Raw genomic sequence first — 67,070 nt, 5'->3', positions numbered from 1 at the left:
GGTCTGGCATTTAACCACATTCTCCAACTCAAGTACAAATGCACCGTAAGGGTCGAAATCAGCAAATATGTAAAATTAACAGTTTTAATTAAGACTTTTAATGACTGATGATAAGTTCAACTTTTGGAATCAGGCAAAAAAGCGAAATAAAGTAAATTTTTCTGATGACGGCACTAATTATGCCTATAATTAATTATGCTACGATTTTAGCATAATTATGGGCATAATTAGTTGACGTCATCAGAAAAATTTCAAAAAAATTCTTTATTTCCTCCGTATTTTGATAGGATACAAGTTTGTGCCAAAGCACTTTGAAAAAAAAAAACAATTTTGTGTGCAAACTTTTAGGCGTCAATTTTTTTTTAAATTTGAAGCTAAATGAAAGTTCGCAATTTACACAAAATTTCATGCCAAAAGCTATATTATTTCAGGAGCTATTAACATTAGTTTCACCTCCGAACAGAAACAGCCCACAAGTACGAAAAGGGTTAATAAGGAAGGTTTGAAGAAAATTTACTCAAAATCTTACAAATAAACTCAAGCTTTCGGCTTGAAATCAAATTGATTCAAAGTTAAATACCAAGAAAATCTCCTCTCTTTCTCTATAAATTAATATTTTCAATTTGAGAAAAAATAATGTACAGTAAAATTTTATCAATTAAATAATAATAATCTATTAAAATTTAGATTTTAAACTTTTTGAATATAAACAAGATCTAAAAATGGTAGCAATAAAATGGGTAATTTTTCTAATAGTAATAGCACTTTCACGATCTTCGATAATCAATAAAGCTTTTAAAACTGAGCAAATCTGTAGCTCCAAAGTTAGTTTTCGATCCTTTTTAAGAAACAATCCAATTAGGATTAATTTCAAGGCATAAGTCTAAAATATTTGAATGCTACCTTCGTAATTAAAAATATCAATCAAGAGGATTTTAAAAATCTTTTGGTAAAATCAAGAAAACTATAAACTCGAGTATTTCCTAAAAATCTACTTTTAAAATAAATCGAGTATCAAAACCGATTAAAAATCGAAGACGGTAAAAAATAAGGAATCTTATTCGGCGAAAATTAAGATTTTCTTGTAAGCAAAATTTCTTAAAGGCTTTGCCTAATAGACCTTACGGAGTTTTGGATTTTTCTAAAACAGCTATGCATTGTGGGATTGTTTCGGGGGTATTTCTATTGTAATACCCCCGAAACAACCCCACAATGCATCACTTTTTTAGAAAACTCCGATAAGATAGATCTATTGTCAATAATGGCATTTCATCAAAAGAATTACAGTAGGTAAAAAGACTAAAAATTGAAAAATATATACCTAGAATCTCATTTAACTTGTCAGTTTCCACCTCCTTTGGGATTTCGGACAGCATACATCTTGTATCTTCGAAACCTTAAAATAAAATTAATGGTAAAGAGTAAAATAATTGATAAACTCATGAAAATTTTTTTTTTTTAAAGAAAATTTATTAGTAGTTAGACTCTAAACGAGGCATTTTTAAGATGGTGTACTCAAAATTATCAATAAAATTTACAAATTACGTCTTTTAAGAACATTATCTGGGCAAGAGCGTTTTGCGTAAGAATTTACATTTAAATTTGCACGCCTCAATTCATTTATCTTACGGGACCTTATCTTTTGGAGGTTTTAAGTATACCCGGGGGGGGAGCACGCGATTCAAAGACGACCGAGCATGCGGTCCAAAGCTTGGCCTTTGAAAACGGACCCTTACAGTGCAGAGAAGATTTAGCCAAATTTGACATAATTTGGGCGATCGACGCTTACGGTGGTTGAGAATTTTTGAGCAATTTAAGGCAAAATACTTGGTCAGATTTTCAAATTTCACACCCTTGGAGTGCACTTTTTCTCATCTTTGCCCATTTCGACCCTTACAGTGCACTTTGGAAAGCTTGAAAAAAGCACCCTTAAGGGCCGCATGTCTGGCTAGTTGGTTACCTTGAGCAATGATAATCAATTACTTTGAGTGAAATTTGGAATTATACACTTCGTCCATGCTATTTCGAAGTATTTCAAGATGATACACCCGAATTTTCCTACTACAAGTCATATCATTGCTACCGGGTGCCCCAGAAAAATGTTTGATTTTGAAAAAGTCCATCAAATTAACGCAATTATATTTAGAAAACCTCATATTTCACTATATCCTAATGACTTTTACAACTCAATTAATGATCTCAGCTGATTTTTATCAATTATCCTCGCTAAAGTTATGACGAAAAATAAGACAACAGTAACACTGAATAATTTCTCAAAAAAAATAAATTATTTTAGTGAAAAATGTTAAACGATGCTTAATTTGATATCCTTTTTTGATGTGTTTTTGGACTTTTTCAAAAGCGAATTTCGACTTCACAAGCTTATAACTTGAGAACCACTGTACAAATTTTAAAAAGCTTTATGTCAAATTTTAAGTTTGCCTTTCCTCTTGACAAAAAGAGTAAAAATTCATATTATTATGGACAAAGTAAACCATCAAACCTTTATATTTATTTCTGGGTCAACCGGTAGTAGAAATATAGATAAAGAGAACAACATCTACTTACCTCCCTTCGATCTTGGCACCACGGCGTCGACCACTCGGCGGTTGAGGGACCACAGCTTTACTCGACTCTTCTGAACGATCTGATTGGTCGGCGTTCATGCGAATATCATCGAAACGTCGTTTATCATTTTTCGCCTTATAATCGGGCGAGTTGTCCTTTTTCTTATCTTTCTTAAAAAAATTACTGGCCGAATTTTTCCGTTTGATAAACGTCTCTGCTAAGGAGGATTTACTGCCTCGCCTATCTTTCTTTGTTTCGTTCGTATTGAATTCTGGGCTATCGAGACTTTCGTTGGAATACTCTTTATCAGTAAACCGTGGTCCAACTTTAAGTTCTTCGAAAGAATCTTGTACTATACCCGACGAAGGATTTTCACCGGTGTAAGCATCTTCCAAATAATGTATATTTTCAGTTTTCTCAACAACGTATTTATTCTCATGTGGTTCACCACGAAATCCTTCAGAATTTTCATCCATAGAATCTTCAGCTAAAACTTCAGCTTTACGTCGATTCTTTGTATCTATGCACGAGTCCATGTAGTTAGATTGTAAATCGAATGTTTTGTTCATCTTAGATGAAGAGGCGCCGCCTGCTATTCGATTGCTACTTGATGACGATCTAAGGATTCCAATGTCATTGCCGCCAGGAGCATCTAAACAGTCCATTGATAAACTTCTATACATTCTCTTTTTCTTTTTAGAACGACGTTCAACAGTGGTTGTCAGGTCCGAACTACTACCATATCGTGTTCGTAACGCCTTGTTTTGTATACGAAATTTCAAATCATCGACTATATTTGAAAGCACATTAAACACTGTCCTACTTTCTTTATTAGTCTTGTTGGTTTTAGCGACACTATTGGAGGGTCCTGCTCTACTTGGTGTGGGTGGTAGATACTTAGGGGGTAGGGAGTTGTTCCTAGGGTAGTAAGAAGGGAGGTTGTCGTCTAGGTTCGGGGTAGGGTTACCTGGTCGAATCTCTAAAGAGGGTTGAGGTAGGTTGTCTGTAGAGTATCTTTTATCTTGTTTCGCGTCCAAAACAATGGGTTGATGATGATTATGGAAGCTTTCCTTTGCTTGGTGATTTTCGTGATGTGACGAATAACCAGAAGTTAGTTTATCATCACTGTAAATGGTGCCTAGTGCACAGTCACGCTCCTCAAGTTCATCACGGTCAACAATCTCTTCGTGATGTTTGGCTGGTTCAATTTTCCTCCCAATTTCTATGGGTGTTTGAAATATCTTTAATCGATCACTTTTTTGTAGATCGTTATTGTCAGTTTCAGTTTGATCATTATTGTAGTGTGACTTTGCGTCTTGTTTGTGAGTTGGTGTTGGTGGAAGCAACTTCGGTTTCTCCAAAGATGGATCTTCAACTTCAGATTCTCCTGAATGCTTTTCAACCATTTCTTCTTCTTTGCTTTTCGAGACTGAGGAATTTTTCGAATGTTCTGATGAGGGGTTCCGTTCTAATTTCAAAAGTTTAATACTGGTTTCATTAGCATCGATCACGTGTTCTGGCTCTATAGGGTCTTCTATGTTTGCTAGAAGATTTGCGTTCAAAAACGAAAAAGAACTGGACTTGTGAATGTTGGTAGATGGTTTCGCATCTGATTTGACTTCAATAGTTGCTTTTGTTTTCAAGTCCTTGTCGTTTTCGATCTTAGAATCCTTTATTTTGCTTTCAACCGTGTGATCACTATGATTTGAAGTCCTTTTCCGAACATCTTGGACATTTTCTTTACTTTCAACAGCTACATCAATTTGATTGGAAGTCCTTACTTTGACCTCTGGTATATCATTTACATGGTTTAGTTCTTTATTTATCTCGCCATGATAAATATTAATTTCGTTTTTCTTGGTTACCTTAACAGGGATATTTTGTTCGGCAATATTGACTTGACTATTTTTCGGTAAATTTTCCGGTAATTTAAGTTGTAGCGATTCGTCGTTGCTTCTCTTTGGAGAATCAGCTGATATTTTAATCTCCTCATTATAAATATTTGCAGGTTCCTCATTTACGTTACAATTTGGATTATCTGCAGTGTCTACAATTTCTTCTTGATTTAAAGATAGTTTCTTGTTTTTATTTTCCATAATATTGCCTAGTAAGTTAACCAGCATTTCGTTACCAGGGTCGAAAACCTCATCTTCTGTTTTCGTAGGAACAAAGAACGGTCCTTCCTCTAATTGTTTTTGAATCAATATTTTCTTATTGGTTTCTTTGGTGTTATTCTCATCAATTTTCCCGGTTTTTGAAGTTTTAGTTCGACTGCTCGATTCTTTACTTTTACTATCATTACTGTGTTCTACGTTGTTTTCGTTTTTCGAATCCACTTCAGTTTGTTTACAAACGCCCTCAGCCGGTCCATTTTGATCGACATTTTCAATCAAAATCTCCGGAGAAATGCGTTTCTCTAAGTTTGGACAATCCTCTGTTTTGGGCGTTGGTTGAGTTGCAACTTTCCCAGCATGGTTAGTAGATCCTGAGTCATGTTGTTTCTGTGATTTTGTAGCTAACTTCCCCTTTAAAACAGGTATCTTTGAATTTTTCTTGTCGTGATTAGCAGCAGACGGTTTGAAATCTTTAGTTCGAGCGTCGGCTAACATATTTTCTTTCATGGCTTGAAGGAAAGCTTTCGGTAGTTTCACCGGAGTCGATGATGCTTCCTAAAAATAGTTCAATGAAAGTACTTTCAGTAATAAGCTCCTCTAAGAAACTATTTTGCTGTGCGAAGGAACAGAAAATGCAAGTTAGATTAAAAATATGAAGAGATAGTAATACAATGCTCTCACTAATTCAAATTTCTTTTATACGAGACGAATCTTTAAAATCCGAACAACTACTCAATCCCCGTAAAGAAATAATACCCATTAATTTTTTTTCAAACTCGAATCCCTTTGTAGTTCGAACAAATTACATTTTTCCATTTCAAATTAGCGAGAGCCAATAACATACCGCAGTGATTCTAAAAATAGACATCAAGAATACTTTTTGTCCGATTTTTAATCCCATCATTCTTTGAATTAATTGCTTTTGCAACTCAATTACACTTATTGACAATTGCAAAAGTGGATGCGATAGCAATCGTTGTACCTGTCGTAAATCAGGTCTGAAATGTACCACTTTTTGCAAAGAGTGTCTTGGTACATCGTGTAGAAATATCGAAATCGATAATGATAATGAGGACAATGTTCCTATTTATGACGTAGATCTTGAAGATAGAAACTTTATGGATATTTTTGTTTAGCTCAGTACAACTTTTTATTAGAAATGTCGTCTTCATAAGTAGGTTTCTTGCAATTATGTTTTTCATGCTTCCAGTCAGTGTTTTTTATTAAGGATTTTACGAATAGTTTAAAATGAATTAATGTCGTATCGAGTCTCACGTTGGAGTTTTGCTTTAACTTTTCACATCTACCATCTAATTCACTCGTTATAAGCTAACCTTGCTCAGAATCGATCTTTTGAGAAGCATCGATGATGTTTATGGCTAAATTTTACTAAATTTATGTCAGTTTTATGATTAGCAGATAATGTGTAGAAAATATTAGGTCATTTTAATATAAACTTACTTCGCATTAAAACAGTTTTAGTTATATTTTGTCGAAAAACATGCTTTTTTTAACAAAAATTGTCATTTTTGATGACGTCATCATTTTTTTCGATTTTTTTTTTTAAATTTTGAATTTTCTAAATACTCCTTACCATTCTCAGAGAAGTTTTGCAAAGTTTCAAGGTTGTATCATGAGCCAATCCTGACTTATAGCGAACTGTTCAAAAGCCTTTGAAGTGCTCATTTTCGGAATTTAGCAAAAATACCACCTGTCACCATTTTGTCAATAACTTATTTTGCCCAAGGTGTAAAATGTGACTATACCCCTCATTCGAAAGCTAATAAAATTATCTTTCCAACGGTATATAGAAACCTTTTATCTGAATTTTTTCTAGGTCGACTATAAATTCTACAGGACTAAATACCAAAGTAACTTGCACACATTACGAATCAAGATGAAAAGGATGGTAAGATTGAATTTCGGTCAAATGTTAAAAGTAATAATTATGACGTTTGCATAGCGGTGTGCTATTGTAACCTTGAAAAAACACATGTTACATGAATATTTTTTATTCAAAGGTTCACGAAAGTCTATATATATATTTAGCCCTCTGTTTCATAGAAAACTGTGATAAGCTAGAATAAAATAACAAAAATAAAGACGAAATTCAGGAAACGAAGAGGAATTTCGCTCCAACTGGTGAAATTTTCCAGTAAATAGTAGAGTAGATAGAAAGAAGAAAGAAAGAAGTAGAAAGAACATACCTTTTTATTAATGACTTCGGGCTGTCGTCCTTCAGGCACTTGAACATTAATCGGTCCTTGCTGCTGGTCCTCTTCATCATACTGTAAACTAAACTCCCCTGCAGCTAGAACGGTATTCGAGCGCGGCAAGTCGGACGGATTATTGAGCGCGTTGTCAGGTTTGAGAGCTTGTGGAGTAGCGATGTATTTGGAAGTGCTGGATGTGGTTGTGGTAAGGGAGCCATCTACTGTAGATTTTTCCCAATCGAACGGATCTGTTTGGCGGATACCACGTTTCATGAGTGCATTCTCGCAACATTGGCGTAAGAACTGTTAAAAAGGACAATGAAGAGAATTTAACATACAGAAATACATGAAAGTTGGCGGGACACCATAGAATGGGCTCTTCCAGAAAAAGCCTTCCATAGGGGGTAGAGGATATATTGTCCAGGGGTATCGAAAAAATCCTGAAAAACTGCCATGTCCATGGGGTGAATTTCTAATGTCCAGGGGTAAATTTTAGTGTCCAGGGGGTCGATTTGATGCTTGTCCAGGGGGTGAAAAATCAAAATGTCCAGGGGTAGATCATTGAGGAAAATAATATATCCTCCACCCCCTATGAACGAAGTTTTTCTGCAAAAGCCCTATAAATGAAATTGAAGAATATTGAACTGTAAAGTAAACTAAGTAACCAAGTAATCTATAGACTTAGCGGTAAGACTGAATACAAATGAGAATAGAGCTGGCATTCCTTCCTATAGTGGTATTCAAAAATCTCCCAGGTTATGGATAGAACAAGCTATGGATATTAGCTACTTTTAAAAGATCTGGGAAGAAAAGGAGCAGGAAAATGAAAGTGTTGTTCTTACATCGTAATCAGGCTTATCAGCGTATTCCAATGCTTTGATATGATCAAGAAACTCTTTGAATTCTGCAGGCATGTGTTTCAACAGTTGTTTATGTTCGTATGCTTTCTTGAATTTCCCAACCTCTTCCTGAAATTTAAAAAAGCGTTTGAGAGAAAATATAGAAATTTGGAGTTTTTTGTTTCTATCTATTACAGTTCAAAACTGAGGGGTGAATACGTACTACAAACTTTCTAGGTATGTTGGCAGTACCTACACACGCCGTAAATCATTTAATAAAAACTCTTTGCGAAAACTTGCCAGAAAAAAAAAAGAGGCAATGATATACCTTATCTTTGTATTTTCTCCAGGGAAGGCTTCCTTGAGCAAATTCAACAAGCATGTAAAACACAGACCATAAATCGTCACGACGTGCCATTTCCTATAAACAAGACAATTTTTATACATTTTACAAATTGTTTTTCGACTTTTGGATTTCTGAAATAACCTGAAGTTGAAGTTTATGTCGGTCTTTCAGCCTATCGAGGTAAAAAAGCGGACTGAAACTGGATGGGGATTAATTAACATGTTTTTATGGCTGGGGATTTGAATTCCACTTCAAAACGAAGTCAGAAAAATTCAGTGGGAATAGGAAAAAGTGAAACATTTTGCAGCGAGTGAGGATTTGTTTATTTGATTATTTTTATCGGGGACAAATATTGGAGTATTATTGTCCACTGGGGATGACGTTTTCGCAAATTTTTGTGGGAGAGGGTTCCAACGTGTGTTGATCTTTACTGGTAGAAGCGTCACTTTTATTTGGACTTACTCGATATGTATATAATCATGATAATACAGGATATGATAACTGTTACGAGATAATATTAATTTAATATTTTCAGTACGCATACTTTATGTCCAAAGAAGGGAAAGGGAGGCGGAAAGCCCATTACAGCGAATGGAATTTATGATCTCAAAAAATGTCTCAAAATGATGAAATTTGATCAGTTAACATGTCTCGAAATGTTTATACAACAGTTCTTTCATTACAAATATTGCATTTTGGTGTTATAATAAATGAAATCAATTAAATGGACCGAATTTCTTACTTTATTTTCATGAGCTGTGATAGCAGCGTAACGGACAGTTCCACGAAAACCGGCCACGGCACGAGGCTGAAATAAAGAATACCACAAAAATAATGTAACAACGAAAAACAATCAGCATCCTTCCTTGTAGTTATTAACCCTTTAATATCCCCTTCTTTCCAAAAGAAAATTTGTTGAGAACTTTCGAACTATTTCCAATTGACTTGAATTTTTGCGAGTGTGCAATAAAAAATGTGAATTGGCATCTTTGGTAAAAAATGAAGATGCTCAAAGGGTTAAAACAATCAAAATGAATAAGATAGGTTGAATGGAAGTACTCACTGCTCTGACATTTCCTTCATTGTTGATGTATTGCCTGGCAAGACCAAAGTCCAACATATAAACGATCCGATTTGTTTGTTTCGTATTACCCATTGCAAAATTTGACTTAAAAAAAGAAAAGATATCATAACAACAAAAATTACAAACGTTCTTTTCTCGAGTATAGTGTTCATTTTGAGCTGAAGCTCGGCACATGTTTTTTTTAATAAGCATTGCGCTTATAAGCATATCTAGGCTCATATATAGCAACAATTCAAGCATATGCTATTACTTTGAGCTTCCTTTTAGATTTTGTTTGTTTTTGGCTGGAATTTCGAAATTTCTCTAAAGTTTTGCTTAGGATTATAAGCATCCCTCAAAGCATTTTTCAGCTTTGTAAATCTCTCAATCTAAGCATTTCCGAGCCAGCTTTTGCATTTTTGTATGCTTATAAAAAAGAAAACACGTATATCCTTAAATTTCTTTTGTTCTAAGGTGTTGAAGCCAAAAATGTCAGCCTGGGTATGCTAGGCTTATAAGCGTCATACTTCTAAATTAAAACGCTCACTGTTTCGAAAGTGAAAACCTAAAATACATCAGATTTAAAAAAACTAAAATTTTAATCTTAGATGGTTGCACATGGACAATTATATCCCCAAAAATGATGATAAAAACATACAGTGTTTATCTTGAGGAATACAACTTACAGGCTTGACATCTCGATGTAAGAATCCACAGTCATGTATAGCCTCTATTCCATTCAAGATCTGCACTCCCAATCTCAGCATAGTTCCAATAGAAAATGCACCCCTAGATTGACTACGTCGCAATTCCGCTAGGTTTTGTCCGACCAACGACATGACGACATAATTGAATCTATCGTTGCGTCCACAAGCTACAAACTGACACACGTGATCTCTCCCTAAAAATGATCAATAACAATACTTAATGTACTAATGATCGTTAAGTTGAATTTTTTCCTTCAAACTAGTCTCGATTTCCAGACCACTATTCTTTAACACAAAACGTAGCTGGAGCAATCCTGCCTCAAAGTCAAAAAGAAGAAAAAAGCCGTACGGGAAGTTGGAATAGTGTCAATACTAATTCAAACACTCGAGAAGTAAACAAACTTCTAGGTAGGTTTTTTCTACTACTGTAAAAGAAGCTTTTGAGTAAAACTGATGTTAATTAGTAGTCTAGCTCTAGACTACCTTCAACCCGATTAAAATCACTAGGGATGAAAATCAGGTTAGAAAATTTCGTCAGACGATTAGTTTAAAATAGTTCTTGATAATATTATTGGAACTTCCATTTAGTATCCATCCAAGAGCTGGACGATTCGATTAAGGGGATTTCCCCTTCAAAAGGAAAAATTTACAAAAAAAAATCTTGAAAAAAGGATTCTATTACCCTTATGAAAATTCTTCTTTATAACACAAAGTGAGTTTGGATGCATTTAAATGGATCTTTGCCCCCTTGGAAGCTTCAGAAAAACTTTTTAAGTAATTTAAATTACATCCCCGGAGATTCAAAAAATACTCTTTGTACTCAGTCGAGCTTATCATTTTGCCCCTGGAAAAAAGAAAATACAGGCAGAAGATTCTTGGTCACCAAAACCCTTTGAAAGAAAAACTCAAAACAAACTCCCTGGAAAAATGCAAGTAATTTCCTTAAACCCCCACCCAGGACATGTTCTTCAACTTCCATGTATGGATATAAAATGGAATGAAACCTTTGAACAGGTTTTACATTTTGCCTGTATCTTTAATATGGCCCTTAGAAAATCTTCTTTACCAAATAATTCTACAAATTCAAAACATTTATATATTTAATCTCAAACCTCTGCTTTTAAAACAATCACGTAAGGGGTTATCCAAATAGCACGTACCAACAAAAATGCCAAATTTTTTACACCCTTTCTTGCATGTGTACTATATGGATGGCCCCTAATGAGGAGAGACTTTAATTAACTTGGGAGATACACACCTTGAAGTTTCTTCAGCACAGCAACTTCCATCTTTAAGACTTGCTTTGAAGTGTTGGCTGATTCCAATTTGAGAGCCACCATTTCATGAGTGACTGTGTCATGACCTTGATAGATTTCACCTAAAAGTTTAAGTTAAAAAAAAAGAGATGAAACAAAAATGAATCCCAAAAATCAGTTTACAGTACACACTTCTCGATATAAATCAAGAGCATTGCGAGGCTCAATTTCAATTGAAATAATTACTTCAAACAATTACACATGTAATATGTTTTCCCAAAAGATATAAAACTGCTTGTAAACATTAATTTTGTCTTCTGACGGAGTTGAAGTATCGTAGCAACAAGGCTTTGAGAACGAGGTTTGCAATATTTTATACATTTCTAGAAGGGTACATATTTTAATGAAATCAGAGAATTTGAATAATCTTACTAAGGATTGCATTTCTAAAATTTCTAAAAAAAATATATTTCAACCTATTTGTGACTATAGAACATTGCAACTTACCAAAACCTCCTCCACCTACTTTTTTCACCTAAGACAAAATAAAAACAATTTAATTAGAGGGGGGCAGAAATAACTGTAAACATTTCATACGATTCCTAATGTTTATAAGAAACTACTTTATGCAACTACAAAGCATGTTATAATCAAGCATTAGATCAAAGAGATCAAAGCTTCTTTTTCCCATTATCTCTATGTAAGGAGAAGGCATCATATTTTAAGAGTTAACTTCTTATTTCATACTCAGAGTTTCATGGGGCTTTTGCGCCAATCTTCAGTGAAATGAGATACAAGTAGGGAGAAAGCATATAAATAGTATCAACAATGACAAATAGCAGTGACCCTTTTGGAGAACACATGTTGAAGAAATTTTTATTTAAAAAAGAAAAAAAATTTAATAGACAGATGCCTAAACATCTAAGAAGGGCCAGCAGCTTGAGGATTCCAATTAAAATGGTATTTGAATTTGGTTTTTTGTGTTCTGATTTCTCTTGTGGAAGCCATTCTATTCTAATTAGTTTGATAAGCTGCTAACATGATTTCATACAAATATTGAAATGTTAAGCCAAGAACTCTTTGACAAATATGAAAATATCGACTTACAATCTTCCAACGTTGTTTAACGTATTCGCCAATACGAAGAAGGTCAGGAGTATCATCTGTAGATGCCACCATAATAATATGGATATCCAGTAACTTCTATAATATCATTATTTCACCATTCGGTTAATTTGCTAACACCAATAGGACTTTTAATTTTGATATCTTATTTTCATATCTATAGATTATGATTACATATTATCAGTTACAGGAAGAAATAATACCAGCAAAACTTAAAAATCATAGGAAGAAAGTTAGTTTTTTAGGTTGGAAGCAGGATCAAAATCTTTTCATCTATGCCACCTTGTGTAACTTAAAAACCGTATGCCACCTTGTGTAACTTAAAAACCGTATACCCCCTGTTGAGGAGGTCCATTTCCGTTCCAAGGGGGTAAGGTTTGATATGTGGCGGAATTCCATAGGGAGATACAAAAATCTGTTAAAAATAACTGGAATTCTATGGGGGTAGCCTTTTAAATCCTACTAAAATTCAGAATTCCAGAGGGGTTTAAACCTGAAATTGCCTGGAATTCCAGGGGGTTACAGCATTTCCAACCACAAAATGATGGACCTCCTCAACAGGGGGTATACGGTTTTTTTCTGGAAAAGCCATTGGCACTTAAAGGGTTAATAAAATTAATTTTTTGTTTTTTTTGAAGGATTAGGGAAAAGTGCTTTAAGACGTCATAATCAATGACGTCATATAACTTATAATTTGAATATCTCAAAAACTAATGATCAGGGAAGGATGAATATGTCTTTAATATCTTTAAAAAGGCGTGGTTACATTACATTAATCTATTTCAAAATTTCTGAAATTTTTTAATCAAGTCTTTATTATTAAAAAATTTACAAGTGTAACAGCCCCCTTTTAAAGAAAATAAAAACGTATATAAATTCTTGAAAAGGAAGTCATTTCTTGCGATTCTTTACCATTTTTTTCGTAAAGAGTTTAAAGTTTTTTTCTTTATTTCTCTCGAGATCAAAGGCACCGACATGATAGTTCTGTACATTTTTTTCGATGAATGGATTTTCTAGCGTTTGGAATTTTTAAAACGTAATATGAGATAGGGGTGAAAGATAGGATAAAAGATTTGATACAACATACAAAAATTTCAAAAAGACTTTAAAGAAAATAGTTAATTTCTTTAATGTATTTTTGATTAAAAAATTTCAAAAATTTTAAAGATATTAAATGTAGTGTAACCATGGATTCTTCCTTCTTTTTGACTCAGACTGCTCTAACAGAAAACTTCCTTTTCACAAATGCCAAACTTCATAACAGTACTTGAAAATAATCTACAATGTATATGTAAGCCCCCATCCTTACTATCCCCCTTTTTTCATGAACATTTCTGACACCCCTTCTTCATTTTTTCGGAAGGTGTCATCTCCCTTTAAGAAGGGGGGTGACGAACTACGCTTCCACTTGATACAATCGATAACTTTTTGCAATCAATGACTAATTTCTAATAATCAATAGACAAGCAACTCTATTCTAATTGAAGAGCTTGAACAAGCTGTTTAAGAATTCACCTATCTTGGGATTAACATATCCTCTACGAAATAATTTGAATAAATCAGACCAGCAAAAGCCTGGTCAGCCCTCAAAAAATGAATCTCTTGAGAGCAACAGTCGAGTCAGTTCTTCTACATGGAGCGCTGTGGAGCGACCTAAATTGGACCCTGACTAAAACCCTTGAGAAAATGCTGGATGGCCTGTATACAAGAATGCTTTGGGCAGTTCTGAATATTTCGTGGAGAGAACATTCAACTCAAAGAGATTAATCTATGGAGATCCACCAAAAAGCCAAACATTGGAGGACAGACGTCTCAGGTTTGCTGGACATTGTTTCAGGAGCAAAGTTGAACTGGAGCTAGCGAAAACACTTGGTAGACCAGCAAAGACATTTCTTGACCAACTCTGTGAAGATTTAGGCCCATTGCTCATATGAGAGATTGGACATGGTGGAAAGATCAAGTCACCAGATGCCAAGCCTGCTTGACCCGGTAAGGTAAGGGAAGGGAAGGCTGGATTGTGATCAATTATTGATCCCTTAAAGCCAATTAATAATCGATCAATCAATAGAAATTTGAGCATCTCCAGATTTGTTATGGTTTCTTCACAATAGTCAAAAACATATCTGGACTTACCCTGTACTTTTCAGTCTCTAGTTCATAATTTTTCTGACTTTTAGGGACTTTGTGAGTTATTCTCTATGTTTTTGAACAGTTTGAATGATTTTCAGGAAGATCGAAGAAAGAAAGTTTCTTAAAAGAAGCATGAGATCTTAGCTTTCCAGCGGTATATAGCACTGTGGACACGGGCTAGATAGCAAATTGGTAAAATGCCAAACGTTTTTGCAACATTTCTAAATTTATCTGTCGCGAGAAAATTTTTACAACAAGCAGTAAACAAATGTTTTGACATTTTTAGACACCAAAATTTTAAATATCTTTACAACCACTTTTATCAGTCTGGAAGTAATGTCGACATCCCTCTTCTAATTTTGCCACACTTCTTTAGAGATCAGGAATAATAGGAAGGTCGAAATCACTGATTGAAACTAATTTTCTTTGCTTAACAATCCGTTGAAGAGTCCATCAGCAATTCGACCCTCCTTATGTTCCTATCTCTAGGATATTTGGGTCCAGTTTTATTCAACCTATATGTTACCGAATTATCTGACCAAATCTCCTCTCTCAGTATCCAATATGCTGATGACACAACACTTTATCGTCACTCAAAAATTCGTGATATACTTCAATGCATCCGGGAAATCGAGATTGATATCGAATCACTTTCCAACTGGTCAGCTGATCATAATCTCTTGTTCAATGCTGATAAACTGCAATACATCATCTTTTCAACCAAACGTCTAGCGTCATACCACAAATTATGTAGTGACTACTCGTATCTTATTTCTTGTTCAAAAAAATCGATTGAACAAAAAGATGTCGTCAAGCTTCTTGGTCTTCATTTTGATAAAAATCTATCCTGGTCCGACCATATCAACCAAATTATAAAATCCAGTCATGGTACCATTCGAGCTCTTCGTAATTTCCAACGTTTCACACCATTTAAAGTTCGGAAATCACTCGCTGAAGCTATAGTGCTATCGAAAATAGCGTACTCCATAGTCGTATTCGGACAGATCCCCGATTACTTATTAAATCGTCTGCAACGTATACAGAACATTGCTGCAGGATATGTCCTTAACCGATATGCCACACTGAAAGACGTTGTCGATCTGCAATGGTTACCAATAAAAGAGCTTATTGATTTCAATGTTTCCAAACTTGTTTACAAGGCCCTTAATGATAAAAAATGGCCTTCATATCTTTCTTTGGTGAAAGTAACTCAGCCTCGGAAGCTTCGCTCACAGGATGATGGTATTAAAATTGATTTTGGCTCATCTAAGACATTTCAGGACCAAGCTCAAATTTTTAACGAACTCCCGAAAAATATCAGGGAAATCAAAGACCTGAAAGAATTTATTAAAGAATCCAAATTGTTTTTTAAATCTAGGGCACATACTCGTGCAACACAACAATAAAATTTTAACTTTATGAAGATCTATTTTTACTTTATTACTTACTAAATATTTCCACTACTATTACCATCCTTTCTGCTAGTCCCTTTTTTGATACAATCTACTCATTTAGCCTTTGTCTTAGTTATCCAATTCCATTTCATGTCTATCTAGTGGTCTACTTTTAAAAAAATTTTTATCCAGAAAATTTGTAAAAATATTTATATTTATTTAATACTATTTATTCTTTAGTGCTTTTTATTTTGATATTTATGTTTAGGGGGAAGAACAATTTTGTATGAAATTGAACCTAATAAATGATAATAATAATAATAATAATAATAATCTCTAAAGAAGGATGTCAAAATTAGAAGAGGGATGTCGACATTAGATCAACTTAAAGTATGATTTATATTTTACAAACTACAGACTAGACTATGTTAAGCTGTTAAGAGAAATCACAAAAGAATGCTTGTTTTGAGCTCCAAACCCCACCCTCAGTGCGGCTGGAACATCGATATTCCAGGATTAGAAAAAGCTATACTTGTTATCTTTTTTTTTTAAATCAACAAGCCATTAACATCAAATTCCACACATTTCCTCATCAGAAACTTTTAAAATTGAATTTTGTTCTGTTAACAAAAACTTTTTCATTGGATAACTTGTGCTTGAGATTTGATTGAAATATTGAAAACTGTCCGGAATAGGCAAGTCAGTCTAAGCTTAAACTCTTATATCAGGATTAGAAACTAAGCTAGTCTTACCTCTTTTATCTTTCCCTTGACAACAATACAGTGCTGACAAGTTGACAAAACATATTGACAAGTAATCACTGAGAGAAGTTTATATTGAAATCTGAAACAAAAACGAAAGTGGTCTCTTCTACTAATTGATTCCCGGTGCTCCTTCACAGCTGTTTATCAAATCTCAACCAATGAAATTGTTGCATTTCACACAGCCCTTATTTTTTTGGCACCTGTGGCCTCTCAGTGCATAGTGTCCTTCAGGGTCTTTTCCCCCCATGCCTAGAATGAAAATTTTCCATCCTCCCCCCTTATTTTTCCCCACCCTGCCTCCAAAAATTTCTCTGTCCCCCCTCAAGCATAAAAAGCTGTAATTTGATGAATTTAACGCTTATTGTTTTCCCTAAGGTAGTTTTAATTCAAGAATAAATGGAAAGGATGGTTGTTTTTAAACCGTAATTATTGCTGGTTGAAATAAATGAAAGAAAAACTAAGCATATGCTATACACCCAATTGAGTGATAGTAAAAGATACTGCTAAAATAATAACAAGTCCTAAAGAAAATATCCAGGGGGGGGGCACTATGCTGCCTTGCACAACGGGTGGCTGTAAAAGAAGAAAGCAGGAATTTGATGCAAGAGTTAGCTTAGATTGTAACAAAGTGCCATAAAAAATCAACTGAATAAAAGAGGAACTTTAAATCTTAAATATTGTCATTTTGAAGAATTGGTGCAAAAAAGTGAAACATGGAAAAGTTTTATTTCTTAAAATGTTCAATCGAAATAGGGGATTTATAAAACTTTTCCATGTTTCATTTTTTTGCACCCACAAACCCCTGTAACTATGGGCAAGCACCCCGCTGCTAAGAATCAAGATGTTGGCTTGAAATCGAAAGTGAAACCACTAAAAACGAAAGTAAAATCCGCCTGCACTCCAAATCCCGTAATCTTTACAATAGGAGTTTTAGTCTATATATACTGCAAGTGTCCGCTAGCTATATTTCACAAGACAGTCTAAGCTTAAAATCCCATATCATCAGGATTAGAAACTAGGCTAGTCTTACCCCTTTTGTCTTTTCCTTAATCTGCCTTAACAACAATACAATGCTGACAAGTTGACACAACACATTGACAAGTCATCCCGGGTGGCTGTAAAATTTCACCCTTCATAATATTTGTTTTAATCTGTGATCCTAAGGCTTTGGTTTTTTCTCCTCTTCAGTTTTCTGAAGAAAGCGGGAATTTGATGCAAGAGTAGATTGTCAACAAAGTGCCATAAAAAATCATTAATAAAAGAAGAAATTTAAATCTTAAATATTTTCATTTTGAAGAATCGGTGCAAAAAAGTGAAACATGGAGAAGTTTTATCTTTTATTGGTTCAATCGAAATTGGGGATTTGGAAAACATTTTATGTTTGTTTTTTTGCACAAAATCCTGTAACTACCGTCGTCAACTGCTCTAACTTGGGACGATTGGTCGAAACATGGGACTGTTGACAATCTGGCCTGTATTTTCACTTTATACTGTTAAATCTCTTTGACAACAAATTTGTTTTGATAATTATTAATCATATTTCTGTTATAACATGTCACGATAACTTTCACTGGATAGAGCGCCCTTTTAACTTTTTGTTTTCATTCAAAATTACTGACTGGAGAATTAGAAAATGCCCGCCGCCTAACCGCCTATCGCCTGATCAGGGTATCTACGGATTTTTTTTCGGGATTTTCAAGGTTTTCAAGTTTTTTTGGGTCATTTTTAAGTGGTTTTTCAAGGTTTTTTTGGCAAAAACTTTGGTATTTTTCAAGGTTTTTTGATACTCAGTTGATATGGCTCTTTACAGGAATTTTTTTTTTCAGAGTGGTAGGTGGAAGAAAAATAGAGGACAGCAAATAAAATTTATTCGCTTTTGGTGCCCGGGGAATTACTTCCACAGTTAAACTCCTATCTCCCTCTCGAGAACAATAACACAAAAAGAAATACTCCAGCTCCCTAGTCTTCCAACTGTAGAAATAAAGAATTAGAAGCAAAGCCAATTGTTTACAGTGACCGAGGAGGCGCAACCATGGTTTGCGCCAACGAGAGAAAATTTTGATTTTAACTCTTTCAAATGGCTAAAAGAACGCCTTGTTTTTGATTTTGTTTTTTACAAAAATCAATTGCCAAAAGAGTTGTTTTAAGGAATCCTTGAAATTTTATTGATGAACAGCCATTATTCCAAGACGCCCGTGAAGCGATTTAAAAATTGGGGAACAGCCGATTTCTTAGGGCTCATGCAAACGGAAAATCAGTGACAAAAACTCAGCTAATGATAAATGAATATGTTGCATTCGTTCCAATAGAATCGCAACAGAAACAGGGAAATATGGAATTCTCTAAATGTTATAAAGGTTTAGCGCTGCAGTCGATTCTTTACTTATTCTTACTTTTCGAATGACAGGATAGTGCTTTCAAGGTTTTTAACGATTTTTCAAGTTTTTCAAGGTTTTTCCCAGAAAATTGATAGTTTTCAAGGTTGGGTGGTTCATTTTCAAGGTTTTCAAGGTCCCGCAGACACCCTGCTGATGGGATTAACAAATAACAGGTGTGTAACTTGCCGTGCGAGTGACGTCAAACCATTGAGTTTCAAGCCCGAAGGGCTAGAGGTCAATCTCTAACCTTTCTCAGGCAAGAGAAATTGAAGCCTTAAAATATGCGCCATATCTTTGATGACGGATTTAATCTAGCAATTCCTTTGTTTTCGAGTGATATATTTTTCAAAATTAAGCATTAAATTTTAGATAGTTTCAATCTGTCATTTGTGTAAAAACCAGGCGGGTCGCTCAAGGCCGGGCAACTTTGGTAGGATTTGTTGGCTTCAAATCCTACCAAAGAGATTGACTTCTAGCCTTCATTGCGTCAAACGCTCCATTGTTTTGCCACTAATTTTGTTCTTCTTCGTTCCAGACACTCGGCATGTGTTGTACAAATTTTAGATTTAAAAGCCTACTCTGTGCGTAAGAGAAATTGTGTATTTTTTAATACGCCGTTCATTAACTCAAATCAAATGACTTTGAAGGTTCAGTGAAATTGTGTGTGGCCGAATTGCCGGCATGCCGTCCCGCCATGTTACGACCCTCGACATGGCCCGAGAATTCTCGGGCCAAAACTTTTATTGGAATTCGCGTAAAGCCTGAGTATGGCCCGAGCTGGCCCGAGAATTCGGGCCAATTTTTGAAAACATGATTTAAACAGGCGTGTAATTTCAGGACTGAATTTTTTTAACATTTTCTTTGAGAAAAACTTGGTTTCTCTTAATTATATTAAATATATGAATGTTGTAAATTCATATAAATATTAAATGTCTTTATTTGGTATGAAAACATAGTTATAATATACTTAGGGTGGAAATATTTGCTAGTAAACTGGTCCTGGTTTTAAACTGAAGCGTGTCCACGGCACGGGAAGCTTGTAAAGTTTTTTTGAGTGATATAAACAAAACAGACAAATCTTATTTTGTACTATTTTGTTTGACTGGACATGCTGAATCAATTTAACATTTAACATGGCCCGAACATGGCCCGAATGACTCGGGTCATGTTCGGGCCAAAAGAATTGATAGGGTCTCTCGGCCCGAACATGGCCCGAAGTAGACAGGAGACCCGTCGTGTGTTTTTTTATAATTTGATGTACACAAGACGGGTTCGAACTGTGAGTCCAATATTGGACTCACATTTTTTACAGTGGGAAATTCGAATTTAGCGCTGTCCTCACTTACTAAAATAAAAACCAAATTTCGAAAGTTGCGCTTTCTCTAAGAAAGTGTGACCAGTAAAAGAATAACACAAAATTTGATTGGCTATGTTTTCAACCGTTATTAGGATCTGAGAAATTCAAACTCTCAACCCATACCATGCTATACATTTCGCCATCAGTTTATCAAAGAAGAAATCGTAGCATGGATTCCCAGGCTAGGCCCGAAGAGGCCCGAGAATTCTCGGGCCATGTCGAGGGTCGTGCCATGTTTTGTCAGATAGTCCAAAGTTAGAGCAGTTTACGGTATGCCATTTTATCTTAACAATTTTGTAAACTATGTCACAACCACGAGTACTGATTTTAAGTTTTATGACACTTGTTCTCACTCGTTTGGCTTCCATAATAAAAAAAGAAGGCTGTTATTGCCAGTTTTCAGAGCATGTCATGGCTGCCCCCCAAGGAAAAATTATACCATTGAAATCCTGCCCTTAAACTTTGTGTACCCACCCAGAAAGGCTGTTAAAAAAGAACAGAAAAAGTAACAAAATTGGCCAATTTTTAGTGATTTGTCCCCTGAGACCAGAAAATTATCAAAAATTTGCCCCTGCCCTTCAAACTGATACACACTCTGCCCCTGAGATCTCGATGATTTCTGCCATACTCTGCAAACTGGTGTTATTGTGTGTTTGTGAACTTTGAACATGCTTAAAATCGAGGTACTTCCACACTAAAACTGTCAGTGTCCTGAATCAAAATATACAGAAAATTGCTCACCCAAAACCTTTTGTAATTGAACTTTTTTCTGGTTTCAATTCTCGAATTCTGCATTCCTGATGGAGAGAGAACAACAGGACAGAAGCCACTCAGTACTACACTCGGCCAACCAGAGTTGAAGACCAGACAAAGCTATCGTAGTTGAGACCGACTATCAGATCTTATCAACGGGCGAACGGGCTATATTCTAGAAGTCGTTTATTCTTAATAAAACTCCTAGCATCGTAATATTTCACAGACAGACACGACTGAACATTAAAAAAGTGCAGCTACATTGTGCTCTTACAGTAAGACCTTTTATTCCTATCTACCATCGTTTAAAACGATACTCATCATTTCGTAAAATCAAAACAAACAAAAATAAATAAAGAAGACAGGTCTCCGATCAATGGATAGGATTAAAGTATGTCATGTTTATCTACTTACCTTCTATACTCAACGAAACACGAAACAAGATGGCTCATCTCACACTTGAAAAAAAACAGGAAGAAAATATCGGTATCCTTTTGTAAGTATTTTTTTTAGCTCAAAGGGCCCTAAATCAGGCTGGTAGAATCCATGAAAATATATTGTCTGTTTTTTTAAACAGAATCCGTGTGAGTTTTCCTATATATGATATCCCATAGACCCTGCCCGACGGCGACGCACCACCCAGCCTGTCCCAGCTTTTATGGATAGATAGATAGACAGACAGACTTGTGCACACCTCTCATTTATTGATTTAAAATATTAGAATCATCATGGATTGAATAGACGTTTTGCTAAGGCCATGATCACACAAATATAAGCTTGTCAGTATAGATTTTAACTCTTATATTCAAGATTACGAGGACCCTGCCGACGCACCGGACTTAACGAACACCGGACAAGCGAAAGTCCGGTGCAAAATGAGAATTTTTTTTAACCACCGGACAATTTCTACACCGGACTTAAGGAAGTCGGATGTCCGGTGTCGGAGAAGGATATTTTTTCCCACCGGACAATCAAAACACCGGACATGATCTTTCCGGCGGTGCGTCCGGTGTTTTTTAATTTTTTGTCCGGCGTCCAAAATTCCCTGCATGCAACACCGGACTGACACCGAACTTGTAGCGAAAGGATACTTTTTGCCACCGGACAAATACACCGGACAGTCCGGTGCGTCGGCAGGGTCCTAGATTACGAGAATTGGAGTCCAATCTGGAAAGTATAGTATAGTAAGGCCATGTACGCCGGATATCTCCGACGCAGACTTTGGATTTCATAGGCTTACATAAAGGCTACGCCTAGAAATCTCTGGCGTAAATATTCTCTTCTTTCCAGACTGGATTGCATTGGGCCATTCCATTTTCGAAAAACTTTGTTAACCCCCGTCGGACAACTTGCATTTTTTAATTTTTTGTAGCCTCGGAAATAATTTTTCTTTTCCAGTGGCGATCGGGAATTCCGATAAAAATCCATGTACTTTTGCAAAATGCATCAGAAATTCGACTTTTTTTGCCTTTTTTAATTCAATACACCGTTTAGGAGTCTCACCATTTCACGGTACTCCATTGCAGAGGCCCGGTAAAAATGGTAGGTAAAAATGCGCACTTTAGTACTGTGAAAGGTTAGAGGAATGTAAACATTGTGAATTTTTGTCTCTCCTTTAAAGAGAATGATTTAGATATTTGAACATGATATCAATGAAAAATTTTATAAGTCTCTCCTGAAAATTTCACAAAAATTCATCAAGAGGAAAAGAAGTTATGATTAAAAGGAGTTCTTTACCTACCGTTTTTCTGCTATGTTTCCTTATGAGAACCAGATGTTTACCTACCGTTTTTTTACGGAGGAGAGTGAATTTTCCGTGATCGCTAAAATCAAAACAATGGAAAATTGGATTGACGCGTGCGCAGTCGACACTCCTAAACGGTGTATTGCCTTGGAAATTCATACCTTTTCTTCTATTGCCTTGGAAATTTCGAATTTTGGTGAAAACTTTTGCCCTCGGAAATCCTGTGTCGTCCGCCCCCTGTTACAGACAAATTCTGGAATGGCCGATTGGAGTGCGGGCGCCAATTTTTCTTTTGTTTTCATTGGTTTCATTTTTGATTTTTAAGCCAACATCTTTTAGTAACTGGGTGCACTTTGCCCATAGTTTATACATGGGTTTGTGTGCAATAACATAATAAATAGAGAAATAAACAGCTTAGTGTAGAAGAAGTTTATAAAAAAATGTCTACAAAGTAGTTTATCCTCATCATATTAACAGATATCAGCAGCGCAGACAAGTTCTTTTTTGACGATTGTATTGACTCAAGTGAAACTCAGAAAAATCAAGTTTGATATAATAGTATAATACTTTCCAAACTTCCTCCCCCCCCCTTTCTTAAGGAGGGGGATGACACCTTCCGAAAAGTTCAAGAAGGGGGGATCAGAAATTTTCATGAAAAAGGGGGGATAGCAAGGAAAGGGAGATAGTTTAAGAAGGGCCTTTATTGTTTATAGACTTAACTCTTCATACAAAAATTACGGGAAGCGCATATTTGAACTTTGTACCCTACTGTATGCTGCACGCAAGCACTTAAGCTAAAGCGCAAAAGCGGGACAAAAATCAGTTTTTTGAAGAAAAATCTTTCAAATTCAGTATGTGAATAGAGCAGTAAAAAATACAACTTTTCTATTTTTCCTTATTTTTGCAAAAGTTCTAGGAATGAAAATTAAGAGCCAGTTTTTTTACAGTCAGGGAAATCCCTCAATTGCCATATACTGCAATTGCGGTAGTTTTCATTCGTGATTAGCCTACAAAGGCTTATAACAGCTACATATAGTGCTGGTCGACAAAGATAAAGAAACATTGACTGTAAAAAATTGTACGAGAAGATAGCTTTTTTTTATTAAAAGAATCTGATCTACGGAAAAAATATTTTGTCTGTGCATTAAAAAGATATGATCAATTATGTACAAAAATTGCCTGTTTTCTCCTTGAATCTTGAATTCTGTTTCTTGAATATACTGCAATTGCGGTATATGAAAAATTTAAAAGTGACGTTTATACCGCAATTGCAGTAAGAAATTACTACCGCAATTGAGGGATTTCCCTGACTGTTTTAACCCTATTCGGCCTAGGGGGGGGCTCTTTCTGTTCGGACGTCAAACTATTGGTAATAGCTCCTGAAATAATAGAGCTTTTGCCTTGAAATTTTCTGTAAATTCCTAACTTTTATTTAGCTTCAAAATAAAAAAAAAATTTGACACCTAAAAATTTTCACACCTTGAGTATGATGACATTTCTGACAGTAAGGTGTCACAAAAATTTACACTTTTCCAATACAAATTTATTTTTAATGTCTAATATATCGTTTAAACCGTAATTTATTGAATATTTAGGATAAAATAAGCATTTTAAACTCAAACAACTTTTTTCTAAAGCTTTTGTTAGAATACAATAGCTATTTATAAGAACAAAGGAAATTTTCGGTTTTTGCTCACCTTGGGCATGATGAGTGACGTCATCAAATTCTTGTCAAAAGTTACCTTACGTGACAAAGATCTTGTGTGCGAAATTTCACCCAAAAAGACCAACTAGATCAAAAGGTAAGGGGTGGTACAGGAAAAGCCCCCCCCTAGTTCTGAACCGCCCCTAAAAGCCTAGGTTGAATAGGGTTAAGAGCGGGGCAGGTCCAATAGTTTGAAACTTAGATTTTTTTCATTTTTGGATATGTTGTTAAGTACAATGAACTGAGTAAAATCCCAAAATATTTTGGTCTGAAAATCCATAATGGCGGATTTATGCCAATTTGAAGTTTTTGACATTTTTGGGCATTGCACTTAAAAAGTTTTTTGATATAGAACCATGCTTTCTCAAATCAAAATGAGGAAATTTTTTTGGGTGATTCTGAAACTATGGCCAGTAAACTATACAATTTTCCAAAAAAATCAAAATTTTCAAAATGGTAGCTGGAGTTATGACGTCACAAAAACACTACAAATTTGATTTTAGGGGTATTTTTAGAGCCATCTGACCTGTCCCAGGGGCGTTTCTTACTGCCCAAAATAATATTTTCTGGTAGTTTAGTCCCTGGGCTATCCATTTGAAGTGATTGCAATAAAAAATTCCGGCCCTACTGGCCCCTAGAGGCCCAAAAAGCCAATAAGGTCTCAAAAAAGTACCAACTTTAGCCCAATTTTCCTAGAAATCCCAACATTGTCTGACCTCCAACTCTTCTGTTTCTGAAAGACAACTGCCTGGTCTCTTAGGATCAAAAGAGAAACCTATGTGATCTCCTACCATTAATTGTTTATCTTGATTTAAAAATTTTCTTAACATCGCTCGAAAAATGACTAAAAAATTTGGGATATTTTGGCCCATTGGCAAACTTCAAAGGGGTCTAGGTCACTGAATTTGCTATAATATAAGGGCTATGATGAATCTTTTATATAAAAACAATGAAACTAGGTGAAAAAAGTTGTCAAATGTGCTTTTTTGGGCCAAAAAGGCTTTTTTTTCAATTTTTTGACTAGAGCTATTGCAGCCAGTAATTGGCAGTTAGAAAATAAATTTTATCTGAAAATCTTGATTCCTCATCACATTCCAGAAAGGTTTCTAGGAAAATCAAATATGGTACTCTTCGAAAGCTTATAGAGGCTGAATTTTCACTCAAAGGCGGCTTCTAACTCCCCTGGCCCCCTTAATTTTGTAAAATTGACTTAAAAGTACATTTTTGGCTGAAATTTTTGCCCAAAATGAGTACCCATTGCTACTTGATTCTTGATTTTGTGAAAGCATCCTATAGATAGTTCAAGAATTTATCAGAAGTTGGAACCTTTTCCTTTCTTTTAAAGATTAGGGCTAGCTTAAAGTCAGTTTTAACTCTAAAATCATAAAAATCTTGACAATGTTGCTCAAAACAACAATTTTTGCTCAAGATTGAACAGAAAATGAGCCCACTCAGATAATAAAATCATGGTTTTTGGAAAGTTTCATGGGGATAGTACAAACATTCATCAAGATCTTTACCTCCTGATCTACCATTTAAGGATCAAGTCTGTCAAAATGTGCTTCTAAACTCTCAAATCTTCAAAGGTGAACTTTACCAACCCCATAAAACAATTTTGCCATCAACCTTTCTGCCCTTAAATACTTAGAGATAAGTCCAAAAGTACAAAATATTCCTAAACCTTTCCTTCTCTTTGTATAATTTGAACTTTGGGCTCATTAACAGCAAACAGGCTGATAGCAAAATTGTATAGTTTCAGAATCACTCAAAATCAATTCCTCATTTTGATTTGAGAATGCATGGTTCTATATCAAAAAACTTTTTAAGTGCAATGCCCAAAAATGTCAAAAACTTCAAATTGGCATAAATCCGCCATTATGGATTTTCAGACCAAAATATTTTGGGATTTTACTCAGTTCATAGTACTTAACAACATATCCAAAAATGAAAAAAATCTAAGTTTCAAACTATTGGAACTGCCCCAAACTGCCCCATTCTTAAAAAAACTGGCTCTTAAGGGATAATGATAATTGAATACTATCCAATGATGATGATCTGCGGCACTATCGTAAAGCTAGAATGGCTTGGCATACTCTTTTTTGAGAAGATGATTGACAGATTAAAGTTTTTCACCTGTGCAGTAGCTCGGGGGTGTTCTGCAAGCATTTTTGGCTCAATCCGCGGACCGCGCTAAAAATGGTAGACCTAGCTGTGACAGATCATTTTGATGGAAATTGTTGGAATGTTTATAATGACTCTTGACAGAAAATCCTTTGTTTTAATTGTCAATGATGACAGTGAATTGACAGTGCTGTTATTAATTTTGTTAGATCTGACAATTTGATGTTTGTAAGTGCACTTTATAGTTTTGATTCCCATTGAAGAATCATATACTGGTTTTCATGTTATTAGATGCTGTTTTAGAGCTTTAGAGCTAGCCTGAAGAGGGGGGGCTTACACATATATTGTAGATTATTTTCCAGCACAGATTATGAAATTTGGTCTCATGAAAGGAAGTTTTCTGATCGAGTAGTCTGAGTCAAAAAGAAGAAAGAAGTTTATTATTTCGCTTTCTCTCTAAGATATTTCACCATTTGTTAGCTATTTTTGTCCAAAATCCTTGGGGGATAAGCATTTTTAAAGGTTAGGGGGGATGCCAAGAAGGGGGGATCATTTATAAAGGGGGGGGGTCAAACCCCTTTCCGCATTATGAACTTTCCCTTTGCTTTCACTACGTCACAAAATAGAAGGGGGTGTCTCATTCTCCTTCGTAGAGGAGCTTCATAATTGGATAAAAGAACAGATTTTTGAATCGTTCTTTTTTTTGTTTGATTACATTTTTTATGCCCTATAATTTTAGGCAAAATAATGCAGGGGCAAAATGCAAACCTCAATTCCCCTTTAAGCTTATCACTTGTTTTGTTTAGTTGATATATTTTAGCATATGTAGTTTAATTTGACAGCTTGGGAAAGACTTTCAAGAAATGACATGCGTGTCATCAATGCCACAATCAACAAAAGAAACCAATAAAAGATCAAGGAGAAAAAAAGCATAAAGTGTCAATGTGTATTATGTGCTCAACTATGTAAGCATTTTATTGTTGGAAAAGGAAAGAGAAAAAAGGTAAGTCTAGCCTAGCATAGCCTAAATGTCAGCTGTCAGGGGGTGTTAAAAAAATTTAAGAGCTTATTGATATCAAAAATAAAACACAGAGTTTTCCCAAGCTGTCCTAATGGACCATCTCCTTAATATTTGTTTGGGAGAACAAGATGACCTATTGAATCTGTTCCGCATATTATTATCTACTCCTTATTACAGAATAAGACTCTATACCTTATAATTATAGCACGCTGCAAGGGAGAAAGTTAACGTACCTATCTGAACTGATCTGAACAAAACTTATTTATAGGTAAAATCTAATTTCCCGCTGGTTTTACTTGCATCCACTGAAGTATATTCTCAACTTCAGTTGAGCTAGAATCTGACAATGTATGTATGTGTGTGTGTATGTATGTCTGTCCGAAAACTTTGGGGCAGGCTGGAGACTTCAAAAATGATCAGGTTTGGCTAAAATTTGGCACACTTGTTCCTTGGGTGAATATCTGGGGGTGTTTTTTTCATTTTTTGAAAATTTTCATTTTTAAGGGCGTGGTCATGAGTTTTCGCCAAAACGAAGCTAAAACTTTGGGGCAGGCTGGAGACTTCAAAAATGATCGGATTTGGTTGAAATTTGGCACACTTGTTCCTTGGGTGAATATCTGGGGGTGTTTTTTCATTTTTTGAAAATTTTCATTTTTAAGGGCGTGGTCACGAGTTTTCGCCAAAACGAGGCTAAAACTTTGGGGCAGGCTGGAGACTTCAAAAATGATCGGGTTTGGTTGAAATTCGGCACACTTGTTCCTTGGGTGACTATCTGGGGGAATTTTTCTCATTTTCTGAAAATTTTAATTTTTAAGGGTGTGGTCACGAGTTTTTGCCAAAACGAGGCTAAAACTTTGGGGCAGGCTGGAGACTTCAAAAATGATCAGATTTGGCCGAAATTTTGCACACTTGATACTAGGGCGAATCCCTGGTGGCGGTTTTTTCATTTTTTCAAAATTTCCATTTTCAAGGGCGTGGTCACAAGTTTTCGCCAAAACGAGGCTAAAACTTTTAGGCAGGCTGGAGACTTCAAGGGCTAATCCCTGTGGATGGTTTTCATTATTTTATAATTTCCATTTTAAGGGGGTGGTCATGAGTTTTTAGTTGAAATTGGTTACAATTTTACAATTGGGCCTACGAATGATTTAAAAACACTGAAGTTGAGCCCAGTGCGGTTAGCACGTTCGACAGTAGGTATCATAATTTAAGCTGTTGTAATTAGTCATTAAGTTGCAATAGACCAAACACAAGTTATTTGTAATGGCTACTTTACCCAGAAACTAAAAATTGCATTTCAAAATGTTGTTTGGACGTTTTCTTACATATGGCCAGCGTAAGCTCCTCATACATTTCTCCTTAGCTTGCATCCAAGCTTTTCTTTGGATTAATTTGAGTCTTTTTCCAAAGTCTGCAGAACAATTCAAAACTGCACTGATAAAATTAGTGTATATAAATCTTGTTTTTAAGGAATTTTGTTCAGCTAGGCTGAAATCACACTGTTTTTTATCATATCCCTTACTGTATTCAGCATTATTTCTTTACATGTTAGCTTGCAACTGCTTTTTATTAGGAATCTTTTAAGTTTTATAGGTTATTTACTTTTTATTTTTATACAATCTTATAACTTGTATGTATGGATAATGGGTCTTAGGACCTTTTGATACTTAGAGCCTGAACCATTCATGTTTTTAAAAACACCTTGCTTACCTGGTTTGCAGAAAACACTTTCCAGCATGAAAGGTTCAATTTTTAAAAACACCATAAACACCAAATTTCCTGTCGAAGGCGACTGCTATAAAACAAGTCCTGACTGGCTGAAACGGTATCGAAAAGTCCCATTTCCCCGTTTTTTTTCCGATTTTCTAGCCCGATTTTTAACCCGATTTTTATCTGATTGGTTCAGTCAGGACACTGCAAGAGCTTCAAAATCGTCTTGAAAAGCATCAGGAACACCAGGAAAAAGACTGAATGGTTCACAAAATGGTGGTGTTTCTGGGAAATGGCATTTTTGCCTGAGTTTAGTGGAGAAAATTGAGAGTTGATTTATGGAAATACCAGGAACACAGGAAATGCTGGAAACACACCACCTCGAGAGGTAAGGTGTTTCTGGTAAAATGTTTTTGCCAAAAACACCCAGAAAACCATGAAAGGTTCAGAAAAGGTGTTTCAGGTAAAAGTGTTTTCAGTGTTTTCGGGACTTTTTTGACATGAAAGGTTCAGGCTCTTAAAAATATAGATAGAAGTCATTTCCCAAGTCTTCAGAACACCCAAAAGTTTCCAAGTCGATAAAAAGCTAAAAAAGAAGTCTGGTGTAAAATATTCACATAATGAAACACCGGACAGTTCTGTCAGACATAATTTAATAATACTTTTTGGTGCCAGACAAAAACACTGAACAGTCTGGTAGTCTGGTGTGTTGGCAGGGGGTCGTGTTATTTTGAATGTCAATGTAGGGAATTCCTTTCAATAACATGTAGAAATCATACCCTTTTTGGACTTTCCTTATTGTCTAGCATGATTCCTTCACTAGTCATCTTACATCCATTTTTCTTTCCGATCTTTTTGAGCCATTTTCAAAATCTGCAGAACAATTCAAAGTTACACTACTAAAATTAGTGTAATTCTCGTTTTTAGGGAATTTCCCTCATGCAGGTGAAAGCCACACCCATTTTGGTTATTTCAGTTATTCAACATTGTTTTGTCTTTACCTGTTAGCTTGTACATCTTTTTGGTTTGGGGTCTATAAAGTATTTTCTAAGTTTGGAGCACTCCGCCCGCGTTAAGCCTAAAACCATACAAGCATTAGGTTTGCTTTTTCTACCTAGTAGTGCACTGACACTGGTATAGCAAAATCAATATAGATAAATATTAAGTGCTAAAAAGTTGATCTAATATCAAGCTATCATGTGTCGTCATTACATAATGTTTTCACTGCTAATTATACTGAAGTTAAAATAATATCCGAATAGCAAAATGTCTATAACCCTTGCCTGGGTCTGAAGAAAAAGGGAATAATGAACAAGCTTTTCTAAGCTTTAATAATTTGGTTCACTTTAACTGGGGTATTGCAAAAAATAGAAAATTTGCATTCCTTCATATATTTTTGAAACAAATATTTTCTTTTCTTCTTCTCTGAGATAAGGGATCTTCTCAAAAATAAAATCAATTATTTAATCAAATTTAAGCGAAATATTCGATTATTTTCAACATGAAATTCGATTATTTAAGTAAACCAATTCGATTATTTAAGGGAACCAATTCGATTATTTGAGAAAAATATTTCGCTTAGATACTCGAATTTCTCTATATTTTAATCGAATTTCGATAATTGATAATCGAATTTCGACTAGAAGGATAACCGAATTTGAAATCAATTGGAAGCGAAAATGCTTTTAAAAACACTTTTAAAAGTATAACAATATCATCATAAATATATTATTAGAGAGTAAAATTTTATGTTTTGCTAAAGTGACATTGAGATCCATTTTTCTAGGACTTACTATTGTTCAGGAATTTGTAAAACTGGCCATGAAATTCACCACAAGGTTCGTCACCGCTTTGTGTCTTTTTATTTCGACCATGGCTAGCTCAAATAAAATTCTTATACATCAATTGCACCACAGAGCAAAAACAACCACGATAAAACAAATTTTCTGATCTCTGACAACTTTATTGGTTCATCTGAAACTTTTGTTTATTTTTTTTTGACAATCGAACATTTTAGAATTTGAAAATTCGAACGTTCGAATTTCGAATAAAAAAATTCGAAAGAGGAAGTAAGTACATGCTTTTTTTATAAGAATGGTGGTTTTCCAATTTATCATGAATATCTGAATATTCTTAACTTTTTGGAAAAAAACGCAAAAAACTTACCGTCACAAACGGTTCTAAGTTTTAAAAACTGTATGTGACGAATGGTTTTTCTTAGTTTGTGAAGTTTATCGCTTTTTTAAACAGAGGTTTTCCTCGTATTCTTGCTTTTAATGATGAAAATTATTTGATTTTTCTTTGACTTCAAACAGAGTCGCTGAGACAGGGGTGTAGGGAAATTTAATAAGGATGAAAATCAAATGATTTTGCTTTGATTTGCAAATGATTTGCCATTTTGCTAAATGTCCAAAAGTGAATCAACACTGATAAAAATAAAGTCTTATGGATAAAGGCTCTCTTCGAAAACTGAATAATTTTGAAGGCAGGAAACTTATACAGTGAAAACTGAAGCAAACAAAGAATTCCATTTCTCTACATACATACCTCTTACAATCAAATCTCAATTCAATTAATTTTATAACTTTCCTTCAATCCTCAAAGGTTTTTTCAAAAATGAGTAATAATAAAATCACAATAACTTAGGTTTTATTTTTTGAGAAGTCCAAGTGTTATTCTTTTCAAAGACAAAAGTCACAAATGAAACCTTTTTGTTTTGATTGCGACATTTTCGAATCTTTCGAATGCGTGACGCGCAATTTGATTGTCACAAAATAGAACTCGAGCGAGAAACAATGTAACGACTTCTTTACTGAGACGACAGAGATGAAGCTAAATAATCGAATTTGAGAATTCGATTAAATAATCGAATTATTTATTTGTTGCTTTTAATAATCAAATTCAAAAGGAGTCAAATTCGCTTAAATAATCAAATTAATTAGCTTAAATAATCGAATTAATTTGCTTAAATAATTGAATTAATTCGCTTAAATAATCGAATTCAACCGCTTCAATAAGCGAATCATTAATCGAATTGCATAGTCGAAATTCGATTATTATTTTTGAGAAGATCCCTAAGTATACCTGAAAAGCCACCAGAAGGTCGGTTAGTGTAAACAAGGAATTATTATAGACACTGGAAAAACTGGAGTATTTATTGTTTTCAAAACTTGTCAATCTATATCCACTTGCAGCCTCAGCATCCTATTATGCATGAAAAATATTTTATTGTTAATTGGTGTACAAAACCTCATACTTTGAGATAACGGTTTAACGTCATTATTTACATAATTTAAGTGTCATTTGTATGTTGCGTGTGCGTTACCTACAGTTTTCCTGTCTATAATTTGTATGACCTGTGACCTGTAACCTGGGACTTGTAACCTGTGGTTTACACTAACCAGAAGGTTCTAATTTTGAAGAGATTTTAGTTGACTTACGTCCGAGGGATCCTGTATTCTTCAAAAGTCGAAATGATGGATGAAGCTCACCGAGTTAAACATTACGCAACAGTAACTTACAATTATTGCGCAATTAAAGATTTCTTCTTTGCAAAAGAGCTATTAAATAATAATTGTACATCGTTTTGTTCACTTGTAAAATAAAAAGTTATCAAATGTTATCATAATTTTATGACTTGTGCGAATATGAAAAGATTATAATGACTGAAAATTGCTGATGTTTGAATCACGAGATTCCGGGAACTTTTTATTTAGCATTGGCATAAGTGATGTACTATGATGGTGAAAAAAATTGTGTGACATGTGATGGATTTAGCTTAGTTTACTTTAAGTAGATAAAATTTGGCGCGGATTTAATTCGGCGATTTGCCAAAATACGATTTTAGGCGGGGATTTAATTCGGCGCGATGGATCAATTGATTGATTTGGCGAAATGCAAATTTTGAGACACTCAACTTACTATAAAATATTTAACTCAGCGAATTTGTCCGCCAAAATTTATTCACTTAAGATAGTTGATTAGTCCCCCACCAGAAGGTTGGCTTTATGAGATTTCAGGAGTAACACAGATGTTTTTGTATGTTTTGGTATTTTGTTGTTGTAAAGTTCCATATCAGACGTTATGCATGTCACTTGATTACGCAGTAATTTTTTTTTGTTTGAGTCTGAGTTTTGTATGAATATTTTTGAATTTCTTTGACAAAATCTTTTTTAAACAAACTAATGATCATATTATTTTTTTTGTGTGTGATTTAGTATTATTAGCAACCTTATTTTTATAATCTGAGGAAGGATTGGTAATATAACACTTGTCTTTTGTTTTAGGTTTGAAATCAGTATGGTAAAATCAATAAAAATTATAAATCTTGAGCCTGGAGGGACATTGTTTCCTGTAGAGGAGGCACAAACACTTGATAGCCTCTCTAAAATACTTGAACAACTTTTTCAAATCCCAAAGGAGATTCATGTTTTCTATGTTGGGTTTGTAAAGCTTGACAATGATTCTTATGTCAAGTTGATAACAGATGGAAAATCAAACTATTACCAGCTCCAATTTTTTGTAAAAGGAACCCCTGATAGTGATGTTGTTCATCATTGTAATGTTATTGGACTGAATAAAGAACTCCGAAGAATAATTATCAGAGATCGTAGTGGCAAAGAAGTCCTGTCATATAAGCCAAATTTGAACTCAATTGTTTATGACCTTAAAGAAGCTGTCTACCTAAAAACCAAAATGGACCCTCGAAATCAGGTACTCGCCATTAAAAATGAACATGGAAAAGAGGGTGTTCTTGTTGATAATTGGGCATTTCTGACTGATTTATATTTTGAAAATGCTTTAATGAAAACAGTTATTAATTTGAAAATAATGGTTGACTCTACAACCCTTAGAGATGAAGATCCTCATAACTGTTTTCATTTTGATTTACCGTTCTTATCACTGGTAAATATCAACATACCAGGTATTGTTGGCAATAGATCCATAACGTACCCTTTATTGGAAAGGGGAGATTTTAGCGTTCTTTCTTTAAAAGAATGGATTGAAGAAAACCATGGAATTCCAAAGTTTGATCAGCTCCTCCTGCATGATTTCCAGATTTTGGATGACAATCGCCAAATATATAAATTCTTTCCACCACGGCGCTCTTTTGATCCATTTGAGATACAGGTTTTTGTCTATGCTACTCGGGATGAAAAGTTGCAAAATGTTTATGCTGAAAACAACATTGTTACTTTGAACCCAGTAAATGTGATTAATACTTCTGACCAAAAGCTTTTATTTACCTATTACTATGAAAAGAGATATTTAACTCGTTCTGCTGAGATGTATGCAAAGTTTCATATTGAAGATTTTATAGAAGAAAAATACGGTTTTTTGAATAGAAACCAAGTATTTTTTATGAATGGAAGATATCTTTCAAGTTTAGAAACAATAATTAGAGGACAATTATCAGGGAATATTCCATTGGATACTGTCATTGATATCAATTTAGCAATACAAGTATATGATACTTCTAATCAAGATTGTATAACTACAGCCTCTGCTAAGGGTATTGATTTGATCAAAAATGTTATTGTAAGGCACCCAAACAAAGATACCAAAATCGCTGAATATGCAATAGGATCAGGGACTGTTCTATTCCTTAAAAAGAAAATTTCTGAACATTTCACTGTTGGTGATAATGTTATCGAACTTTTTAATGGAAACAGAATTTTGAATGACTCTGATTATTTATATGATGTGCTCATGAACCAAGATTTGTTTGAAGAAAATTTATATTTGACCTTGCTTTTAAATCCAAACATCAATACAAATGCAGTTTCTTTCGCTGCGAGGTTATCAATTACTTATTTAAAGACTGCGGATGTAAAATTTTTGACAAGAACTTTTTCTATTGACCTTTGGAAGCATCAAATAAAGACTGTTGCAGACCTTAAAAAAGGAATCGAGATGGAAGAAAATATACCAAGACATTTACAAAAAATCTTCTTTAAAGAAGACTTAGATGATGAAGTAAAATTGGTTAGTTTGGTTGTGCAAGAAGGGTTTTTCACACAGGAAACCATTGCAGTGTCGTTGATTGTTACTTCTGCAGATATGTTAACACTACACCTTCACAGTAATCTTCAGTTAAGGGAGACTCACATTCAAATCTCTGAAACTGAGTTGGTTTCAGAATTAAAAGATCGTGTAAGTCAACTTTGTGATGTAAACAAGTCCCTCTTGGACCTTGAAAACAAGGCAATGATATCTTTGAAAGATGAACAACAGATTTGGGAATGTAAACTTAAAGACAATTTCATTAAAGTTCACAAAGCCATTAGTGTACAGATTTTACGTAAACATCTCGAAAACCCAAAACAATTATCTTTTCATGTTTTGAATTTGAATAAAGATTCAGTTGAAACAATGAGAGTTGCGTTGTCTAGATTTTATCACTACCAAGGAACAGTACTTGTATTTAAAAAGAAAAACAATTCTGAGAAAGTATCAGGGAAAACAAAACTAAAACACCTTGAAGAATCTGTTACGTTTAATCTGGAAGAGAGGAAAAAAGATTGTGTTGTATCTTAGGAGAAGTGAATCACTACTTGCGTAGCAACAAAACTAAATGACTATTTTATAAAGGTTCTTTTGTATGTCAAGGTAAGGAAAACAAATTATTACTATTTTTTATTATTAAAATTATACAACAAAATAGATCCTTTAAAGAAGGATAATCAGCTTGGCTGAATTACATTTTTTTGTTAAAAACAACTGACATTTGAAGATGATTTTGATGATTTTTATAGATTTCTAAATTTTTAACTTAGATCTCAACATTACATCTCAATAGGTTGTTGCTAATTATTTTCATAATATTTTCATGATAAGTGTAAAAATATGTGAAGTGCCTGAGCAAAAGCTATTGTTATCAAAAGTTTTTAAAAGCATTCTTGAGCTTTTCTGAAAATTTTACAGGAATTTAGCTATTTTTGTCTACAGCACACTTTCTTCTCTATACTTTATTTTTAAGAAAAACGTTTGCAATTTTTGAATGCATCTAGTGCAATTCACACAGAAGTATTAAAATATTTTTTTTCATTATTCAAAAATGTATATAGAATTTTATTTTTTCATGTCACAAATTAATTTCATATCTTGACTTTTGATAAAAGTTGTATTTGATTCAATCAGCAAGATGTTTTATATAGTTTCTGACTGCATTAGAGACTAAAACAAGTATTTTCTTATTTTCTGGTTTTAATATTGGGAGATGACTTTTGTAACCCGAGGATGGAAAAAAAATGAAAATAGAATTGTTTTTTTTAAACTTTAATATCAGAAAAAATTAAATAAAATGTGTTTTGAGGAAACTAACATAGATACAAAATAGGGAAATGGTGTTGAAATGCCATTAAAAGAAGCATTTCCTTCCCTGTTCTTATAAAATGAAGATTTCAAAAAATTTCCAGACGTTTTTCCAGATAAGGTACATCAGGTCTGAAGAACAAAAACCAATAACATTTGTGTGAATTTTAATTTTATTTTCATTTTATTTTTACTTTGGCAAAAAGAACGTTGGAAAATCCATAAACCAGAAAAATAAAAAAATTGATTGCCTGAAGAGTTATTTTGTGTTTTCCTGTTAGTTTTTGATTGGGATAGATTTGGTCATCATGATCATTTTTTTAAAGGATCGTTTTCTTAAGGAAATGGTAATTTGCTCTTCAAGAAAAACAATTACAGAGGGGGTTGAGGATTATGTGATTTTGTGCCATTTTGTATCATTTACAATTTAAATTTTAAACTTTTTTTATGTTTGTGAAACGCTGAGGGTTTGAAAAGTTCTGGGTGTATATAATATAATGGTCTCACCTATTTTTCACTCAAAAGGGTGTTTCAAAACAATGAAGAACACTTTTGAAGGAGGACTACTTTCATGAATGCTAGAATGATTTTTCCCTTCAAACTATTGGCTTTCAGGTCATATTTTCATCTCATTTATACATCTTCAGCCATTATGTATGCTGATCAACTTTTTTGAGTGCATCTTCATCATAAGTATGTTTCTTAATTATTTTCTTTTATATTTTTAGATGAAAAAATGAGTAATCCATTTAACTTGACTTTACATGTGACAAATTATGTGGCAAAGTCACTCCAAGATCTTCAGGAGCTAATCGAATATAGATTTCACATACCAAGAGATTTACAAGTTTTTGTTTTCTCCAGTACAATTTTGACTGACGAAATATATTCATATTATATGAGGATTGGAGAAATACAACAACACAGAATAGAATTTTATATGAAAGGGACTTCTGATTCAAATCTGTTACAATTATTTAATGATGCAAAATTAAATCAACGCCTGAAGCACATCAATATATATGATACCAGAAGAAGAACTATTGATGAGATTGAACAACCAAAATTGAATTTAACACTTACTGACCTCAAAAAAAAGGTTTTTTGGAGAACTGAAATAAAGCCTGAACACCAAGTGTTTTCATATAAACAGCCGCAAAGAACAGCAAGATCTACACAAAAGGATATGCAAATCCTAAAATATGATGGACAGTTTTTGGTTGATCTTTTTTTTGAGGGAGAGTATTTGAGAAAAATAGTTGACCTATATTTAATGGTTGACACAACATTGTTTACAGGACAAGATGAGGCTAACTACATTAAGGCTCAACAACATTTTACTCACATAGCTATTCCTGTTATTAAAATTAGCTTACCTGGAAGGGGCTCAGATATTCTTTGTGAATATCCTATAGTTGATGTTGGTTCCTTTGCCGTTGATGACCTCAAAAGTTATATTAAAAAATTGTACGGTATTCCTGAAAAAGAACAATTATTGGTATTCAATAATTCTGTTATAGAATCTTTATCATTGGACAGGGGGGGGTCAGTACTAAAATGTAAGACATACATGAGTACTAAAAGGATTTTCGCTAATTTTTGACATACCCCCACCTATTTTTCGAAAATGTTATTTTAGTACACATGTACTAAAATTATTTTGAGTAATTTAACATAGATACCACCCATTTTTTGCCCTTTTACGGCTTTAAATTTACCAAAATGGGGTCATTGTTACAAACATAGTCGAATTTAGTGCATCAATCTGCAAAATAATATAATTTTATTACTAAACTGTGCTGAACTGTACATAAAAATATTTTTAAAAAATATTTAAAAAATTGGAAAAATTCTGAAAGATTTCTGAAGATTTTTTCGAAAATTCCTGAAAAAAAAAATCAAATTTTTTCCAAAATTGTTAAAAAAATGCTCCATTTTGGCTGATTTTAGAACAAAATACTAAGATTTTTCAAAAATTTCTTTAAGGGACCACCCTTTTTGGTATTTTAGTACACATGGTACTAAAATTATTTTTGAGCTTTTTTGCAGTACCACCACGTCACTAAATGTCATGATGTCTGAGATTTTAGTACCGACCCCCCCCTGCATTGGATACTTTATTTTCATCAGAACTTCCTACAGATCCTTACATAATATCTGTATTTATTTTTGGTACTGATAATCAGGAGCTATTGAAGCTTTATAATGAAAACGGTTTATCTATGATGAATCCTATAAATATTGTCAATCCAAAAGACAAAAGGAAGTTGTTTACGTATTATTTTGAGAATGGTTATGCAGAGGATGGTTTGGAAAGATTTATAGAAGAGAATTACCAAATACCAATATCTAAACAGGTGCTCTTTTGGAAGGGAAAACATTTGAAAAATTCAATGGAAATATATTCTAAATATTGGGATGGTTCAATTTCAAGAGATGAAATAGTGTATGTCGATTTTGCAATTAGAATTGATGTCCAGACTGAATGTGACCTTGTGGAAAACGCTTCATCTCTTAATCTAAACACAATAAACAATGCTGTTGTATTACATCCAAATAATGAAGAAATTGTGGGAAATTTTTCAATGGATCTCAGTATTGAGAAACTTAAGAAAGATATTGCATCTACACTCAACTTTGATGATTGGAAGATCATTGAATTAAGCTACCAAAGTTGCCTGCTGAAAAGTACGGATAATCTGTACAATTTACTGTTTGAGGGAAAACATTTTTCAAATGAATTACATGTTAATATGCTGATCAGTCCTACCAAAAACACAAAGATTCAAGAAGTTTGCAAAGAAAAAAATATCCCTCTTTTAAGGAGAATCAATGTCAAGCTTCTAACAGAAATTATAACGATAGATGCTGGAATAACCGAAATCAGAAACATATCTGAGCTTATGGAAGTCATTCAAACAGAAAAAATGATACCTAAGCACATGCAAAAGATCTTGTTCGACAACATGGAGCTCAAAGAGGAAATTCAATTAATGGAATTTTTACTTGAGAATGATTTGGTGATGAATGATGAGATATCTGTATTATTGATTGTCAGCACTCCTGAAGTAGTTACCGTTGATCTGGATGCTAGTTTCAACATACAAGAAAATAAAATCCAGATTGCTGAAACTGCTACTATTCTACAATTGAAAGAAGTCGTTAGTGGATTGATAAGTGTCCCAGAATCTCATTTTGATCTTGTTAATTTGCATGATATCCAGAGAATTAAACCGCTATTGAACGACCAGCAGATTTGGCAAGTAAAACAAAATGGTACCTACAAAATTGTTGTTATCAAGAAAATCAAGATTGTGATTCAGAAAATCAATGAGGATCCTTTGAATTTCTTTTTTCCAATCACTAATTGGGAATCTGAAACAATTGATAGTATGAGACTGGCATTAACAGAAAATCGCTTTCCAAATCAGCCAATGAAACTGATTTTTAAAGAAGAGGATTATGATGGTGTCTTTGCAACAACATTGTTAAAAGATTTGAATGTGCAAACTATTTTTTTCCATTCGGAAAATAATAGTAATTGTGTAAAATGTTCATTGATGTAGAGTCTGGTATTTTTAAACATTTGTGTGATGGTTTTTTTTAGATTGATCTTAGAGTAGTTGTATTCATGATATGCACCACTGGAGAGTCTTCCGAGAACTTTTAAAATTTTCCACCCAATACGTCACTTAAACAACAGAAAAAGTGACGTATTGGGTGGAACAAAAACAGAAAAGTTGCATAATTTCGTGAAGTCATTGCAGTGGTGCATATCATGAATAAGGCCACATTAGACTTAATACATTATCTTCACTTCTGTTGCAACATTGAATCCTTCAACAATAAACAATGTGGAACATTTTGAGCCAGCTTTTGTAGTCGTATTTTCTGTTGAAATAATTTGATATTTTTATAGTAAAACTTTTTTTTAAAGATTTGTAGCCGTAATTTCTGTTATAATAATTTGATATTTTTATAGTAAAACTTTTTTTTAAAGATTTGTAGCCGTAATTTCTGTTATAATAATTTGATATTTTTATAGTAAAACTTTTTTTTAAAGATTTGTAGCCGTAATTTCTGTTATAATAATTTGATATTTTTATAGTAAAACTTTTTTTTTAAGATTTGTAGCCGTAATTTCTGTTATGATAATTTGATATTTTTATAGTAAAACTTTTTTTTAAAGATTTGTAGTCGTAAATTCTGTTATAATAATTTGATATTTTTATAGTAAACTTTTTTTTAAGATTTGTAGCCGTAATTTCTGTTATAATAATTTGATATTTTATAGTAAAACTTTTTTTTAAAGATTGTAGCCGTAATTTCTGTTATAATAATTTGATATTTTTATAGTAAAACTTTTTTTTTAAGATTTGTAGCCGTAATTTCTGTTATGATAATTTGATATTTTTATAGTAAAACTTTTTTTTAAAGATTTGTAGTCGTAAATTCTGTTATAATAATTTGATATTTTTATAGTAAAACTTTTTTTTAAAGATTTGTAGCCGTAATTTCTGTTATAATAATTTGATATTTTTATAGTAAAACTTTTTTTTTAAGATTTGTAGCCGTAATTTCTGTTATGATAATTTGATATTTTTATAGTAAAACTTTTTTTTAAAGATTTGTAGTCGTAAATTCTGTTATGATAATTTGATATTTTTTTTAGTAAAACTTTTTTTTTAAGATTTGTAGCCGTAATTTCTGTTATAATAATTTGATATTTTTATAGTAAAACTTTTTTTTAAGATTCCATAAACAATTTATTTTCGATGCATTTTCGATGCATTTTCGATGCATTTTCATCATTTTTATGTAATAAATGGAGGAAGTGAATTAAAGTCCTTTTGAAATATCATTTGTAGTTCTTTTCTTGTGTAGCAAAAGCGATACACTACTTAAAGCGAATGCATGGACTTTAATAAACGCTTTTTTTGAATACCGGGTGACCCACGAAAAAGTTCAGACGTTTCCCGACGTCTTGAGGCCGAACAAATGTCCCAAAGTGCTTGGAGTTTTGATATTTAGAAAGTAGATATCCTAACTTAAAATTTGAGACATCACTTTTTAAATTTGACCAACTTGTTCTCTGCTTATGAGCTTTTAAAGTCAAAATTCACTTTTCGAAAAGTGTAAAAAACACGGTAGTTTATTTTTTATTCAATTATGATGTATTTTTTATATTACTTTTCAAGATTATTCAATAACTTTTAGCTTCGAAGTTTTTTTTAGAAGTAAAAACTATCACTGCGTATAAACCATAAATTTAATCTACAAAGATTTTATTTTGAGTGAATCAGATGTATTTTACAATCTACTATTCAATGAAGGGACTAGCTGTGAAGACTTATTCATTAAATTTATGCCCAATCCATATGCAGACAAACGAATATTGCAATTTTGAAAACTTCTTGTTTGTCAACTCTTTCGCCGTTTTCATCAGAGGTATTGTGTCATCTTTATTTATCGAGATTACGCCTGGCAAAAAAAATCGATTTAAAAAAGTCTCTTCCGAATGTTTCTGATAGTTTTTTTTGTAATTAAATTTATGCTAAATACAATATAATATAATGTGATGTAAATACGCCAATAATTCTTTAATTAATAATTAAAAGGGAACTTCCACCATTCTGTTTATCCTTTTTGGGTGATGTGACAATGAGTCTTGAATACAACCCATATTTCATCAAAGTTGACAAGAACCAGTTGCGATAACCTCTTTGAGAACCTTATTGCATTTCTTTTCTCCTTGAATATAGATTTCTACCTTTTTCTTTCTTTTCTCAGATGAAATAAAGCAGAAATAAAGTTTAAAAAAATATGTCCTGGCTATCAGATTTCACGTCCAAGGCTGAAAACTTGTTGACCAAGTTCGATCAAACTGCTGCACAAACGTTAAATGAATCTGGCATACAAGACACACTACATAATGTCACACAACCAGCACCGACCACAGCTTCACCTTCTTACGAACAAGAATCACCAGTCACTACTGCTTCTTCCAAAGAATATCAGAATGCATCACATCTCTTTGGTGGAACTCAAAACGAACGGAAATCACTACCTACGAACCCAGGTATCCTTTTTCAGACTGGTCACGAATATTTATATATTATCCTGTCTAGATTCTTGCTGACCTGAATTATACCTACTAGATATTAGATCTTTTAAGAGTTTGCTCTCTTTCAACATTGGCTGGTTTTAATTGTGATAACTCAGACTTTTCGTTGTTTTCTTTATTAGTTTTTTGTTGTTTTATTGATTTCTGACATTTTTAACACATGACTAGAACCACACATCACCTCACTATCAGCGTATTGGTACAGCGGTCACAAAGAAATGCTTTCAAACTTTTGATTGATATTATGTCGCAATTTTTTTTCTAGCTTCCACGAGTACTTACACACCTGTAGCTTCAGTCTCAACAACCACCAGACCACCAGTATTGACCAACAAACCTTTACAGCAAGTTTCATCCTCTGCAACAAACTCACCAAACATGAGTCGCTCATCTAGTTCATCTTCTCTCAAGAAGGAGGAGGACATGTTGTTCGAATTCCTCAACTCCAACCCACCACCAGCAACCGCTATCAAAGGTCATACTAGAAATCTATCAGGTCCCAAAACCTCGACACCACGACGTCCTTCCGCTACGACCGCTTCCACAATCCCAGTCAGCCAAACTACAACGACAGTTTCCACCAGACCAGAAGGACCAGGTATAGACAAGCTGCTTAAAAATCTCTTTTGTCCTTTAGACATCGCTTATGCGTCGAAAGTTTCAGCAAGATTTAAAACTTCCTTTTTATTTGTTCATAACAGAAGATATATAAATGAAATCGCAGGTGATAGCCCTTTTTCAACACGAATTTTCGCCAAAAAAGCCACAATCAACAACTCCTTTTTTCAGCCATAGACACTGTCCCTCCACTATCAGCAAAACCGTCAATCTCTCCTGTAAACATTGATACAGTTGACGCAGTCCCCGTCATTGAAAAACCGACGACGACAACTCAGAAAGAACCACTCATCCACCAAATGAATAGTAAAGAGAGCAAGGATGGAGAAAGCCGAGTTTCTAGTCTAAATCTTGAAAATACGTTACTAAAGAATGAATTACAATCGTTGCATGAGGAGTTGGCAACCTTGTCGTCGAAATTGAAAGAACAACAGAAAGGTTTAATTTTCGTTTCTTTAGATTGGAAAAAACCTAATTAGATGTAGTCATGTCGTTTCTTTTACATTTGACTTTAGAAAGTTACTCTCCTAAGATTTTGGTCTAACTCCTTTCCCATTTTTTTTACACAAAGCTTTTAAAGTGATGAAATTCTTTCAAGCAAAAGAATCACAGTTTTGAAAAATATTATTTGGGTCAAACATTTTTTTGAGTTAATGGGCAAAATCTCAATTTCAAAAACTATCTGATTATAAAATAATCCAGAGGAAGATGATTTTAACCCAATTCTCTCTAGAAGAGTATTAAGATGTATCATAACTGCCCTTACCAAGAACAAACCATTTTCTAGTTGGTCCTGTAGGTTCATTAAGCTGTATGGATTAAATAGAAGCACTGTCTTTGGTATTCATCAAAGAGTTGAGTTGGTGTTCGGTTCGTGAAACCATTATTTTTACCTCCGGTAAGAAAGGCGCATAGCTTCGACCTAGATAAATCCTTGTTCTTCAAGGGGATCGATCAATTACAGAATTGTGATCACTTATATTGCTGTGTTTTCCCTTTCAGAAACGGAGAAATATCGAACACGTTACGAGAACCGTCGTAACCAACAGAACGAAGATTACGAGCGCGTAAGAGCTGGTTTCGAGAATCGCGAAGCTGATCTGAACGAAGCTTTGAAAGCGAAAGACTCGCAACTGGCTGTGCTTCGTGTTCGTATACAGGAAACTGATGCTGAGTTACAAGGGAAGACGAAATCATTGGAAGATGTCCAAAAACAAAACGAACAGTAAGTTTTGACTTTTCAACTTATTGCTTTACTAAAAATCTCATATTCAGGACTCATATTCAAATAGAACAATTACTTATCTTATATGTTCCCAAAAACTGCCATTATTTTGATACATAAGTGCAAACGGTAACTCACACTAAACTATGACATACGATGTTGGAGTATCTAAACACCAACAATTTGAAAATGAGGTTTCGCAATGTTTTTATGTATTTCGAGAAATGCAGAGAAATGCGTATTATTCAACCAAAGTTCCTTCACATAGAAGACAAATCTGTCTGTAAATTTATTTATTTCGATTTCTGTCTCAATCAATCCTGCATGAGTTTTCATACCTTCGACTACGTCTTTAAACCGATCTCGTTAGATTCAATAGTGTTATAAAGTTAAGAGTGGATGATTTATCCGCAGATACGTGTCCCAGGACTCGTACGCTAGTGCGAATACGCCAGAGTGTCATTAGAGCACTCCAAAGTTCTAAGTGACTAACCTATACTTGACGTCGTGGCTTTTTTTCTACGTGGTAATGTCTATCCCAATTTACTGTTTTTTTTTACTATCATACTGTTTACATTCATTTCAATTTAGGTTGCTAAGAGACCACAGTGAAGCATCGGGTGTCCAAGGGACGGTCATGAGTAATTTACGTCAAAAGATGGAAGAACTGGAAAATGAACTTCGAAAAGAAAAACTCGAAAATAGTTCCATGAAGGTATGATAGCTTGTATGAGAGGAAATTTTTCTGTGGAATCGCTCAAATTGAATGTCCGTGATTTATAATATTTGATCATTGCTCTGACTGCGTGACAGGGCGGGAGTCAAACAAAAATTTGGTGATGTATCTGTAAATTAAGGAAGAAGGGAAGTTTATGGCAATTTCTTGCTCTCCTGGACTTTATATGCTCTCCCATAATTCGTTTTCTAGAAGATTCCAATCTTGACGCATATTAAGAGTCTTAACATCTGAATTACTTGAATTTTAAATTTTTTCTATCGTCGAAATTTCTCATTTACCTTAAAGCTACTTGACTTTTTTTCCCTTCCGTTTTTTTCTTAGAACGAACTACTGAATGTCAACACGAAATTAGAAACAGAACAACAACAGTACGCTGTCAACATCAAAGATCTCCACAGTAAACAAACGCAAGGAAAAGGTAATGTTCTGTAACCTTGTATGTAATTTTTCGAATCATTCAAGAATCTCATTTTTCTATTATGAGTCCCAATAAGATAATGCATTTGTCTTGGAGAGACAGTAATTACACCCATGTTTCATTTAAACAGAAAGCTACGCACTCCAAGGGTAAATGCATACAGTAAAAATTCTAAATAATGTTCTTTATCACAATTTTGAAAATTTTTTATAGAATAGATCGTATTATATGGAGAGTCTCCTATATCTTATATTTCCAAGCTTTTTTATAAATTGTAGCTCTAAAAGGTCCCTTCAGCATGTAGCTTGCTGAGAGTCTTCTATTCCTTATTATATTTTCAAGCTTCTGTATAACTCAGTGTTCACAATTCTTCCGTCTTAGGCGGATTTCCGTCTCTGCGAAGTTAAAACACGAGGCTTTTTCGCCTTAGAATTTAGCAAAATATTGAAGACCTGTGGGCTAATTTGTTGTGTCCATTTTCCGCCTCAGAGAAAAAACTTTACTTCACTTTGACCACTAACTCAAAATAATGTACTTTTTCCTTTTTACGCAGATAAAACAAGGGAGCTGGAAATGAGAGTAAAAGTGGCGGAAGACTCCGCTGAAAATTCACAAAAGGAATTGAAAGAATATAAAGACAAAGCTGCTCGTATTCTTCAGGTATTCTTGCCAACTCGGTTGATGTAATTGTTTTCCAGTTTAAATCCACTCAAATGTAATGAGTGGAGTAGGATTTTATCGACGTTTAATTTTGACTTTTCTCCAGGCAGGGCTAGTGTTTCAGTCAGTAAAGAAGCTGGTCAATAGCGAAAAATCTTTATGTGTGTGACGTTAAGGTATGAGGCGAAATATAGTTTCGATTTTAAATTGATTCTACTAAATGTATCGCGGAGATGAGAAATCTCACGATAAACATTTGAAATTGAAGATGGAATTGACTTTTTAGGATAGCAGTTTTTTTTCTCCGGTCAAATATTTCCTCAGCAATTTGACTGAGGGTAGTGATAAATTTTTTGCAAAGTGACTAAATTTTCCCCGACTAAGAGAAATCTCGACTTTTTTTCTCCCCAATAAAGTTCTCTCTGTCATTATAGGCCAAAGAGAAGTTGATAGCGTCATTACGTCAAGGGAGTGATTCCACCTCAGACGTTTCACCGACTTTACTATCGGAACTGGAAGAATTGCGACAAGACCGAGACATGGTGCGCGACGAACTTCAACAAAACAAATATAAGATGGAACAACTGCGACAAGAATATCTGGTGAGTAAAGAAACAAACGAAAGTCAATTAAGCGTACATTTTTGCTACACTGTCGAAACCGCTCTCTAGGGAATTAGTCTAAATTCAAAAAAAGGTATGCTCTTAAAGCGAGTGAACCTGAAACTACGCTTACATGTTCACATTTTGGATAAAGGACTCCAAATTAGGCTATACTCATATGTTTAGTCTGAAAAAGGATAACTGACTTCTAGCCAGGGTTTTTCAGCGAGTTTATGTATGTGTGTTTTTCAACGACGGAGACGGTAAGATTCTAATTTGACTAGAGATCCTGACTGACTGAGGACGACGGATTTTTACTGTCCTCGATTTTGCGGTTCAAAACTGCTGGTTATTCCAAATCGCTTCAGTCATTTCGCCGTCCTTAAAAGTGCGAATACATAAATTTGCTAGTTATTGCCGGTCGCTTTAGTCTTTCAACAGAATTCCTTTTTTCGTGAATGATGTTACGGATCGACTTTTCTTATCAGAGTATCTAGATTCATAGCCAGCATGTCCCCACAAAAACGGAACAAACCAAATTTTTTATTTGTTTTAAACTACGTTAAAAAGCGATTTCCGTCTAACAGGCTACTTTATCGGGGGAAAAAAATGTCTGAGTTTTATTTAGTCGGGGTTTTTTTTCGTTGGGGGAAAGTTTCATCACCCCCTCAAAATTTTCGTCACTTTCCCGCGACATTTTTTCCCCTACTAAATTCATACCGATCCGTAAAATCATCAGTCTAAGAATTTTTTTTTCTTGTGTTTGAATGTAGGATTTGGATATGTTGCATAAGAACGATTCAGATGATAATCAAGACAAAATCGAGACACTTCAATCCTCTTTACAAGATGAAGTTCAAAAGAGACAAACGGCTGAAGAAGACATGAAAAGATATATTCAGGTGAAATATTTTTCATCTACTTGTTTCATAGTCTAAAACAAGTAGTAGAGAAACATGCACTTTGATTACTAGCTTCGCTTTTTATATTACCGATATAGATACCAATCGCTTAAGCATGAAGTAAATGCAAGATAGTTGGTTTACGAAACTTCGATTGATCTAACTCACATGCCAAAAAAGTATTCCAGAATAGGTTATGTATATTCTCTTTGTTATGGTTAATAGGAATTACACTTCACTCGTGAGGAAATACATAGCTTGAAGAAATCTCAAATCAGCAAAAATCAGGTATGAGAGAATGTTGTATACTTTCCACGTGACACTCATTTCGTTTACAATAAAACAACCCAACTAACTGTTCAACAAATCGATACTCCAATGAAACCCGTCTTTTCTTGCTTTGGTTCAGGGAAAAGTTTTTGAACAAAGTCCCAATTGAGTTTCCGATTTAATTGGCTACCAGCTTGGGCTAGGGAAAACAAAAAATTGCCACACAAATTTGTTTTTTTTCAGTTAGTAATGGGTAACCTATGGGTTCTGTTTTGGTACCACTTTTCATACTTATGCCTTTACCCTATTTATTTCAGGAATACGAAGCTGAAGTAAAACGCCTTCAAAATCAAGTAAGTCATTCATTCCTGCTTAGCATCTACTAATCTCTTGCATTATTTCTGAGGTTCACTCAATACTAGGAAGGAGTTTTATTTTATTTTATTTTGTATATCAATAAAAATTTTTACTTAGCACATTAATTCATTTTTCATATCACTTTTCTTATTTTTAAGTACTATAGCCTTAGTCTTAGCCTTAGTTAACTTTGTTTAACTCTTGCTCTAGTATTTATATTATTTCCCTTAATTTTAATAAAACTTGTACATTATAACAATAATATTTATTTTAAACTTTAAATTTTATATGTGGCGAATATGGGCTCACGCCTAATGCTACTTAATTAAATAGATAGATAGATAGATTCATAAAACTCAAATAAGCATTTTTGAACTGGGGTCTACAATACCTTAAGTGAAGAAATTTTTGCGGGAAGAAATTTTCGTGGAATTTAATTTCGCGGTTGAGAGAACTTTTTGTTTACAATATGGCCTATTTCGTCTAAAATAACCAATTTTCAATCCTGAGAATATTCGTGTTTGGCGGAATTTAATTTTGCGGATTTGTCTGGATTTGTCAAAAAACCGCGAAAATTTCTTCTCTTAAGGTAGAATAACCATAGACTTGATTATAGCTGTTATTGTCGACACTTTTTGGAGGCCTCGTTTACCTTGACTTGCGTCGAATGCTCCATATTTCGAACACGCACGGACGGGGAAAAAAAATTACTCGACTTTATAGATGATCTCTTGGTCAATGAAAATTAAGTCACCAAAAACAAATCTTACTTTACAAAAACCTTGTGAGTGTTAAGAAGGTCATATGTGGTAATGTTTATGTTTCTTTGAGTTGTTTTGGCGTGAGAATTTTATTAACTCGTTTTTGTGTAGGTTAACGTGAAAGCAAGTTCATCATCCTCGCAAGAAGAACTGGAGAATCGAATTAGAACGTTGACAGACAGCCTCATACACAAACAAACTGTTGTCGAAGCGCTCAGCACTGAAAAGAATTCACTCAATTTACAGCTGGAGCGACTAGAGGTTTGTAATACACGTTTTTTTTATAAGAACAAACTATATAAGAACATAAGGCTTCAATAGTCAAAATGTTAAGAACAAGTTAAGAACATTTCAAGGCTTTGCAGACTCTAAAATGGCCTTTTTCTTAGGAAAATGGTCAAAAATACTCACAAAACGGTTAAAATAAGAACTTGTTTTAAAAAACATTTTTAGGCTTAAAACTCAAAAAGTAAAGAACATCCGAAGACTTCAAAAATTTTGGATGTTCTTATAAAAAAAACGTGTAAAGGAATACGTTTGGCGTTGAAATTACACACAATCTTGTTGGTAAATTCTCAGCCATGTAGGATATGTTTCTACTACATTACACAGCTTAGCTTGTTTGGAAAATCTCAAACTGCGAGCAGACAGGCGATGATGGTCAACAGTTTCACTTTGACGTTCTCACAAAAAAATTCAAATCTGTTACTTTTCTTGAACTCATAGAAACAATACAAAGACATTCAGAACAGTTTGATCAAGCGAAATAAATCAACCGATATCGAAGATGGCACTGGAGGTAATCAGTAGTTTTACAGCTAATTTATTTTGATGTTTTTAGTGAAGAGCAAGCCCTGCCTCACGCCTGCCATTAATTCTAAATAACGTCACTAAAATACCGGCGTAAAAAGTGCTGAAGTTGTTAAATGTTTCAGTACAGTTGACGCTCTCTAATTCGAGGTTCTTCTATTCGATACCATAGTTTCTCCCCCCCCCCCCTACATTCAGGGGAGGGTCTTGGGTTTTGATGAACCAAAAGCAAGGGGGTGTTAAAAGGGGTGGTTGCCAGTTAAGGGGGGTCTTCTTACCTGAAGGGGTGGGGTCTTCTTAGATAATGGGGGATCTTCCTTGAATTATGCAAATATTCAATGTTTTTCTTTTCCAATAAAGTTTGCGTGCGGCACTGGAGGGGGGGGGGGGTGAAATTTAAATTAATAAGTTTCTATCACGTTTTTTAAATTAAACTGACGGAGATGGAAAAGTCACTGAAACGTGGTGATAATTCATTCAACCTTTCTTTTAATTTTCAGAAGCGAAATTACTACCGATGAATACCATTATGCCGAAACAAATTACTGGGAATGTTCGCTGGAGGTCCACCGTCAACGAAATTGATAAATTCAGGTAAGCTTGATCACAATTTGCCTCGTCTTTTAAATGCCTTGAAAAAAACCCCGGCTGAAACATGGTTGAATTCTCTAGAACCTAATGATGTTTATGTGTCGATTCTCCTTCCAATATTTCAAAACTACTACTTAACAATATCCTTTGATAATGAGAGATAAATTCAAGAATTTAGGCCATTCATTACCTCACTCTCCTTTCGCTTCGGTTTAAATCCTTATTTTGTTGTTGCTTTTTTCAGTATACGACTCGGTGTCTTCCTGCGACGCTACCCGATTGCTCGTCTTATGGTCATCTTTTATATGGTAAGTCTGTCTGAAGAAGCTAATTCTACAGTTGATCGCTCTCAACATTGGGCTTTTCTATTTAATTATCCATACAAGGAATGGACGAACCCTGCCAAGCCAGAAATATGGAAATTTTTAGGATATCGTCTAGAAAAATGCCAAAGTTTCCGATCCAAAAATCCAAAACCCTGACAAAAAAGATATCTATTGCCCTTGAAAAATTCTACACAGTAAAGTTAGGGTGGACAAACCCTTACTCCTTGGTAATTTCAGATTAACCTTTATAACTCCCTGGAAAACATTTCTTTCTTTCTTTCTTGCAGCTCCTACTCCACTTGTGGGTAACTTTTGTCATTTTGACGTACACTCCTGAAATACACAACCACGACTTCACGCCAGAATCGCCCAAATAAATCTTTGTTTTTAAATGTAATTGTATAGTGGAATTTTATAGACCATTTTTTTAGATAATTTTCTTTTTCTTTTCTATTGAAATGTCTCTAGTAAACATTTGACCAAACTTCGCATACTGGTAAGCCGTACTTTCAGATGCCCAATAAACGGGGGTTGAAATTCGCGAATTTTGGTATACGGGGGCCTTAATTACCAGGGGTTTGGAAGTTCTACTTGTAAGTACAAATAAAGTATTCTTACTCTAAAATCACGCTTTTTGGATCATAATAATAAGGGACCTTGATTGAGAAAAAATAATAAACAGGGAAGCCTAATAAGGGGGGTCTGGAAAAATATACAGAAATCAAAAACCGGGGGCGTACTGAAAGTGGCCGCCAAGAATGTGAGGTATCTTGAAGCTTAATGGGAATACTTCAGGGATAAATCGAAATCGATGTCCAACCCATCCCTACGCCCTGGTGTTCATTTATAATTCATTGTTGGAAATACTGATGTATGATTGGTCCATAAAATAGAAGCGTGGTATGTTTCTTATTTTTTATCCTCGCAAATTAGTTTTTTTCCCTAAGGGTGGGCTCGAATAAAATATTAGATCTAGTAGTTTAAAGTTATTGTCACGAGAAAAAAGTTTGAAAATTGCTTGTTTGAATAAGTAATTCGTGCAAAGATAAGAAATCTATCCCAAACTCATTCCCAAACAAATCGCTACGCTATATTACCCTAGCATCATTGTTGTAAAATAAATTCGACTGCTTTTTTGAATATTTTTGAACGTGTATTATTTATTATATGTTGCATGGAAAAAGGAATTTATATTTTTTCAATTTAGTATCAATCAGGTGAATGTATGGAATCGGATCAAATAATATATAATAAGAACCGCAAAGCTGTCTAACTTTTCCCTCTAAGAATGCTAGAATTATTCGAAACTATTTGTTGGTCTAGGTAGTGTTTTGTCAACCAATGTTTCGATTTCAACATATATCTATTATGCTCTTATTATTATCTCATATACTATTTAAAAATTATTCAGAGCTCTATAATTTTCGAAAAAAATAATTTTACGAATTTCAAAAATGAAGAGGAGAGAAACGAACAATTCAAAATGAAGTTTACAGCACCGCAGGGTATAAAAAATTATTTTCTCCGTATCTTATCTTCATTTTTGACTGACTGGACTTTCAGTGTACATCTATTCTAAATCAATATTTTAAAAGATTCATTTGATTCCTGGAAAAATATGAAATCATTTCCTTGAAATGACTGTTCAAGAAATTTTCGATCCGAAAAATAGAACAGATCTTTTCATTTCTAAATTCGATTCCTATTATTCTCCAAGGAAAATTATCTGAAGGAATTTCTTGTATAAAGGGCAACGTCTGTATAGCTTTAAGCTTTACTCAGTAAAAAAGTTTTCATCAATATTTTGTTGTTTTGGCACAAGAACTACGAGTCAAGCTTGCCGAATAAATAGTTTTTGAAAAAGGATGAATAGGCATCATTGGTAGAAATTTGAAAATAACTTTGAAATGCTTTATAAAAAGGTTTGAATTCTAAAACAAAATGAAGTAATAAGAAAACAATAAATGCTCACTTTCTCTACAGTTTTTCAAGTAGAAAAAGAAAGAATAATCAACAATTACTCTACACAATGGACCCGAAAAATGACGGGAGGCGACGCCCGATTTTTGAAAATCAGGAATTTTATGGTCTAAGATCGACGAAAAACGATTTTTTTTTAATGTTGGGACTCTTACCGGGAAAATTTAGCCTTTTTAGGGATTCGATACATTGTAGTTTTTCGTTTTTTGTAACCCTTAGGGGGGAGAAATTAGATATTGTGATTTTTACGACCCTTAGAAGGACTTTGAAGGTCCAAAAAAGGCACCTTTACACCCTTAAGTGTGGTATATACCCGCGTACCTCCATTTTCCTAAGTGAACCCCCCCCCTCCAGAACTATAGACAGCTCCAGGCTTTTTGCCTTGCTCTAAAGGTTTTACGCTCGGAAACGAAAGATAAGATGACGCATTCTCGTATTTAGAGCCACTTGCACCATTTTTCGATTTTACTGATGGACGTGATAAAACCCTTCGTGAATATTATCAAAATCATAGAAAAGTGAAAAGATGCTGTGTTTGAGATTGGATTTTGAAAAGAATAAAATGTATCGAGATTTCAGAATTTAGTTTTAACGTAAAGCGGAACCATAAACTGTAATTAGTAATAGAAACCATAATTTAGGCAATAAAGTGCAATTAGAATATAGATCCCTCAAGTCGGGACTAAACTGCAATTAGTATGTAGAAACTTTTAGTCGGGACAAAAATTAGCAATTAGTATATACAATCTATCCATTTTCAAACGGTTAATCATTTTTGTCATGAGCAAGAATGATTTGCTTTGTAAAAACAGGGAAATACGAGAGGATATTTCTCAATAACTTGCAATAAAATAATAATGAAGAGCTTGGATATTTTTCGTATTGATCTTGAAAAGTTGATTAAGAGAGAAATTAGTTTCGGACCTTATTCTTTTGGTACACCCGGTACACAGTATCACGTCACAACAAATATGATATTTTTGGTAATAAAAACGCGTTTTTCATTACCAACGTCAAAAGAATAATGACTTTTTAATACAACAAGATTTTCGCTTTTACAAAAAAATTTCGAGTCTATAAAAGTCTAGGCTACGTCACATCTTCTCGTTTCGAGCGTAAAACTCCTGTTCTTAAGGCCTAAAAGCCTGGAGATGTCTATTGTGTAGACTAATGAAAGTCCGGAATTGAAAAAGCTTTCGCTTCAGGTTTTTCAAAAGACTTTATAGGTTGTCCCTTGTAGCCCTATAGGTTTCTATAATGTAGGTTTCGTTCCGGTTGTTTTATAAGGTCTTAAAATGATTCAGTGAGGTTATTTAAAGAAATAAGGAAATTATTACTAGTCAACATAAATAAAACCTGGAATAAATAATTTACAATCTTCTAATTTAAAACACTTTATGGGGCCTATATGGGACACATAATTCAAAGCATATATGTAGCTAAAAGAGGGGAAAAAACTCCTCGAAAGTTAATCGTATGTTTTCTGAAAGCTGTAATGTTTTGTCGGACTCTTCATACAACCCTTCTCGCAGACCCGGCAGGATTTTTTCAGCCAGTCGGGATGAAAATAACTGGCTATAACTCAAAGGATTGATATTCCCATCTTTTTTTTAGCTGGGGATTTCAGATCTTTTGTTTTCAAGTCAGAAAATTCAGTGGTGATGGGAAAAATTTCAAATATTTTACAGTGAGGATTCGTTTATTTGGTTATTTTCAGTGGGGTCGAAAAATGCGGAGTATAGCTTTCTACCGGGGATGATATTTTAGCCAATATTTCCAGTGGGAAGGGGTCCCAGTGGGCCTGTGAGGAGGGGGTGTCTTCATTTCTATGATGGTAAAAACACTCTTTTCAGGATATACTTGAATCACTGCGGATTATTTTAGGATAGAATGCCTCTTCAAACCAATGATATATAGCCAAAGGCTTTACAACCTTTCTCAGGCAAGCATATGCGTATCGCTTCTTGGATGAATTTCGCACTTTAATTAAGCGTTATTTTTTTGAATTCTTGTGGTAAATGCTTACTCCAGATTCGGTGTGTTTTTTTAATCAAATATAGCCTTAGGCTATATCTTCTTGCTTCTAACGACCATTACGGCATTTTTTCCGAAAAAATTTTATTAATCAAATACTAATTATGTCATGTCTAATTGTCTAATGACGTTGAAGTAGCTAGGCAACAAGACACTGAAAATGATGAAGCCCGCAATGGTTTTATGCGTTTTCGAAAAGAGTGTATTAAAGCTTGAAATATAATTGATATAAAGATCAGCAAACTTTATCAAAAGGAAGTTATTTATTTGGAACACAGTGTATATTGAAAATCTTCTCCATTTTTCATCTCATCAAGATAAAAATTTGTAAGATTGGTAGGATTAGTTCGTGATTTTACTGCGATAAAATAATTTTCTTTATCACCGTTGCTAAACACCCAGGCATAATATTTTGTGGAATCTTCTGACTATTGGTATAAGTTGTAAAATATTTGAATTAATAAAATTAGAATTTGGAAATTCCAAAATTTTACAGATAGAAATGAATTTGGGAAGAGCGTATTGGACATTTTGGGGATTTTAAAATTTGAAATTGGTTTCATATGTTGTTAGGAATTTATGAGTCAATATCTGATTAAACTAATCTTGAGGCCTGTGTGCTACTGGAGTTAATGTACCAGTTGCCATGGATACTTTTATTTTAAGTTGAATATTAAATCAGTATTTGTAATCACTGTTTTGAAAAGTGAAACGCTCTGCGACTGAAATGATTAAACTTAGTGACTTAATGATTATGTTAAATTATCTCATAAATATCTGCCAATGTATCACATCTGAAAAAGCGTTATTTGAAATTGAAGTTAAAACTTTTATATTTTAGCGCAACTAGTAAATAAATCAACCAAAGAAAGCAATCACAATGGCCATCAACGCAACAAATACTGCTCTCCAGACCTCCAATTTGCTAAATGGTATATTCACCAGCATTCTGTCCGTTTTTGGGACTCTATTCAACGCTTACATTATTCAACATTTTTATAAGAAACTATCATCTTCACAAAAACGAAAAAATATCAACACTCTAATGCTTGGACAATCCATTGTTGATTTTTACAATTCTGCCATTGCCGGTCCGTCAAATGCAGTTTACTATTTTGGAAGTTACCATTATGGAAGTGTATTTGAAAAGACATTGTATTTCAAATTAATTGATATCATTTCACCAAGTTTATACGTGACATCATTGCAAATTAGTATGCTGTGTTTTCTGCTGACAGCTATCGATCGGTTGTTATCAATCACATTCCCAGTCTTCCACCATGTAGCGTCCACTCCAAAGAAGTTAAAGGTGAGGAATAAACAACTTAGGCTATGCTATAGTCTAAGACAAATCACTATCTAAGAAATAAGCCCAAAGCCGAAAAGAATTCGCAAACGGTTTTTTTTGCCGACAAGAGTTTACAGTCGGTAGAGTTTGCCAGTCTTCGAAACTCTCCCGACGATTTTTTCCGTATACCACCATAACGCCATACCACCATATTTTCCCGCCTTTGTACTGGGCGATAACATCGTCTATAAACAACCTCGTACGCATGGTGAGAGGGTTTTGACCTTACAAATGGTTTTGGTACCGTATCCACATTCACTTTCTCAGAGTCTCGCCGCTGATGATTTGCTCTGACTTGCAAGACTCTCCCGTGGATGGAATCCTCTTTTCTTTTCCTTATTCTATTGATATTCTATTGTCACACCAATCTATTTTTCTTGCTATAGGTGGGTAATTATCTTCGAATATCTTAGACCATGTTCACACGTTAGTGTTCCGTTTCGCTCCGGTATGATTTTCGTTACGGATCGAGTGTGTTCATATTGGTTTCAGAATGTTTCGGATCAAGAATACAAGATAACGGAGCGTTTCCGTTCCGATGAAAAAAGTGGAACGAAAACGTTTCGATCTGTTTTGCTTTGTAATGTCTTCTTTTTTGATGTTTCGAATTTTGACGTTCACACTTGTTTCGGGACCGTTTTGTTTCGTTTTGGAACGGAACCGTAACGTATGAACATTGTTTGGGATGATCAAGAACTCTTCATCCTTAATTCTACTGCTCTGCTACGTCCTGAGGACGTAAACGTAAACCAATCATCATTTGAAAAATCAGAGATTTTTGGGAGTTTGTGGGACCTTCTTAATCACCTGCTACATTAACTGTTATTATAATTCATTTTCAGACATGTATGGTTTTTATGTGGATTGGATCGATCTTATTTTCTTGTGTTGGCGAAGTTTTCTGTCATATATGGAAAAACTTTTATAACAATCCTTCGTACACAATTCGATATCATGTTTGGATTCTAGTTTTGGATACTATACTTGTTGTCCTCATTGCACTTTTGTGGGTTTCCACGATATTCACTTCTTGTTCCGCTATCAAGAAGGCCTTTGAAAGGTAATATCTATGCACAATGTTAACCTTTTTACGGAACAAATATGGTCAAATCACCAAATGAATGTTAGCCTATACTAGACGTCACCCGCGTTTTTTCTACGCAATTAACGTCTATTCCACTTTGCGACTTTCGAATGTTTTGAGCCCGGGTTTTCGGGCTCTAAACATTCGACTTTTTGACGTCACTTTTAACTTTCGAAGCTCCTGCAGTAGCAAAAAAATCGAATTTGCGTCAAAGCATTTGAAAGGCTTCTATTTTTCGAAAATCGTCAAAGTGGAACTCACTGAAACGAGATTAAAAATCCCGGTTTTTAGTGAGGGGCTCGCTAAATGAATGTCTGAAATGCGAAAATTTTGAGAACACAACAGTTGGAAATTTGCTAAGAATAACCCTCTGTTTACTACAGCTCTGTCTCAGTGATCCCGTGTTAAGGACGAAACATCGAAGTTTTTTTCTCGCCGAAGATTGATTTATTCAGTATGGGTAAGCTTAATGTCCGCAGTCAACACCCAAAGGTTTCTTTGGGGAGGGGGTGCCACTGGATTTCTCCACATTCCCTTAAGCCATCTCTTTAGTTGCCGAGCATTAAGCAGAGAGGCACCATGTACCATTTTGGGAGTCTTTGTATGACCCAGTTGATGCTCTACCTTCATGGTTCGACCGCGTTGACCCACATTTTAATCTTTCTTTAGAAAAAAGACACTGCGACCATCTGAAGATGAAACTGCAGTAGAAAGAAACAAACGAAAACTTCAAGAAAAACATTTAATGCAAATGTTTGCTCTCATGTTCTTTATATTCGCTCTGGCTTTCATTCCAAGTTTAATATTTTGGTTTATGGATAACAAAGGACTTTACCAAGAAAATCCCGAAGTAATCATCGCATGGCATTGCTCCTCAACAACATTCGCTTTATCATCTGCTTGCAATCCACTTTTTATGATGTATTACGCACCTGACTTCAAGCGAAAAATCTTTTTTTGGAGAAAACAAAATAGCACTTTAGTAACTGAGAGTCAAGTAACAAGTTCAGAAGTGGTGATATGTATTAAATATGGAGTGAATAAACTCTCAGGTCATGGAAATAGCATCAATAATGACTCAACGTCGAAGCTAATCAACTTATTAAAATATCATAATTCAGTTCTATAAGATACTACGTCTATATACACCTTTTCGACCGTGGTCACGCGGTCAGGCGCGTGCCACTTTTTTATTTAATTATCCCCCTAAACTCGATTCAATTCTTTTTTTAAACTTTTTTCTATTGTCTATAGGTGCGAAAAAAAAGACTGGGGCGGTTTAGGGTGGTAAAAAAAGAAATCCCCGCGCGGCAATTGGCGGCTACGGTCGAAAAGGTGTATTATTGAAAGCCTTTTTTACTCTGGATCACTTCTATATTATAGATTGTCAGATATATTTTATTACAAACTTCCAATATCTCCATTTAATGTAAGCTGGCGTGTTTGAGTAGCTGTTTCAAGTACACGTTTTTTTTTTATAAGAACAAACTATATAAGAACATAAGGCTTCGAGGCCCAAAAATTTAAGAACATTCTAAGAACATTCTAAGGCTTTGGAGACTTAAAAACATGCATTTTCTTAAGAAATTACATCAAAATGCTCAAAAAATGCTGAAAATAAGAACATTTTAAGAACATTTTTAGGCTTCAAATCCAAAAAACTAAGAACATCCGAAGGCTTCGAAAATTTTTGACATTCTTATAAAAAAAAAACGTGTACGCGCTTTTATATGATAATTCAAAAGAGTTTTTATTTATGTTATCTTTCTTTGTTTGAAGCGGTTATTTATTTTACTATGCTAGTAGCCTAGCACAAACTTTGGCTTAGCATGTAGCTGAAATATAAAAACATATAAAAAAACATTCAGTAGTTGAAAAGTAAAGGATTCGGCAGCATTTGATAAAAGTACTCGATTCCCTAAAAAAATTAACATGGTTGTTACGTACTCGCACCCACTTTTTTATTTAACTGACGGATACAATCGTGTAGTCAGTTAGGTGTCAGATAGGTAACAATTGTGCAAATCATGACAAAATCGTGAAATTTTTCACAGTGGTCCAGAATTGTCTATAGATGAAAATTTTAAGGGGAGACAAGTGTCAAATGTCCCTGTCGGCATTTGTTGACAAACAAATATGTCACTCCAAAACATGTCATATTATATACCATTGGAAAGACAATTAAAAACTAAACAACTTTTTTGCCTACACTATATTCCGAAAATGTACTCAAAAAGAGTAAAATCAAAATAAAGTTGGAAAAATGACGTCATCGTTTGAAATAAAATTTTGTCAAAACCGAAAGTGTTTTAAACTCCTACATATTATATATCGTTGGAAAGATAATTAAAATCCGAACAACTTTATTCTTTACAAAAAGTACTGAAAATATACTCAATAAGAGTAATAATAAAAACAAGTAAAAAAATTTACGTCATCGTTCTTGTTATAATTTGTTAACTCAACTGGAGTTTTGAGTTTTGAGTTTTTGTTTAAAAGTCTTACTGACAAAGACTTCCCTATTAGGCTGGTGCGAAGTGTATAATCTAAAGTTTGCACTGCTTTTGCTATCACAATTTCATGGGAATTAGTCAAATTACGCTGACATGTCTTCAATTATTTTTCAAAAGAATTTGCTTTGAATTAGGTGCTTCATTCACCTAAGAATTTCTTTCACATCCACGCTTTTTGCAGTAGCGTGTTGACTTGACCAAGACTTGTGAAGAAAATAGGAAAAATATAGACTGGAGTCGTTTATAATGCGTCTAATATACTAATAACTAGTCATAGCTTTCACTAAATGCCCCCACATAAAGATCATGTCATGCACTTATAAAGCTTTAATGCTTTAAAGATTAAAACATTAAAAAATAATCAGGAATAATTGATTGATTTAATTATTGATTGATTGGTTGGTTGGTTGATTGATTGATTGATTGATTGATTGATTGATTGATTGATTGATTGATTGATTGATTGATTGATTGATTGATTGATTGATTGATTGATTGATTGATTGATTGATTGATTGATTGATTGATTGATTGATTGATTGATTGATTGATTGATTGATTGATTGATTGATTGATTGATTGATTGATTGATTGATTGATTGATTGATTGATTGATTGATTGATTGATTGATTGATTGATTGATTGATTGATTGATTGATTGATTGATTGATTGATTGATTGATTGATTGATTGATTGATTGATTGATTGATTGATTGATTGATTGATGATTGATTGATTGATTGATTGATTGATTGATTGATTGATTGATTGATTGATTGATTGATTGATTGATTGATTGATTGATTGATTGATTGATTGATTGATTGATTGATTGATTGATTGATTGATTGATTGATTGATTGATTGATTGATTGATTGATTGATTGATTGATTGATTGATTGAGGCTGATTTGCTTGAAAAAAAATTATATTCCATTAACAAAATACTTGAAGAATTCGCAGCTTGATAATTTAATAAAATTTAAGGAAAAGCTGGAAAAGCTTCTCAAAAATATATTTCAAAAATTATGGTATCGTTAGCTTACAGATTTTCACATCTCCTGTTTGTTTTTTTCTCCTAGTTTCTTTCTTACAACAATATATATCGTGATTATTATCCACTAAATAGACCTTTTCTGATAATGCCGCAGACATCTTAGATTGTAGGCAAAATATATAGTGGTGAATAAATTAACAAGGTAACCAATCAGAAATAGCTTGTTTTTTTCATTGGCTGCTATATTTCAACAATTCTCTATTGCAACTTTGCCTAATAAAATATAGTCAAGAGGATAATGCGTATGAAATTTATCAAAAAGTTCTGCACCATCTTAAATAGGGTGAAATAGAAACCAATCCTAGTTAAGGCCCGGCCTCCACTTGCGTACGCTGTGATTGCACTTCTCAAACAAAATCTTCTATTTTATTGGTCAAAAGAAAAGTAAAGGAATATCATTGTGGTCCATTCAGACGTACAGTCGAGAAAAGTTGAAATGCGCCTAAATTTTTTTTCAAGTGCACAGTACTTTTTCATGATGCAATCTTTTCTCCGAGCAGCACAGACAATGAAGAGATGTGCCTTCAGGAAGCTAGACTTTTTGAGTTTATAGCTACATATACTTTCACTTTATGGTGTTTCTGTATGACTGTCTGTGTACCTAGTCTAACCAGCGTTAAATGCCTTCGGGAAGGTCCATCTCTAACTTGGAAAGCCAGAATTGGAGCTATTTCACCAAACCACTCTGGAGCGTAAGTTATTTAGGCTATCACAACTGCATTAAAAAGTTGAATGTGCGCATGTAAAGTTATACGAATGTAAACAAACTTTTTGCAGGCTTTTGAAAAAGATTTACCACACTGAAAAACAGTGAAAAAACTCTAAGTGAGGTAAATCTATTTTGAAGACCAAAAGAAAAAGTTTGTTTACATTGATTGACATTCAACATTCATTCAACCACTTTTGGATTCAACTTTACATATGCATACATTCAACTTTTTTGTATTTAGCCGGTATCTTGTTGTAAGAAGGACCTTCTCGAGTAACGACCATATGATGGTATTTTAAAGCTTAAGAAGCTCTATAAACAATAAAGGTTGTTATTAATAAACACTGTTATGATTTGCATTTATAACACTCGCTTTAGCTTTTCAAAGCTATATCAAAACTAAAATTGTAATATGTAATAATAGTAATAGCATATAACGTAGTATGAAAATATGTATACTACCGTCCCCGAAAAAAACCGAACAATTACGGAAGAGACTAACTACGGGGATGCTTGGGCGACAAAACAAACAAACACGCGCAACAAAATTTCGAGATTCCAGTCCAATATCTATATGCGTGAAACTATGAGTGCCTCCTCGTCGCTACGCTCCTGCGGGGGCAATAATAATAATAATAATAATACGGAATTTTCTGTTGTTGACACCACAGAATGAGAATCCTAAAAATGTAAAAAAATGTACTTTCTTAAAAAAAGCAATTTTGACAAGGTATAAAAAAGGTATAGCTATATTTAATTTTCTATACATTTGAGTGAAGGACAGTGAAGGTAGTAGGGTAGTAGTTCTTCGAAAGCACATTTGCTAAATTGTTTCCTGTACTATCAGTAATGTATAAGAGGGAAGATTTGTGAAAATCAAAAAAAATTTAATAATTCTAGTTAGAGAGTCAGTATGAAGAAACCTCATCAGCCTGTCAGCATTCTCATTCCAACAACATACTTTCCCCTCTCTTTTCATAGAAAAAAGAAATAAATATCCAACTCCTACCTTTATATTTGGATGTGAATCTGTATTTAAAAGATTTCCAATAGATATTGTCAATATTTTGATGAAAAAGCTTGTAAAAGTCAAAAATTTCCACTTTCACACGCGAGACCTCGACTTTTTCTGACGCAATATCACGTGAACAGAACGTGATCATCCTATTTATTTGAAACAATGAAAACTACGCGCATATATGAGGAGCTCTCCGTCCAGTCGTTAGAAGTTCATGCTTCATATAAAATCCTGGATGATTGCCATGGTTACTTTTGTTCTTGTAGAAACAATGCAGTATAGTAAGTATGCGTGCTGAATAAAATCGCTATCTATCGTTCTCACAGTTTCGGTTTCAGTATTCATCCCATTGACCAAGCTCGAAGGGCTAAAGTTGATACTCCTTGATGAGAATGAAGCTACTTATTTTCCATCCAGAACGCCAGCGCATTGTTTTTACACAAACGACGCCAGATTGAAAGTAAAATCTATCACTAGATTTCAGTCCTCAAAAACGAAGGAACCGCTAAATACAATCCGTCGTCATGATTGCGGCGCAGCTAATTCTAGGCGCACTCTTGATGGGAAATAAGTGGCTTCACTTTTTCTTGCCTTGGAAAGGTTAGAGAGATTCTACATTTGTTTTCATATTCTCTTTGTCGTTTTAGCGTGTAGCATGAATCGTTATATAATATAAAACTTAGCATTTTCAGCAATCCTTTCTAAGTAGCTCTTCGTATAGAAAAAGAAATCCCTCAATTATAGTATATACACTTTTTTATAAGAATGGTGTAAATCCATTTCATCATGGATATTGGGAAAATCATCCTAAAATATTCTTACAGCATCCTTAGGTTAAGATCCTAATCCAGACTACTAGTAGATTTAACATTTAGTACATACGTCTCAAGCATAAAAAGGCATTTTTGTGAAAGGAGTGAGCTTTACTTGGGGGTAATTAACAATTTGTAATTAACAATGCTCAAAAAAGGCATCCTTAGCTTGAGTAGCAAAATTCCATGATGGTGATATTCTTTGCATTATTCTTAATTTTTTGGCTATTTCCATCATGGACATTCTTATAAAGTCTATTCTTATAAAACAAAGCGTGTAGTGGCATTTTCTCGAGATTTTATCATTAGATCTTTCTGATTTTTCGCACAAAGATGCGTATTTAGTAATGCCCAAAGTATGGCCTAACTTTATCATCAGGTAGGTCTATTCAGCATCTAGCTTGTTGATCTTGAATTGACACGGACGTGGAGCAAGATTGGTCTGAAAGAGGAAAAGAAAAACTGCTTTAACTTATCAGCACAACAATAGGCAGACACTGTCCTGACGGGGCCATGCAATTGTGAATATGACGTGCAAAGTAGTCAATCACAATCTCAAGTGATAATGATAGTTATAGCACCTTTCTAAAAGATCTTTATTTTTTTCTTCTTCATTTTCATCTTCGTTTTTAGAATTTTTTAAAAGATTTTTTTATTTCAAATTGTTCCACTCACTAACATCTTTCCAATGATACCAAATTTTAAAAAAATTGAAGAATTCCTTCAAAAGTTATAGGTAAATGAAAAAAGAGTGCACACTTATCGCGAATAGACTTTAAAATCAATGAATTTAGAAACAATGTTATTCTAGAGCTACTCACTTTTTTTTAGTTTAATTTTTTTGCCCCTACTTGAAGAATTTAATAAAAAGCCCATTAGCCCAATAGCCCATAATTGGGCTCAAAACCCTCTTATTTTGGAACTTCGGCTACTTTTGAAGAATTTTTAGTTTAATTTTCGCATTCTACTAGTATATTTAAAAAGAAAATTAATTATCAGGTCTATTTTTGCCCCAATAGCCCATAGTTGGGCTCACCATTCAATTCTACACTATTTTATTGTGTTGTATGCGTTTTGCGTAATTTCGTTGAATTTGGTAGACTGGAGTCGTTTATAATGCGTGTAATACAGTAGTATAGGCGTTATATGATAATACGATAATTGTTACGGGATAATATTAGTTTGTATAAACGACTGGAAGAATCCGGTGTTCCGGCCTTATAGAATCCCCGGCTAGCTATGCAGAAACTTGCGTAGCGAGAAAACAAAGGGTTTTTTCTGAAAACAAAAGAGAGCTTTTCTCGGAAGGGGGTACTTCCGTAAGAATTTGGCGCGCGAAAGTTAAGGAGAAATTAATTTTTGATCAAGCAACAACAAACTCTCAAAACAAAATGAAAGACGAAAAAAAAAATTTTTAACACACAACAAATCAACACACATTCTTTTTTCAAGAAAATTTTTGAGCGGGAAAAAAATTATAATTGCAATATTGACATGACACTCTTCTTTTGTTTGGAGTTAGTTTAAAACAAACGAGAAAAAATTTTCGAGAGAGAATTGTTGTGTGTTCTGATTTCTCCTTTTATGTGTTTCGACCAATGGTGTGCGTCTCGATTGTTTTTTCTAAACCAATCAAATCGATTTACGAAATCAAAACAAACCGTTTTTTCCGAACAAGCCCCCTAGATTCTTTTTTCATTAGCAATAGCAAACCATTATTAATACGAAGCTTTTGGCTTGCACAAAGGGTTCTAGACGACTAAACTTTGTTCCCTCCATTACTTTTTGTTTTATTACTATATCTGAATTAGTCGTCTAGCTTGCTAGACTATGAATTTGGACGACAGTAGCTTTTTTCGAAATTTTGCCTCTGGGACGCTCATCGGGGACACAAGTCGTAAAGGGTTAAAGTGACATCTAAAGAACGAAAGAAGAAATTTTTCAACTTAGGTTAATAATTGTGGCACTTTATAATCTCTAAAAACCCTCTAAGGAACACCCTTAAAATTATTATAACATTAGTAAAGCAATATTTAATTTCTTTTTGTAAAAATTAGACTACTTTTAAGTCGCCTAAGGTCGATAAAGGTCGATTTGTAATTTTTTATAAATAAAAATAAATTAATGAGAACAAAATACAGTTAAAAAACAACTGATTCCAAAGAAATGCTTGTATTTACAGTGTAAGTATTTATCAATTCTATATAAAAATAAAATATTGTTATCTAAATACCATATAATTATTTGTCGTATATATACTAAAAAACGTTCATCAGCTTGAAATGAAGAGCAAATTTGAAACCATTCAGTATTTAGCGCCCATATGGGTCTCTTCCGAAAAAACTGTTGACAGGGTTTTCCACTAAAAATAGTATCTAAATTTTTTTCCCTGACTGACTGAACAAAATTTCACCGAGTAAGCGAAAAGAGTCGGATATTTACAAGGGAAATGATCCAATCGAAATCAATAATGACATGAGTTTTAGCACTGTGCTCTTTTTCATATTCAACCAAGGTAATCCATAAGGTGGAAACGTAAGGGCGTAAGAGTAGACACGCCACCAAAACTAGTGACGGTTGACGCAATAATAGTCAAGTTAGTGAAGTGGTAAAAATACATCTAAAAACAAGCCAAAATGAAGGGAGTAATAACGCGTTTGCGTTACAGAAATGTAGAGACGGAATGAATAAATAACGTAATGGTCAAAAGCGACTGGTGTAACTTCTCGTGCGTGCTGGGAATCTAAAAATAAAAGTTTTAAAATTTTGGAGGTTAGTTGCTAAACGAAATGTGCTGAGTCGAAGAAATATTTTCTTTAGAGCGGCTAATGAGAATGTTGAAAATCTGATCTGGTGGAAAAGTTTAAAAAACACCGAGCAGTACAATTTTTTTATAAGAACTAGTAAACTTCTTTGAGGCATCACAACCCCGGGGGGGGGGGTACTAGGGTTGGCGAATGAGGGGTATGTGCGGACGGGACCTCCGAAAACCGACCCTTAGAGAGACTGATTTTTGCTGAAAAGGTGACTGTATCTAAGGGTGAGACTTTTTGAATTTTTTTTTTCGATTTATGAAAAAAAGTCATACCATTAGAGAGACTTTATTACAATTTATTTTTAAATTTTTGAAAAAAGTCATACCCTTAGAGAGACTTTATTACAATTTTTTCTCTAGAAATCAAAAAATTTCCTAAAAAACCTGAATTTTCCAACCCTTAGAGAGACTAATTTAAAACTTTCTGATTTTTCCGACCCTTAGAGAGACTTTGAAAGGTGAAAAAACCGACCCTTACCGTCCGCACATACCCATCATCCATTTTTGCCTAAGTACCCCCCCCCCGGGATCACAACATGTTGTTTCATGTTTTCTTACTTCCAGGTCAAAGTTAGGGTATTTTAGGCTTTATACATTATTTTTACTACAGAAAGAAACAAGTGCATTTATTCGACTAATTGAAGAAGCTTAATTCTGAAAATCGTTCAACTCTTTA

The 67,070-nt window shown here is 34.0% G+C and overlaps 5 protein-coding genes across 6 annotated transcripts in view; 3 read left to right on the top strand and 2 right to left on the bottom strand.

The window, feature by feature from the left end:
• Nucleotides 1-1,251: 1,251 nt before the first annotated feature.
• LOC136810482 (uncharacterized) lies at nt 1,252-12,390 on the bottom strand. Of its 2 annotated transcripts, XM_067067048.1 has the most exons (12): nt 12,214-12,390; nt 11,614-11,641; nt 11,109-11,228; nt 9,830-10,044; nt 9,144-9,248; nt 8,823-8,888; nt 8,063-8,155; nt 7,738-7,863; nt 6,890-7,198; nt 3,536-5,237; nt 2,569-3,220; nt 1,252-1,396 (listed from the first exon to the last, which is right to left on the bottom strand). In XM_067067048.1, the coding sequence occupies exons 1-12, from the start codon at nt 12,283-12,285 to the stop codon at nt 1,342-1,344; spliced, it is 3,543 nt and encodes a 1,180-aa protein (XP_066923149.1). In that variant the 5' UTR covers nt 12,286-12,390; the 3' UTR covers nt 1,252-1,341. The 2 variants fall into 2 exon arrangements, with proteins under 2 accessions (XP_066923149.1, XP_066923148.1); XM_067067047.1 differs by having other exon boundaries at nt 2,569-5,237.
• A 9,091-nt stretch (nt 12,391-21,481) lies between these two features.
• On the top strand, nt 21,482-52,286 carry LOC136810481 (golgin subfamily A member 5-like). The gene is made up of 17 exons (XM_067067046.1): nt 21,482-21,503; nt 42,410-42,698; nt 43,009-43,341; nt 43,533-43,799; nt 44,364-44,586; nt 45,178-45,301; nt 45,647-45,743; nt 46,297-46,403; nt 46,838-47,005; nt 47,779-47,907; nt 48,133-48,195; nt 48,495-48,530; nt 49,407-49,556; nt 50,022-50,094; nt 50,606-50,699; nt 50,941-51,004; nt 51,310-52,286. The coding sequence occupies exons 2-17, from the start codon at nt 42,443-42,445 to the stop codon at nt 51,397-51,399; spliced, it is 2,274 nt and encodes a 757-aa protein (XP_066923147.1). The 5' UTR covers nt 21,482-21,503; nt 42,410-42,442; the 3' UTR covers nt 51,400-52,286.
• LOC136810480 (uncharacterized) lies at nt 32,714-36,387 on the top strand. Its single transcript, XM_067067045.1, has 2 exons — nt 32,714-32,735; nt 33,304-36,387. Exon 2 carries the CDS (start codon nt 33,605-33,607, stop codon nt 35,840-35,842), a length of 2,238 nt encoding a protein of 745 aa, XP_066923146.1. The 5' UTR covers nt 32,714-32,735; nt 33,304-33,604; the 3' UTR covers nt 35,843-36,387.
• A 3,595-nt stretch (nt 52,287-55,881) lies between the features above and the next one.
• On the top strand, nt 55,882-58,980 carry LOC136810479 (growth hormone secretagogue receptor type 1-like). The gene is made up of 3 exons (XM_067067044.1): nt 55,882-56,345; nt 57,227-57,444; nt 58,138-58,980. The coding sequence occupies exons 1-3, from the start codon at nt 55,917-55,919 to the stop codon at nt 58,595-58,597; spliced, it is 1,107 nt and encodes a 368-aa protein (XP_066923145.1). The 5' UTR covers nt 55,882-55,916; the 3' UTR covers nt 58,598-58,980.
• Nucleotides 58,981-65,521: 6,541 nt separating this feature from the next.
• The window catches only part of LOC136810478 (repetitive organellar protein-like), a 20,036-nt gene continuing 18,487 nt past the window's right edge, over nt 65,522-67,070 (bottom strand). Inside the window, exon 12 of the mRNA XM_067067043.1 lies at nt 65,522-66,322. The gene's annotated coding sequence lies outside the window, so the exon portion shown is untranslated. The remainder of the gene's footprint in view (nt 66,323-67,070) is intronic.

The sequence above is a fragment of the Clytia hemisphaerica genome, unplaced genomic scaffold (genome assembly GCF_902728285.1).
Source record: "Clytia hemisphaerica strain Z4C2 unplaced genomic scaffold, Clytia hemisphaerica genome assembly, whole genome shotgun sequence".
NCBI lineage: Eukaryota > Metazoa > Cnidaria > Hydrozoa > Leptothecata > Clytiidae > Clytia > Clytia hemisphaerica.
The sequence above is the reverse complement of the archived record's forward strand: the minus strand, read 5'-3'. Positions and strand labels throughout refer to the sequence as shown.

Bases quoted from the DNA above. Each gene is read 5' to 3' on its own strand.
- LOC136810482 (XM_067067047.1), bottom strand. From the start codon at position 12,285: ATGGTGGCATCTACAGATGATACTCCTGACCTTCTTCGTATTGGCGAA. The intron at 10,045-11,108 runs GTGTGTATCTCC...GATCATTTTTAG, and splicing joins TGTGCTGAAGAAACTTCAAG to GGAGAGATCACGTGTGTCAG. The intron at 9,249-9,829 runs GTAAGTTGTATT...TCTTTTTTTAAG, and splicing joins TACATCGAGATGTCAAGCCT to TCAAATTTTGCAATGGGTAA.
- LOC136810481 (XM_067067046.1), top strand. From the start codon at position 42,443: ATGTCCTGGCTATCAGATTTCACGTCCAAGGCTGAAAACTTGTTGACC. The intron at 42,699-43,008 runs GTATCCTTTTTC...TTTTTTTTCTAG, and splicing joins ATCACTACCTACGAACCCAG to CTTCCACGAGTACTTACACA. The intron at 50,700-50,940 runs GTAAGCTTGATC...TGCTTTTTTCAG, and splicing joins AACGAAATTGATAAATTCAG to TATACGACTCGGTGTCTTCC.
- LOC136810480 (XM_067067045.1), top strand. From the start codon at position 33,605: ATGGTAAAATCAATAAAAATTATAAATCTTGAGCCTGGAGGGACATTG.
- LOC136810479 (XM_067067044.1), top strand. From the start codon at position 55,917: ATGGCCATCAACGCAACAAATACTGCTCTCCAGACCTCCAATTTGCTA. The intron at 56,346-57,226 runs GTGAGGAATAAA...ATTCATTTTCAG, and splicing joins CCACTCCAAAGAAGTTAAAG to ACATGTATGGTTTTTATGTG. The intron at 57,445-58,137 runs GTAATATCTATG...ATCTTTCTTTAG, and splicing joins ATCAAGAAGGCCTTTGAAAG to AAAAAAGACACTGCGACCAT.